The sequence below is a fragment of the Fukomys damarensis genome, unplaced genomic scaffold (assembly GCF_012274545.1).
Source record: "Fukomys damarensis isolate Sample0158 unplaced genomic scaffold, DMR_v1.0_HiC HiC_scaffold_12, whole genome shotgun sequence".
In the NCBI taxonomy this organism is placed as follows: Eukaryota; Metazoa; Chordata; class Mammalia; order Rodentia; family Bathyergidae; genus Fukomys; species Fukomys damarensis.
The window spans coordinates 8,215,155-8,286,430 of NW_022900924.1; the positions used below are offsets into that span (position 1 = coordinate 8,215,155).

General features: G+C 50.7%; 1 protein-coding gene across 6 annotated transcripts; it reads right to left on the bottom strand.

Annotated features, from left to right (window-relative positions):
• Positions 1-10,013: 10,013 nt before the first annotated feature.
• Positions 10,014-51,046, bottom strand: Cmklr1 (chemerin chemokine-like receptor 1). Of its 6 annotated transcripts, none has more exons than XM_010603995.2 (6): positions 23,227-23,352; positions 22,659-22,780; positions 21,615-21,721; positions 19,800-19,972; positions 14,185-14,260; positions 10,014-13,602 (listed from the first exon to the last, which is right to left on the bottom strand). In XM_010603995.2, the coding sequence occupies exons 5-6, from the start codon at positions 14,185-14,187 to the stop codon at positions 12,484-12,486; spliced, it is 1,122 nt and encodes a 373-aa protein (XP_010602297.1). In that variant the 5' UTR covers positions 14,188-14,260; positions 19,800-19,972; positions 21,615-21,721; positions 22,659-22,780; positions 23,227-23,352; the 3' UTR covers positions 10,014-12,483. The 6 variants fall into 6 exon arrangements, with proteins under 6 accessions (XP_010602297.1, XP_010602294.1, XP_010602296.1 ...); XM_010603992.2 differs by having other exon boundaries at positions 22,659-22,783; XM_010603994.2 differs by having other exon boundaries at positions 22,659-22,783; positions 23,100-23,352.
• Positions 51,047-71,276: the final 20,230 nt, after the last annotated feature.

A 71,276-nucleotide genomic window follows, 5' to 3' on the forward strand; every position in this document is an offset into this window, starting at 1 on the left:
TGCCCTTCACAAACCTCAAACCAACCCAGGAGCCAGGGAAGAGTGGGCAGAGGATGAGTATGAAACACTGTCAAGTGGACTAGAACTGTATAAACAAGCTCCATCTGTTTGCTGAGAGAGGCTGCCACAGCAAAACACAGAAACTAAGCAATGCAAACAGTAGACATCTATAGTCTCATAGTACAGGCGGCCAGAAGTGCAAGACCAAGGTGTTGAAGCAGTCAGGTTTTTTGAGGGACTAGGAGGGGAGGATCTTTTCTTCTTCTTTTTTTTTTTTTTTTGGTACCGGGGATCGAACTCAGGCCCTTGCCCTTGTGAGGCAGGCAGCAGAACCATTGAGCTAAATATCCAGTCCAGATTTCCCCTTTCTTATAAGGACACCCACGGTATTGGACTGCACCCTAACTTCATTTTAATTTAACTCTCTCTGTAAAGTCTTTGTCTCCAAAGAAGTTTACATGCTAAGGTACTGGGCTTAGGATGTTTGCATATAAAGGTGGGGTGAGGTGAGTAGGAAGAGATGTAGTTCAGTGACAGAGCTAAAGCTTCATTTAAAAAAAAAACCTTATTTTGTTTGCTTTCAACCAAAGTGGGGGAGAAGATTTGGGGAAGGTGTTACAAGAAAGACCAGATCATCTATATACAAAGCAATCGCATCTTCTTCACACACCAAACTGTAGCAAGCATTAAATGTGCAACCCCGATACATAATTTAAACAGATTTGTGCAGCTTCCTGAATCAATGGCCTGGATTACGCAGGGTCCTCTGAGATAGCAAAGCAAATGCAGTTTAGGAAAAATAAATTATAGCTGTGAGAGCTAGCAATTTTTAAGCATGTAATATTTTTAGGCTCTATGATAAGCTCTACACATGGATTATTTTGCTGAATACTCATGCAACCCCTCAAGGTATTTCTGTTACAGTCTCAATAGGTGGAGAAACTGAGGCTCAGAGAGCCAGTGCCAGAGCCTGTGTGTGCAGCCCTTTCTGCCCTGTCATCCCCTTTCCCGAGCTGGTTGACCTCAGGAAGCTTCCAAGAGCTCTTCTCTCCCCTCCAAGTAGAGCAGGGACCTGAGGCTGGGCCAGTGGACAGAAAGCTCCAGAGACTTAGGGCTGCAGATTTCCCAGGGTGCAAGTGCTGGGCTTGAGAGGCTCAGCTCCCCTGGAGTGAGGACTCCTTAGGGAATTACAATTATCACAACAATATGTTTTCCTAGAAAAGAAAAAAAAACCCTAAATATCCGCCAGTGGAGGGTGGGCTGAATAAATTGTACTTTTACTAGGTCTACTAGGCAACACTTGAATAATCAAGTCTGTATAGAGGCCCATTTAATGATCACATTTTCTAAATGAATAAGAATGTTATAGAACAAATCGTTTTACTAGAAAGATGTTAAAAGATATAGATATACAGACTAGGCTGTGGATTATAAATGAAAATGACGATAGTTTACCTCTGGCTGATCTCTGGCATTACAGGTGATTTTTGTTCATTTTTATTTTCCTTTGCTTATTCATATATTCTTTTTTTTTTTTTTGCTAAATATCATGGATTATTTAGTATAAAAAAGGGGAGCTAGGCATGGTGGCACACACCTGGAATCCCTGAATTCTAGAAAACAGGAGGAAGACCACAGTCTGGAGCCTAGCCTGAGCTACTTATCAAATTAGTAAGATCCTGTCTCAAAATAAAAAGCAAAGTGGATTGGAAGTATAGCTCAGCAAGGCCTTGGGTTTAAAAGGAAAAGAAAAAAAGAATGGGGGAAGATCATACTGTCAAAGTATTCTCACTAAGAAAAAAAATGTCCTTATATTTGAGGAACTGCTATCGTCACCACTGTAACTCCACTCACATCTCAGTATTTGTATCTCCTCACAATGAGAAAGTGAATTGGAGGCCTGGATGGATAGGTCCTTGTGTTTTAGAGCACCTCCTGTCTTCTCTGTAGGGACGCACCACTAGAGCACATGTCTGCCCCCACACTGTTCCTCTTCTTTGAGAATGAAAACCTTGTCTTGTCTGAACGGCCCCTCCTCTCCCATGTGACCACTGGGTAGATCCCGGTTGATTTAAGCCGATACCTTTTCCCAGATGCTGATTGGTTTAGCAGCAGCCACATGACTTAGTTCTGGCCAAAGAGATGAGAGGACTTCTGCAGAGGGTTTCTGAGAAGGGTTCTCTGCAGTATACCAAAAGAGCAATCTTTCCTCAACTGTTTGATGCCACAAGTAGCTCCAACGTCTGATACTAGAAGATGTCTTATGACCAGGAAAGATGCATCTTAGGGGCAAAGACTGTCCTCTGAGGGTGACATAGTGGAGAAGGGGAAATATTCTGAGTTCTTGATATCAATGTTAAGTTTACACATCCTTGCTTTTTTTTTTTTTTTTTTTTTTTTTTTTTTTTTTATGCACCTTTGTTATTGCTTCTGCCACCTTGAGAGTTCCTTTACGTGTAGCCCAGTGCATCCTAACAGACACAATCTTATGTCTTTCCCCTTTTTCTTGGTCCTTCTCAAACTGTAAGTTGAAATGGTGTGGCAAGTCGGAACAGCTCAGTGTTACAGCTAAGTGCTACCACTCCAGCAATTGTGAGACTGGAGAGTCACTTGATGAGATGGAGAAAAATCTTTTCTTACCAGCAGGCTCAGAGGAGTTCACGCTCAAAGTCTGAATGCTTAAGCAGAAACAGGAGCATCTTTACATAGGGATCTATGGGATAGGCGAGCATACTCACTGATTCGGGGAAGCAGGTTAACAGAATATTCCTGAAAGGAGTGGAGTTAACAGAACATTCTTGAAAAGTCCTGTTCAAACAGTTACCAAACATTCTGATACATCGAGCAGGAGCCCAAGGCAGGAGTTCCTGCCTTATCTCGCTGCTAATAGGCTGTGGGACTAGGCTCTCCCACGGAGGATTTCGGGAGAGCGGCACGACTAGACTGGTCCTGAGGGCCTCTTCGTACCTAATATTCAAGACTGAAGAGGCTGTTTGCATGGATCTGCTTATACCCATGAAAATTCAGCAGCCCGTGGAATCAGAATGGGGTTTATAAATCGGTAACATGTCCATGGGAATCACAAGCCAGTGACGTTTTCATTCTAAGAGGCTGAAAAGCCAGTTGTAACCACACTGAGAATGGAAGGGACCAGGAATTCCACCTTCCACTCCCTCTCTATTTTCTTCACCTTGCTCCATTCCTAGTCTCCCCTTTAGCACTCATCCACTGGGTTAAGCAGCATCATTTCTTGCTGCTGAAGCAGACGATTTCTTGTTTTGAGAATTTGGGGATGGGGAGCTGTGTGTCTTGGAACCCAGAATCAATCTCCTCCCTCTCTCTCTCTCTCTCTCTCTCTCTCCCTCTTTCTCTCTCTCTCTCTTTCTCACTCTCTCTCTCTCTTTCTCTCTCTCTCTCTCTCTCTCTCTCTCTCTCTCTCTCTCTCTCATACCAGGGATCGAACTCGGGTCCTTGCTCTTGCAAGCAGGTGGGGGAACCACTGAGCTAAATACCTGGCTCTGATTCTCCTCTCTTGAGCTTTATAACAGAAATTCTTGTTCCTTGTTCCCTACTATTTCTCCAGTATCTATTTTATTTAACTCTGGAAACAAAATATGTAGTGAAAGAAAAGAAAACACGAAGTTCTACGGTTGTGGATTCAAATCCACTGAATCCTCAGAGCCTACGTTGCCCGGCACACAGTAGATGCTCAATACAAACCCATGGATGTGTATCTGAGTGGTTCTGGGAAAGTTACCTGATCCCTCTGTGTGGTGTTGTCTTCATCTGCAAAGGTAAGATAGATTTATCATTTAGCCTCCTATGAGGATAAAACAGAATGGATTGCCTCTGGCCACTTGTCATGCCGGAAATCCCATCCCAAGTCAGTCCTTCCCAGTAAAGTTGAATCAATTCCTGAGCAGTGTCTGGACATTGTAAACTGCCTGCCATTGATCAGGGCCCAAGAACTATTATCTGCCAACAGCTAAGGATGAGAGCCCTCTTTCCCACCTCTCTGTATATGTCCTGATTCCACAGCCCAACATCTGGAAGCAAATCAGAAACTGATTCAATCATCCAGAGGCTTGCTCCAAGGATGCCAAACATCTGCACTGTGGAAACCAGGGCACAGTTTATCCTGGGTCTGCCTCTCCATGTTAAGTATCCAGGCTCCAGAGCCACAAGGCATCACGGGGCTCTCGCATAATCTGCTGTGCTTTTGTGTCAAACATCGCTGTGCCCAGCACAGACCTGAACCCAACTGATGGCTTCATCTGTGATTTTCAAGCAGCGGGATAAACACAGGAAGTTTCTGGTCACAGTTGTACCAGCCAAATCTTTAACAGAGTCCTGGTCCGGAAAAAAAATTACAAAACAATAGGACAGGGTGGAAGGCATCTGGTTCCTTTATTTCCAGGCTGCAATAAATCAGACAGCAGGGAAAGGAAGAGGCCAAGGGAGGCAGAAGCCTTAAATGGAAACCTCCTTTGTCTGTGAAGGCTCCTAAGGGTTCAAGAAAAGAACTGCAGCTCCTCTATTTCCAAATCAAGTGACTTGGAGCTTCAGTTTCCGTGTCTGTAAATTGGGGCAAATCCTACCCTCTCCAAGTTTCATTAATGTAGAAAAAAGTAAAAAAAAAAACAAACAAAAAAACCTTTGGAAATGGTGTATTAGAATAGAGTTCATCATAGTACTTAATGACAATGTTGGGGGAGATAAAATGTCAGCGTACTTTATCTCTTCTTCCATTCAACAAAAAATCACGAGCAGATTTTTTTCTGCACTGGGTGTTAGGGATACGGCGGTGAAGAAAACCGGTCTGTCCCTGCCCTAGTGGAGTCATCTTCTGCTAAGGGGGCAGACTAGAGGCAACTAAACACATATATAAGTAAGACGATTTCAGATGCTTCTGTGCCCTGCAAAGGAAGTGAAGAAAGGAATCTGACAGTGAGTGGGATGGAAACGCCTTAACGTGGCCTCTCTGAGGAGGTGACCTCTGTGCTGTGACCTGACAGAGGTGGAGGAAGCCGTCATGCAAAGAACAGAGGCAAAGGGCTTGGGTAGAGCCAGACGCAACCACAAAGGCCTAAACTGGGAGTGCTCTCCAGAGCGGGGTGTCGTTTGTCTGGTCTGTCCTCGAGATCGATCCTTTCCGACTTGCCTGGCCGGAGAACACCATGAGATGAAGTCAGAGAGGGAACAAGTAGGGCCAGTTCCGTGGGGTTCAGTGAGCCACCGGGATCGGGCTGTTGTGCTCTGTGATTGTACGGATTACATATGAAGCTTCTCCCAAAGATTCATGTGCTCAGGGCTTGGTCCCCAGTGGAGCCATGTTCAGAGGAGGGGCATAGAGGGGTGACTGGATGAGGAGGACACTGACCTCATCCATGGATTAATTCACGGATGAGTTTGCGGGCCAGCGGTCCGTTAGGAAATGAGGCCCACTGGGAGGAGGTAAGTCCCCGAGATGTACGTTTTTGAAGGATAGATCCTGTCCCCAGCTCCTTCCTCCCTTTCTCTCTGCCTTCTTCCCCTGTTCTCTGCTTCCTGGTTGCCATGAGATGAGCAGCCCTCCTGCCATGATGTTTTTGCTGTGGAACCACCCGGCCATGGACCGACGCTTCTGAAACTGTGAGCCGAAATGCAAGGCATGATTGAAAAATACTGTGCATGCCTAAATTTTACAGAGCAGAATTAGAGTAAAGGACACATTGCCATGAATCCCCCTCAACATATCTCTGATCTTCCAACACACTTATCTCACCATTTTTGCCACTTCTGAAGCAGTTCTGGAGTGAGTGTCTTTCGTTGTGCTGTTGTGGCTGCCTTGAGGTCCTGAGTAAAAACGTTTACTTTTCATGGTCCTTTTGACTTCGGGGAAGAGTCAGAAGTCACATGCTGCCAGATCCAGTGAATGAGGTGGAGGAGGACTCATGGCGATGTTCCTACGAGCCTTCCTTTCCACTGGATGGCACTGGGCAGCAGCACTCACCACATTTTTATCACACCTTGAAAAAACACTACGAAAGAAGATTTTGAGACCAGCAAGAACAACGAGCTAAGTGTGTTTAAAGCAAGGGTGATTAATGACAATTTATCTTTTCCTGCGACAAATTTTTTAAAATGTAAACATTCACCACACGTTTTGATCACACCTCATAAACATTCTCACTCTTAAGTCACAGATATTGGGTATTTTGTCCCAGCAGTGGAAAGCTGACTGGTACAGTGACGGAAGCTACTTTTGCTGCACAGTGAAGACTGAGGGGTAAGAACAGAGGTGGAAGTGGACAGACCGGTGAGGGGGCTGATGGACAAAGACTACATGCTGACATGAGGCTTTGCATTTGATCTTCACAGCAATGCTCTGAGCTGCAAACTCATCAAACTCATTCTACAGATGAAGAAGGGGAGGGAGGCTTCCTGGGTGTTGAACAAGCTGGCCTGGGATCCCCAGCTGCTGCAGACAGTGGAACTGGGATTCAAGTTCCACTCTGTTCCATTTCTGTGTCAGAACCGTGAAAGGGCCTTGGAGCTGGGACAAGAGGTGAGGCAGGGCTGGGTTAAACCCCTGGGAGAGTTCAGTCCTTTCTGAGACTCTGCCTTCTGCTGCGCTTTCAGTAGGACTCTGCTGAAAACTCTTCAGTGGCCCAGAGCCTGGGAGAAGCTCTCGGGGCAGAACAGCACCAAAGCCCTGGAAAGTGAAGAGGACAGATTGGAGAGTCCCCAGGGCTGTAGGATGATGGAGCACTAACAACAATTCACGCAAGCATTTCATACAACTCTCACTGCACAGCAGTTGGTGAGGCAGATGGTCCCCAAACAAAACAGGGACATGAGAAGGCATGCACTAATGGAGTAAGGTCTCTTCCACACAGCAAGACCCTCAGCTCCCCAAGGCTGTGAGGAAGGGACCAGCCCATCCAATACCATTTTCTCCCCATGAAGGACAAGGCAATCCTTCATGCTCCTCCATCACCTCCTCCTCCTCCTCCTCCTCAAGATATGACAGTGGAGAGAAAGTACAGCTTGTCATCCTCCCTCCAGGAAGAGTCTCCTCAAGGGACTGATTTCTGTCTGCAAGTTGCCGAGGAAACAGCAAGAATTTTGGAGACAAACAGACGTGGCTAAAATCCCAACTGTGTCACTTACAGACTGTGTGGCACTGGGCAGGTCACCTCCCCGCTCTGAGCCTCACCTTCTTCATCTGTCTCTGGAGGGAGCAATATGCTGTACCGCAAAGGATCTTGTGAAGTTTCACCGAGATCAGGGGGCTGCAGGGCTTGCACGTGCTCCATGGACATTCACTTCTTCTTCTCACTAGGCCATACCTGGCATTGTCACTGTGAAAGCGCCCAGCACAGGTAAACTCCGCGCCTTCCTTTACCAGCCGTCGCCTCACCCCCACCTGCCTGTTAACCAGGTGTGATAGGGAAAACTTTTATAAAGAACTAAAACCTGTGAAGTGTCATTATATGGAATGGCTTGTGCTGTCCCTAACTGTAGTCTATTTAGCTCAGAACTAACAAGACACCAGAGGCACTAATCACTGGATGAGGCATTTGGTCTTACCCTGACAGAACAGGGCACATCAAGGTCTTCAGCTCAGGAGAGACTGAAGCCACCTGATCGTCAAAGTGTGAAGATGAAAAGGACCACTGCCAACATTCGCTCCCCCGACCCTGAACACCCCTTCCCTATGGACGGGAACAGATAACTAGGCGAATCTTCAAGGTAAACTCCCCAATGGCAAAGAACTGTTATGTCTGGGTTGAAAAGATTAACTATCCTTGTGACTATGATTTGAACCATGAGAATGAAATGTGACCACCCAAACGAAGTCAAGGTTGGGAAACCCAATAAAAGGAGGAGTTTTAACCCAGTGCGCCGTGGATCCAGGCACAGCTTATGCGCGATCGACCCTCATTGATGAGTAAATTTGTTATTTTACTTCCACTCTGCTGCCTCTCTGTGTGTCACTTACTGATCCCTTCCTTAACAGATGTGTAGACCAGCAGCTAACTGGAGTGCTGGGGCAGCCCCTTCCTCCAGCATGGAGGTGCTTCTGGAAATTCTCCCAGGACAGAACTCAAGTGGTGCCCAAGGTTCAACCTCAACTCCAAGCATTTGGAATCTTGTCAGCATAAATTCTGCCAGCCACCACCTGCAACTTGGGCACGAACGTGCCTCTGCTCCTCTTACATTAATGTATGTATTATTTATGCAGCTTTATTGTGCACTCAGAGGGCTCCCCTGAGAAATGTAATTGTGCATCGGGAGATAAATCTGAATAATATTTTCAATTAATTTCTGTCAATAAAGCAGTGCGATGAGACCTCTGTGTAGCAGAAATGGCCCTGGGTTGGTTTCCCACCAACTGCTCCCTCGAGGAAGCTTGAGGAGCTCTTAAATATCTCCCCCACAGCCTACTTCTCTCGAGCTCTGTCTCCACCAGTCCTGTCCAGGGACCACGATGCCCCAGCAAGGCTGCAGCAGCCTCCTGGCCTCCTCATCTGTCCCTTCCAGTTGGTCCTCCCCAGAGCATCCAAGGGCCACTGATTTGGGATGCAGGCGTGGTCACGTCACAGCCCTGACTGTGGCTCCCTGCATGGGCATCCCTACTGTCTGATGCTACCATCACCCTCCTCACTCACTGCCACCAGACCCCCGCCAGCCACCTGGAGCCCTTGCTCCTCCCGGCTCCTTCACACCTGCATCGGCTGCCCCTCCACGCAGAGCACCACGCTCCTCCACTCCCCACCAAACCAATGCCTGCCCATCCTCCACACGGCAGCAAAGTGTCTCTGCCACAAGGATGTCCCCTTGACCTCTGCACAGGCCCAGGTCCCTCTGCAATAAGTGCGGCCCTTCACTGTGACTGCTTTCCATGGAGGCAGTGGATGGGTTGCTTTCTAGGTGTAATTTTTAGCTGTCCATCCCACTAGCCGTGGAGGCAATCGCAAGGACAGAGACTATGCATGTGTCTTAGCCCTGGGACCTCCACATCTACCACGGTGCCTGGCAAAGAATAGGTGTCGGATATATTTGAATGCAATGGATGAATGGGTGAAAACAGAGATCCGCGGTGGCAAACCCATGGCACACACGTTATTGCGTTTGTAAGACAAGAGGTGTTAATATATGAGTTGTTTTTTCCAAATTAAAACGTCGGTATTCACGTTTAATTGCAGTGTTGGCACTTTGCAATAAATAAGTGAGTTTTGGGTTGCAGTTTGGCACCTGGTCTCTGAAAGGTTCCCTATCACTGACACAGACAGTTATGTACCGGTTGCGTGGTCAGGTTGCTGGGTGGGTGTTGGGGTAGATGATTGGGTGGGTGCTGGAGGGTGTGGCTCTTGGGGTGAGTGGAGAGTTGGGTGGGTGTTGGGGTGAGTGGTTGGGTAGGAGGATATTGAGATACGTGGATGAGTGGGTCAAAGTCAGGGTGAATGGGAGGATGGGTATTGGTAGCTTAATGGGTGGATCTTGGAGCTGCCTGAGCAAAGACTTGGGAGTTGGAGGCCTGGCTGAGTCCCTTACCTGCTGAGGCTTGTGTTATCTTGAGTAAGTCACCACGTTTTCTGCATGCTTGATTGCCAGGAAAATAAAAGTAAGTCGTGGGAATTTTCCCAAAGTGCAGATTCCCCCGAATTCCACAATGTGGGGAACAGGAAGTTGGAAACACCTGGGCCTCTTCTGCTGCCTCAGTACCTGGCCACGAGGCTTTGGACAGGCGCCATTGCCTCCCCGAGCCTCCGTCAATATTCTGTGTGGTCCTCTTTCTATGGGGTCAGTCACAGGTGGGATGTTTGTCCTGACACACGGCAGCAGGTCCCTTTCCTTCTGCATCAGGCTCTGCTTCTTTTCTGCTCTGCACCCGTCCTTGAAGACCATCTTCTCCTCTTGTCCCTGTCTCTCATTCCCATGCCCCTTTGGCCCACCCACCCCAACCAGAAGCAACACTGGGCACTGTAGCTGGGTCCTGGGCCCGGTGAAAAGGTGCCCAGGCCCTGAGCACGTTGCCTGCCTGTGGAGTGATGTGGGGGAGCTCGTTTTGCCCATTGCAGGGATCATACTTATGTGACCCGCGGAGATGCTCGGAAGAACAGAGGGGACAAGACTGACGGGGGTTGTCACGGTTGCGTTTAATACTGGACAGTAAACTGCAGTCAGAACAGGGACACTGGTGTAGCAGCCAGAAAGAGGGAGGTTTGGCTCTGAGGAGGAAAACAACAGGCTTGAACTGTGCTCCTGTTGATCAGCTTTTCCGATGATGACACGAATTCCTGGCTCCCCAGCCTGGCCTGGTCTGCCAGGAAGCCAGAAGGAGCCTCACCATCCCCAAGTCACCGATGACCCTGTGACCTGCGACCAGGGATGGGGCAAATGTTGCGCTATCTTGTACTTCTGTTGCTTCATCTGAAATCTAGGGAAGGCGTGGCAGAACACTGGACCATCTTTGCTGTCCAGTGGAGCAAGGGCAGACTCCTTGAAGCAATCGAGTCCTCAGCCTGTGTCCACTCAGAGCCACCTCCTCATAAGCACCAAGCCCCAACAAGGAAGGAACAGTCTGTCCTTTAATGAAGTGTGATTGCAAACAGCCTGCAGCTCGGCGACTGGCCCAGCGAGAGGTAGACATTACATCTGTTCCTCGCATCCTGTTAGGGAGCTGGCTTAGCAACAAGGGGACTGGGAAGAGAACAGAATGTGGACACTTAGGGTCCAGAAAGCCCTGGCTCACAGAGGCTGCCTCCCGCCAAGCCTACCCCACCCCACTTTTCTGCAGGCCTCAGAGGGTGCTGAGAATGGCAGCCCTGGGGCGAAGTAACGTTGATGGGTGTCGAGGGAGCTAGAGGCCAAATGCCTTTTCTGTATATGCTGGATCAGTTTGAAAACAACTTGCAGAGCTTCTAAAACGCCACGAAGATGTTCACGTCCATCTGCTGAAGAATCGATAGTCAAAGTTACAACTCCAACCTCTCTAGTTGCTTCCTGACTCTGAAGCCTCATCTGAGCCAAGCAAACTGAAGTTCCCACCCAGCCTCTGGCAGGGACTAGTTCGGTGCCCTTGGGCGAGTTACTTAATCTCTCTGAGCTTCAGACTCCTCCTAGGTAAGAGGGAAATAATCATTGTACCTAATTTAAGAGTTGCTGTGAGGAATAAACGAGACAATACATGGAAAGTGCTAAATAAATGTGGGTGGTCATTATGGTCCACAGATTACGTTCTTAATAAGGGAATGAAATCTCTGGAGCCAGACAGGCTCTGCCACTGATTCACTGTGCGTGATGAGAGCGAAGTTACTTTCGGCCTCGGAACCTCAGCCTTGTTGTTTGTGAGTAGATGACGTCATTCCCTGCAGCGGGAAGTGTCTGGTTCGGACAGGAAGAGCCGGGACTCAGGCCACACACGAATGCTTGGTGTCTTATCTCAGGAGCGCGGTGGAAGCAGTGGGATCCCGGGCTGTGGTCACCTCCAGGCCAGCTCCCAGTCTGCTTCCCAAAGCCACGCTCTAGACCAGTCTCCACCAAGGCTTGGAGGGGACGGGAGAAAAGTGGAAGCCCTCCCCGCCACACCCACCCCGGGAAGGTGTTAGGCCGAGCACCTCCAGCCAGAGCTGAGTGGATCAGAGAAGGGAGGAGGAAACCTTGTGACCGGTGTCGGCTCCTGGTGAAGCTGTCCCAGGCAACCTTCACCAGATGAGAGCAGAGCTGGGGCAAGGATACGGTACCACCACACCCCTATAGCACCTTTGGCCAAAGCACCGTTGCTCTGCGAAGTTCTGGGGTGAGGTGCTCCATGTCCATGACCTTTTGGGGGGGGTCTTTCCTCTGCCTTTACCATTCCTGACCCACCCCCAACCAAGCCCCATGTCCTATTTGCAGGCCCCCCTTGTCTTGCATTTATAAAGAGCATGCATAGCCCCTCTGGTCTCCATCTCCCCAATTCATCTGAACATTAAGCTTGTGGTGTTGAAAGTTCGTGGGCTGAGGCCATGCTCCTGTCCCAGGTGACTACATATTGCACACTCCTTAAGCCCAGAGGAAAGGCTGGAAGAGTGGAGTCTTCTGGCTGACTACTGAGCCAGGTACAAGGGGTGAAGCGTGAACTGCATCACACTGGGTTTGCTCTGACCTCTCCTGTTCACACTAGAGGCCTCACAGAGTGTGGCACTTCTGGGTACACAGTACGTGGCTTCATCCCACAGCCTTATGCTGAACCCAGTTCATGGCAGTGCCTTGGAGAGTTCTTCCTTCCTGGTCCCAAATCGGAAAAGGCTGGTCTCCCATTAAGCAGAGATTTCAAGTCCAAGGTTATGAGCCACGTGATAGGCTCTGTCCACCATCCCACATGGAGAAAGAGGTTCCGTGTACTGGATTCCCAGTTCAAAATATGGTTCCCCATTCGAAAATGCACTGGGCTTGGTGGGTCCTGGGGCAGCCCTGCATTGGGAGTGCCCACTGGGGACTCCTCGGGGAGACTCACAGCATGCTGGTCTCCTTTTCGTTCACCGAGGACTTCTCATTCATGGAGGACATCTTGGTAAAGCTCCTGTGGCTAGGGTAGGAGGAGTGGCCAGTGTCCTCGCTCAGAGCATTGACCAAGCGGGAGAAGAGGGTCACCTTTAACTTCTTGAAGTCCTGGCCCATGAAAACGTACAGAATGGGGTTCATGCAGCTGTTGGCAATGGCGATGGCAGTGGCGAGGGGCAAACCCAGGCTGAACACAGCACCAGGTATGACCGTGTGGTAGAGCTCCAGGAGGTAGAGCGTGTGGAAGGGGCACCAGCAGAGGAAGAAGGTGACGATGATGGTCACAATAATCTTGAAGGGCTTCTTGTTCTTGGCCAAGCGGTTGCGCTGCAGCTTGCTGACGATGGTGAGGTAGCAGGCTGTGATGATGAAGACAGGGACCAGGAAACCGCAGAGAAAGCGGGTGAGAGTCACCCCCATCTGCCGGCTGTGCCCCACGGAGTCCATATGGAAGTGAGCCAGCCCGGAGAATGACCCAGGTGCGGACAGGCTAAAGTTGTTGAAGCAGAATATTTTCCCATCCAGATGGGCTGTGTCCCGGAAGATGAGGGATGGGGAACTCAAGAAGAAAGCCAGCACCCAGATAACCATGCAGGCAGTGTAGGCCAGGCGGACGCTGCGGTGGTTCTGGGACCAGACAGGAAGGAGCACAGAGATGCAGCGGTCAAAGCTGATGACGGTCAGCAGGAAGACACTGGTGTACATGTTGTGGATGAGCAGGAAGTTGCTGATCTTGCACATGGCTGTCCCAAACACCCAGTGGTAGTCCATGGCGGCGTAGACTATGTAGATGGGCAAGAAGACGTTGAACAGGAAATCTGCCACAGCCAGATTGAGGAACCAGACCGTGTTCACCGTCTTCTTCATCTTGAAGGTGACAATGACAATCACCAGGCCATTGCCCAAGATCCCAAGGAAACAGATGATGCTGTAGATCACCACTAGGAAGATCCTGACTACCCTGGCTTCCAGGGGAGAGGACTCCTTCAAGATCATGATGGAGTCAAAACCATCCAGGTAACTTTCATCATAGGTGATAGAATCATTGTAATCTCCATCCTCCATTTTCTGTAAGGCAAGACAGGGATCAGCAGGGGAAGAAGTTAACCAACCTGTCTTTACTGTCTCTGGCAAAAACTGGTAGGACGATTTAGCCCCTTCCTGTGTTGCCATTTTATTTAGCAGACACCTCTCCAGCCCTTCCTAGATGGCAGGCACTATTCTTAGTACTTGACATATACAGACTTGCTCAGTCCTCACAACTACTCAGTGAGGAAGGTTATGAGCTCCAGTTTTAGAATGAGGTGACTGAGGCCTAGAGAGCTGAAGTCAGTGGTCCAAGGTCATATATCTAGGAAAAGGCAGGAAACATCAGAGTCTCTCCTCTTGACAACCATCTCTTCTGTCTCTTTGGGACCCTCTGTTTCCCTACAGTACAGCTGGGGAGGCAATTATTCACCAAAAATCCCTCAAACACTGGAAGGATTCCAACAGTGCTAAGTGCAATGAGGGAGAGAGTTGCTGCCAACTGGGTTCCAATCCATACTTCCAAAGCCCAGGGGTCAGCTCTGCTGGTGTCCCTCCCCGCTGCTCCTACCCCGTCTCTGGTCACCCTTTGCAGACATGACTTCTGACCACAAGAGTTCTCACCATTCACTGCTGTGGTGCCCAGAGCACTCAAACGTGGGTCCTTGGCCAATCACTTGTGGTGCACAGCTGGCGACACCTGCAGGAAAAGAAGGGGATCAGGTAAATCCAGTTCTAAGAACCAGAGGGCTGAAGGGACACAGAGACAGAAATGGGAGCTACTGTGGTTATTCCCATTTCCTTGAGGAAGAAGCAGAGTTCCAGAGAGGCTGAGGGTGATCAGCCAAGATCACCCTGCTGGGAAGTTGCAGACCCCTTGAAAAGTTGATCAACTGGCTTGACCTAGATCATTGGCCAGACTCTTCATCCCCACAACTTTCTCCCCCAGCACCTAAGTAAACCTAAGATGGGGTGGGTGCAGGGAAGATGTAGAGGAGAGAGCATGGAAGTATCCATGCCGATGTGCACCAGGGCAGGACCAGAGAGTGCCAGGCAGGGCTGGTCACAGAGAAGACCAAAGGGGATGATCCCAAAAACCCATGGATGCCAGGAACTTTAATTCCTTTGTGCTCTTTCATCTTCCTGGGGCCTCTTTTGGGCATCTGTTATTGCTTTTGTGATAAGAAATGTGGAAACTGAGACTCAGAGAAAGCAGCAGTGCTCTGGCAGAGGGAAGATCCATGAAGCCCCGAGGCTCACAGGGCAAGATAATATCTGAGAACCTGACTCTTCAGAAGAATGCAATAAAAGTTAAAGTCCCACTTTAGGGGAAGACTCGGGTTCCCTATTAATTTATATTCAATCCTTACAAGAACACTTTGTTCTTCTTTTACTAGCCGGTGGCACCCACCCTTGCTGTTTCTTAAGTCACTCACCACCCCCTCTGATGGCTTATGTGCAGTCAGTAAATAGTGGCGAGATTAGAGAGTCTTTTGACCTTGCCTAGCATGAGGCATTGATCTCCCAGTCCCTTGTTAATCTGAAAAGTTGCCCTTGTCTTTTATCCTTTGCTGTATCCCTCAAGCAGGCAGCCATGGGGCTTGGTCAATCACCAGTACAGCCCTGTCCTCCCTGGGTATATTCAGTGCCCTGAGGGTGCCATGAGTGAGACTCAGGCCCTGCTGTCACAGTGGTCCTGCGCAGACATGGACACAAAGACAGCCACTGAGTATCTCCTGCACAGACAGCTGGACTAGCACTGCCTTCGAGCCTCCTGACACCTTATCAGACATTTTCTCAGTGGATAGAAGAACAAACTGGCACCCTGAGGCTTAGGAAGTCTTTGAGTCAGTCATCATGTGCAAGGTTCAAACCCAGCCCTAGCCACCACCCAGCTGTGTGGCTTTTGGCACATGATTTCTCCCCGCTCTGATCCTTGGTTTCCTTATCATTAAGATGAGAATAGTTACTTGGCAGAGTGAATGTAAGAACTGAAGGCATCCCAGGAGAAGGAAGAGAATGCCAGGGTCTTCACGGAGGAGAAGAACCTCAAGGCCATTGCCAGTCTGCAAATGGCCCATGCCAATGCCTGGCTCTTTGGCATCTGGACGAAGAGAGCCAAGGAAACTGCAGAGCAGGACATTGAGAAAAAAAAATAAGCACTGCTGGGGTCTTGTAATAAGTGCTGAGAAAAGCTACAGCTGCAAAACAGTTTTTTTAAAAAATCAGTAATGAACTAGCTGAGAAAGAAATCAGGAAAGCAATTCTTTTAAAAAAAAAAATTGCCTCAGCTGGGCATGGTGTTGCACTCCTGTAATCCCAGCACCCGGGAGGCTGAGGCAGGAGGATCCCTGTGAGTTTGAGACCAGCCTGGGCTACACAGTGAGTTCCAGGTCAGTCTCAACTACATAGTGAGACCCTGTCTCAAAAAACAAAAAACAACAACAAAAAAATTGATTAAAAAAATACACAGGAATCACTAAGGAGGTGAAAAATCTCCACAATAAAATTTCACAGCACTGAAGAGAGAAACTGTAGAAGACAGTAGAAGATGGAAAGACCTCGGCAGATTTAATAATATTCAAATGACCATTTAACCAAAAACAACCTACAGATTCAATACAATCCTCATCAAAAGATCAATGACATAGGAAAAAAGTATCCCAAAATGCATGTCGAAACACAAAAGACCCTGAATATCCACATCAATCCAAAGCAATAAAAGCAAGCCCAGATGTAACACAATAGCTGATTTCAAATTATACTGCAAAACTATGGTGAGAAAAACAGCATGGTACTGGCACAAAAATAGATGTGTAGACCAGTGGAATAGAATAGAGGACACAGAAACAAGTACAAACAACTACAGCCACCTGACTCTGGAGAAAGGAGTTAAAAATGTACACTGGAGGAGAGATAGCCTCTTTAACAAGTGATCCTGAGAAAACTGGATATCCATACGTAGAATATTGAAACTAGATCCTTATCTCTTGCCCTGCATAAAAATCCATTCAAAATGTCCCAAAGACCTAGTTATAATATCTGAAACACTGAAATTTCTAGAAGAAAATATAGAAGGAACACTTGAAGCCATAGGTACAGGCAAAAACTTCCTGAATAGGACTCCAGTAGCCCAAAATAATAGTAAAAATGAACAAATGAGTCTACATCCAATTTAAACGTTTTTGCACAGCAAGGGAAACAGAGTGAAGGGAGAAAGTCTTGGCCAATTTCTCTTCTGACAGAAGAGTCATATCTAGGCTATATAAAGAATTCAAAAAACTTGACATTAAAACATCAAGTAGCCCAATCAATAGATGGGCAAAAGACACTTCTTAAAAGAAGAAGTATATGTATAAATGGCCAATAACTATATGAAAAAAAAGTTCAACATCTTTAGCTACTAGAGAGATGTAAAACAAAATTACAGAGATTCCATCTCATCCCAGTAAGAATGGTTGTTATCAAGAATACAAACAAAACAAAACAAAAAATTTTAAAAGAAACCAATAAAGGGGCCGGGGATTTAGCTCAGTGGTTCGGTGGCCTGCCTTGCAAGCGCAAGGACCCGAGTTCAAGCGCGGGCCTGCCTTGCAAGCGCAAGGACCCGAGTTCAATCGCCAGTACCAAAAAAAAAAGAAAAAAGAAAGAAACCAATAAATTCTGGCAAGGATGGGGGTGGGGGAGGAGACCTTTCTACCTTACTGGTGGGAATGTAAATTCCAGGAAAACAATCAGTATGGAGGCTCCTCAGAAACCTGAAAATAAAGATACCATTCGATCCAGCGACTCCCTGTTACATACCTGAAAGAATTTAAGTCAACATATTATAGGGATACTTGCCTACCCATGTTTACTGCGGCACAACGTACAGCAGGCCAAGATATGGAACCACCTAGGTGCCCATCAACAGAGGAGTGGATGAAGAAAATGTGGTACATCTACACATATTTATTGCATGTCGTGGGCATATTACTCGGCCGTGAAGAAGCATGAAATTCTGACAGCTGCAGGGAACTGCACGGAGCTGGAGGTCATCATATTAAGTGGAATAAACTGTAGTCAGAAGGAAGGATAAGTAACAAAAGTATCCCCAATATGTGGAATCTGAAAGAGCTGACGTGAAAGGAGGAAGGGTACTGTTATTAGACAAGAGCAAGGGAATAAGAGGGAGGAGAGGGTTATCAGGCAGGGTGACAAGAAGCTGGAAAAAAGTTATTAATTACATCAGTAAGAGATCATGACGCTGGCGTGATTTACTGAGGGCAAAGGTGTCTGCTTCACCCCATTAAGTGAGACTGCAGGTTACGAAAACAGTATGTAAGGCGCTGCCAGTATTTTCTTTTCAAAAATGCATTAATATGTAGGGATATCAAGAAATTGTCCAGAATGGTGTTCACTTAACTGTTTTAACCTGTCTGGTGCTGACCATATTTTGTTTAAGCGTATTTTTGACTTGTGCTAGTACAAAATATACCTCAAAACATGATGTTTTACACCTTAAATATATAAGATTTTTGTCAATTTTACTCAACCAAAATATTTTTTCCGTACTAGGCGCTTGAACCCCTGAGCTCCCTCCCCAGTCCTTTTTATCTTTTTACTTGGAAACAGAATGTTGCTAAACTGCCCAGGTGGGACTCCAACCTGCAATCCTCCCTTCTCAGCTTCTCTGTGTGCGAGATTACAGGCATTGCTCCAACACACTTTACCAAAAAAACCAAAAATTGTGTTTAGAGAACTTAAAGTATCAGGAACGTGAAACATTTACCTGGATGCGCGCACTGAATAAGTCCGGGCCGCAGATGATTAGCAAATCTGAAACCAGAGCTCTGACCAACAGGAGTGCAGACACTTTGACCCCCCACCAAGCTCTCCAGACAGGCTCCAAACCGCCCGTGGACACTTCCCTATAAATAACCCCGGCTTCCTGCACCTAAATTCACTGCTGCTCTTTATAGACCTGCTTCATTACATGATGGTCCCCTTTTTCTTTTATTAAATAAAACCACTTGGAAAATCCCATTAAGGAACCTGAGCTCAAGGGGCTCAGCCTTGCCCCTGAGGTGTCATCGCACCCAGGAGGCCCGAAGAGTTTTCCAGAGGCGCCTGAGCCTTGAATGGTGTAGAAGAGAACAGTCCTGGGATCCGGCATGTGCCCGGGACTGGGCTGAGCAGTCAGCCCAGACAGTCTCCCTTTGACCTCAGGAGAGGCTAACATGAGGCTCAGGGAGACCGAGGCCCTCGGCTGAGCACGCAGACAGGGAGTGGGGAAGCAGGGATTTGAAGCGGATCTGTAGAACCTGGGCTCAACCATTATGCCCCACTGCCTCCGAAACTGTGATCCGTGCACGCTGATGGCCACCACCCAGTATGTCCCAGAGGACGAAGTGACCGTGTCCACGTTCCCTGTGCCAGGTTTTGCAGGCATAGGGGGTGAGGAGGTGGCTTTTCTAGGGTCCCTTGCCACCAGGAGTGCCCAGGTACAAAACAGAGGGACGGTGACACTCTGAAAGGGGCTGTGAGTTTGAGGTTTCGGGGGGGGGGGCTGAGAAGAGCCGTGAAGGACAAGCGTGACTTAACGGCAGTGGAGAGCAGCGGGCAGAGGGAGCGCACACCAGGCGCCTCCCAGGCCCAGGCCCAGGCCCTGTCATGGGCAGTGGGGGCGGGGTGCAGGCGGATTCATTCGCAACAGTGGGGTCTGCAGAGACCCTGCTCTGCGTGCCTAACGCCATGTCTGGGGCCCTGGCAGGGCTGCAAGCAGCTCGGGTCCGAGGCTGCGTCATTTCCTCCGTGCGCCAGGACAGAGCAGGGCCCGCACAGCGTGACTCTGACTCCTCCCTTCCCACCTCCCTGCACTGGGAACAGCAGGTCATTTCCTCTGTAGAGCACTGATCCCTCCAGCAGCCCAGAAGAAAGGAAGGAGAGGGCCCCAGGCCCAGCTTGGCCGCCAGGCCCTGCTCTATCTCCACGCGCATCTGCTTTCCAGAACCCATTTCTATCGGCGGACCTGGCTGAGCCCCTCATCCTGGGTCTGCAGGACTCCGGCTAACCTTGGCGGGGCTGTGACCTTCACTGTACCCCGACTGCCTCACCTATGAATAACGGGTCCTACACCATAAGACGGTTGCAAAGACTGGAGATCAAATGCAAGGTGCAATCATCCCTTCGTGTGCAAGTGGTTTCAGGGGCCCCTAATCCCCCACTGTGTAAGTCCCCTATCAAAAATGGTACATTACCTGCACTTGACCTTTTAAAATTTTTGGAGATATTTTATTAACATGCATCGACTGCAGAAATTAATAGAAGTGGCTGTGACAGCTCCATACGTGCACACGTTGGCACCGATCACTTGTCCTACACACTTGAAATTATCTCTGGATGACTTCATATCCCCGATGCAATGTAAGTCCTTGGAAAAAGTTGTTGCACGATATCATTTAAGGACCAAAAAAAAAAAAAATCACAAAACAAAGGCTGTACATGTTCAGCACAGAGGCAATATTTTCCCCCAGATACTTTCAATCCATGGTTGGTTGAATGCAGGGATATAGACTCCCTTAGATAAGGCTGTGCTTGGGCAAGGCCTGTAACAGGAGCGATTGTTTATTATTATTATCAGTCATTGATTTCTCAGGCTTCTACTGTTAACTTCCCTTTGCCTACACAGAGGGGAGAAGGCAAGCTGGAGGCCTGAGGGCCCACCCATCCCTGCCCACCTGCATCCCAGATCTGGGCTCCTGCACAGGACCAGAAGGACGAGGGTAAGGATGTTGCTTCTCTAAGCCCCAGGCTCCTCATCCCTTGGCTGGGCTACAGAATACCCCCCTTCGTGGTACTGGAAACGCTGTGTGCAATGACGAACCCTTTGCCAACTGTACAATATAAATTTCCTCGTGAAAAAGAGTGTGTAACTGTAACTGTATACCATCCTCCAAGAACAGTTCCAGTTTGTAGAAAAGAAGATGTGCCCAGAGAAGTGAAGACACTTGCCTGAGGCCACACAGCTAGGGTATCTGACTCCAGAATCTTCCAAAGACTCCAGGTGAAAAAAACTCAGATTTCCTGTTTCCCTGACAGGTTAACAAGTGCCTTGCTCTGAGCACTCTAAACTCTAACCCTGAATCCCGAGAGCCCGGATCCTCATCACATTCCTGATCCTCCCGTGGAGGCTCTTTCCTTGAATCACCTTTTCTGATTTCCCTTCCTCCTCCCCACGCGGTCTATAAGCAGCTTTCCCATGAAAACCACACTGCAATGCTATGTGATTCTTGGTCAGTGATACTGCCCACTGCTTTCCTCTGGGTGTCTTTTATGAAGCCTCCTGCCGGGTGAGAAACACCCTGGAAATTCATGGTAAAGAGTAGCATTGCTTCCCCAAGGAACAGGGCTTTTTGATAATCCAAGATCTATGGCTGATCTCATTTCCCTTTTGGACTTGGCCACAGGGAAGCTCAGAGTCTTATTGCTAGGTAGAAAAACAGCAGTGCTCTTATCTCTGCTGCTGTCCATGTTTCTGCATTGGTTTGGGTTGGCCCTTACGCCATTTATATTGGTTTTAATTCCTTGTAATAAATAACGGTCGGGCACACACACAAAAGCCCAAACACTGTACTGAACATGCTTAATTACCTGAGCTCACACTCTCCAACAGCCCCAGGAGTGCCACTGCTGTCACTGCCATGATAAAGCTGATGTCACACAATTAGCTCTTAACAAGACTCACTCCAAGTTGCTTCTACCCCAATTCTGTGTTTTCACCACTTTGCTCTCCAGAAAGTTTTTCTGAGCCCATCACATCTTTCTTGATGGCTCAGGGCCCCAGCTCCACCCTGAAGGAACACCCTCCCCACTGCTCCACTTTTCTGAGCACTCAAAGACTCCCCCCTCCCACATTTGGGAACAACCTGGCTGAGTTCTGGGATACGCTGGGGGTCAGTTACTGGCAGCCACGGCAGCCACCAGGGCCCAGGCTGGAAGGTGGCTCTGAGCAGCCTGTGTGTCTCCCTAGGGCCCGAGGAAAGACGAGTCATCCTAGCTCAGGTTTCACTCACCTGAGAGAGCCCCTGACCTCACAGCCCGTTGGACCCCAGGGCTGAGGCTGCCTGCCCAGAAAGCCCGGGCTGCTCTGGGTGATTCTCCTGGGACAGTTTCTGCAGGTCTGTGGGAGGAGATGCCAGAGAGGAAGTCAGATCCCGAGGCTCATATATGGGACACATCTGAGTGGTCACTTCCTCTCTCTGGAGCCTCAGTCGTACAACCTAAAAAGGGGAGTGAGAACAATTCCCCCCTCCCTACTTCGAGAACCAGGCCAAGTGACAGGAGACACACTGGACAGATCAGCACGGATCCGTGCGAGGCTGATGAGTGTGGGAAAGCGGGGCCATGGCGTAAAGTGGGAAAGGAAAATAGAACAAGTCGGGGCTTCTGGGGGGCCATGGAAGTTGTGATCACATCAAACTTTCCTCCTCTCTCGCAGTCCAAGAAAACTCCCCATGAACCAACACCCCAAATTCCTGCCTGGGGTTTCCCAGACCTCTTGTCCAAGCCCCACTAGGCAGGCAGAGAGACGAGTGAGCCTCTCTGAGCCCCATCGCAGCCTTCTGTGCTGGGCAGGGAATGAACTTGAATGAGAACCAGCAGAAGTAACGGCCGCAGCTGTGTCGGGAGCGGCAGTGAAGCGGTCTGTCCCCTCCTCAGCAAGCCCGGGCGCTGTGGGGGACAGGATGGCCACAGGCAGATGGCTATGTCCTGCCCACACCCACACACAGGACCCCTGCGGGGGAAAGTCTGGACTCAAGGTCACATCTGCTTCCTTCCATGACAGGGAACAGAAACCTCAGGCGGATGTTGCTGGTTTAAATCCTAAACAAACACATATGTGTCTCTCATTGAGTTCCAGCCACTGTTCCAGCAGGGTCACAGAAGAAGAAACTGAGGCACAGAGAAAGTAATGTGCCCAAGGTCACACACACAGGTCAGGCAAACACGGGAGGTCAGACTCGACATTCTGGACAGAGGAGGAGGCCCGGAGATGGGCAGGCACCAGACTTCAAACTCGGAGCTGCTGAACTGCCAAACTGAGTCTCCTTGCTCACCTCCTCCGCCATGAACCTCCAAGAACCCCGACAAGATCAGTCCAGCAGGGTTCGGGGTACGAGTTTTGTGGAGGGGCGAGAAGAGGCTCCAGGCTTCCTGTGATTTTTTTCACCAAGCCCCTCTGCTGCAGGTAATAGAGATGGGGAGATGGGGAAACGCGGAGATGCTTCTGAGAGGAAAGCCCTCCTGAGGGGCTCACTCCTCCCCACGCTGCAGGGCCTCGGGAGCCTCTGCTCCCTCACCTGCCTGGACTGACGCTGGCACTGCCGGCTGCGGGTGAGGACACTCCCTTTTCCCTCTGCTTCCCTCATCCCTGCAAGGCCATTTCCGTGGGCCCCACCATGCCCAGGGACGCCCAGGGAATCAACAGCCGGGGCTGGTGGTTGCTGAGGTCGCCCACGCCCCCACCCGGCGAGCGGCAGGCAGCACAGGGACTTGACCTGCATTCCTAGGACCCCAGGGCCTCCCTTCTCAGGCTGCTCCTGCCCGGCCAGTGTCCCCAGTGGCTCAGAGGGTGTTCGCCCGTGTGCTCGCTCTGTCACTGCTTGTGCCCCGTGGCCAAATGACCTTGAGTGAAAAGGGACGGGCTCTTTCTGTCTCCCCTCCCCACCGCCGGCTCCTCTTTCCTCCAGTCCTGCTCTGGCTGGTCCGGCTGGATGTTCTCAAGGTCCCTCTGCCTCCATCCCAGACACCCCCCCCACACACACAGGGGCTCCCTGCCCCTCACCTGCCTATGACACCACTCTGCTGTGACATCGCTCTCCCTTGTGCCTGGACACAGCAAGCTGCCCGAGGCCGCTCTGCTCTGACCCGCTCTGCTCTGACCCACGTCTCTGCCTCTGTACTCTGCAACTAATCTACCCAGCTGCAGGCCCCCAGCCAGTCTCAAGAGCCTTATCAGAACCCGTGGGTTTGGGAGCGGATTGGGAGACTGGAAACTCTTCCTTCAAGCTTCGAATGGCCTTGTTGGCCCGGCTCCTGTCCCCGTCTCCTACCGCCATGGCCCACCCTGACAGTCTGGCTGGGAGGCCTGGACACCTCCCCTCTTGTTCTCTCTGCCTCCAAAAGGCTTTTAGGAGCTGGGAGGCCCCTCAGTGGGTATCTGGTTCTGTACCTGGAGAAACTGAGACCTGGGGAGGATCTGTCATGTACACGGTGTACCCTGGAGCCTAGAACTGTGGCAGGCAGCCCACACACCTTATGTCTCATCTAGGTCTGTATTTTTGAGGCAAATATCAGGAGATGGGACTCAGGAGGTGCAATGAGTAGCCCAGGCTCATCCAGCCTTTAAGGATCAGCTCACAGTGTGAACCACAAACTCTCTGACCCCAAAGCCCAAGATTACAGCTTCAGCCAGGAGCTAAAATAGTGTCAGACACCAGTCTGGGGCTTGACTGTGTCTTTTGTCTGAGCATCCTGGCTGCCTCCAACCTGGACAATCGTAGGTCAGGATGTCTTTGTCTGCTGCCCAAGTCCTGTGGTTTTCACCTGGTTTCCCACCCTTCGGGGCAGAAAGAAGGGGCCTCCAGGCTCCCACAAGGCTCCAGGCGAGCCAGGAAGCAGGAAAGTCACAGCAGACCTCCAGCCACCACGGGGGCCTGGCTGCCGCCCCAGACAGAATTAGCTGAGTGCTGGGAGGGGAGGGGACTTGCTTCCTCCCTGGTCCCACACCCACGTGGGGCTCCTGCTGAGTCACCACGGGAGCAGAGGCAGGGCTGCCAGGCTTTCTCCTGGGCTTGGAAGCACTGTGCTTGAGCTTGGGACCCAGGGAGGATGGGCGAAGGCCAGGAGCCCTGAGCACTTCCTTCCTCCCAGGGATCTGGTCTCCAGACTCCCTGCCCTCGGGCTCCTTGCCTTCTGACCTCCACCTTGAACCAGAAAGGCATGAAAGGTCTCACGCCTGACCCCGCTGGGCCCCACCACTCTCTCTTCAGCCCCTCAGCCCGGGGGTGGCAAGCGCCCCTTCCATGGCCATACCTGGGGCACACGCATGCCTTCTCCTGTCCCCTTCTGAGCTGAGCCCTCCTTGAGGGATTGCTTATCCGTTCCTGCCAGGAGGCAGACTCCACACCTCTCTTCTTTTACCCCACATCTACCCTCCTTGTCTCCTGTGTAGCTCACAGATCTGTCCATGGTCTGCTCAGCCAAGTGGCTACTGCAGGCCCCGAACCAGACTCTTGGCTATGTCTTGGATAAGTGTCTTCCAAAAGCCCATGGTGCCGCTGGTAGGTGGCGGAGCCTTTGGAAGTGGGCGTAGTGGAAGGCAGCTGGGCCCCTGGAGGGACCCCTGTGGGGGCTTCAACCTCTTCCTCTCTCCTTTTGCTTCCTGGCTACCATGGGATGAACGGCTTCTCACAGCACTCACTCCGCCATGATGTGCTGTCTCACCAAAGGCTCAGAGCAATTAGCCAGGGACTGAAACCTCCCAAGCCTTGAGCCAAAATAAACCTTTCCTCTTCTTAAGCCGATAAGTCTTAGATATTGGTTAGAGTAACCGTAACCTGAAACACAGGGTAGATCTTTCCAAACTGCAAACCATACAACGTCGCCACCACTTAAAATTCCTTAGTGCCTCTTTCTTGTCCTAGGATCCAAACCAACTCCTCACTGAAGCCTCCATCCTGCCTTCGTTTGAGACAAGATGGCAGCAGGGCCCACGGGCCCAGATGGATTGTGGACACTTCCTCAAAAACCCAGCCCTATTCCCAAGTGGGAGACCCAGCTGCCCTTTGGGACCATTCCTAACCACAAAACCCCCAGTAAGAGTGTGTGGGTGGATGTCTCTGCTTCCAGGTCAGAAAAGCCACCTCAGCCTCCAGCAACGGGTCCAGTGTCCTCTTCTTATAACACAGGCTGGCCCTGGCGTGGCCTGTAAATCAGTGTCTGCACCAGTTTAGCTCCCACTGGCCCAGCACCCCGTACACTTAATCCTCCGAAGACAGCCCGCAGCCCACTCGAGCAGTTAATCCCGAGCTGTGTACACAGCACATCTGGAAGGAGTCGGGCGTGGGCACGCGCACGTAGGCTGCTCAGGATGTGGTCGGAGAAGCTGCCGAGGGATCAGTTTGTTCCCAAACCAGGAGCCAGCTGGGGGCGCGCACCCGGCTGTGCTCCACGGGTGTGGAGGGTGGAAGCTGAGGGACCCCGAGTGACCTTGAGAAGTTGCTGCCCAGCCCCCGCCCCCCATCCTCTGGGCCGGCACAGTCCATCTTCAGCACCAAGGGCCAGCGCCGGAGGCCCCACTCTGCTCTGGCACGTTGAGGTCCCTAGCAGGGGGCAGATGAAGACCCCCCCAGCAGTGCCCACCCGCCTGTGGGAAAGTAGAACCAGGGAGCAGTGACCCAGGCTTATCTGTCTCTTGATCCTTTCTTTTAACCCCCAGGCTTTGCTCCCTCCTCCATCTCTCTGTCAAGTGAAAGAGAGCACATCCCCAGGACCCGAACGTCATGTCAGAGGCTGGTCAGGTGTGAGAGACCCAGCAGGTCATCCTGGAAGGGAGCTTCGAACCCTGGGGTTTAATAGGAATAGCAATCAGTGCACTGACTTCATTTTACTGAGCACCTACTATGTGTGTCAGGACACTGAGGGGCACTTTGGGAGCCTAACCTGCGGCAAACCCTGCGGAACGGTGACTTCTTCAAGCCATTTCAGAACTGAGAAGCTCAGGCCCAGCTAGATTGAGAGCTTTCCCAAGGTCATGTAGGTAGTAAAGGACCCAAATTAAGCATTGAATGCTGTTTCTTTTACACTTCACAGACCCCACTTAGCAAATGTCCTTAGATCTCCTACCCCACACCAACCCACGGCCTCCATTCATTTCTTTGTTTTTCTTTTTTTTGGTACTGGGAATTGAACTTGGGACCTTGTGCTTGCGAGCAGGTGGCAGAACCACTGAGCTGAGCTAATAATAAAAAGCATCCTGACTCGGTTCCATGCTATGTGGTTCTAGGAAAGTTACTTTGCCTCTCTGAGCTGTGGTTGAATAAATAATAAAACAGCAATAATAAACCTTATTGCAGGGAATTCGGGGCCAGGGATCCTGACGAAGGGATCTCTGAGGACCCCATACAGCTCTAAGATCTCTGAGTCTGGGTTTCAATTTACAGTCTTCCCCCTGCCACCCCAAGAGCAAACCCAGGTCCTTCCTGACTGCGACAAGGTTTTCCAAGCCTCACAGTAACTCAAAGCCCCGCTTGGTGCTAAGCAGACCAGGTTCAAAGGCCTACCTGGTCCTGTGACCGTGGGCCAACCACCTCTTCTCTGGGCCTTGTCTGGAACATGGGGTTTGTGTTAACACCCTGCTCTGGAGGGGACCATGAATGTGACAGCAAACAGCAGTGCGGATATGGTACCTGGTGCACAGTACGTGCTCAGTAAAACTCAGAAAGTCATATTCTGTGCAAGCCACAGTGTCCCTGTCCCACAGCGGGGCCTGAGGGGGAGGCTGGGCTCAGTCCTCCTCCCCAGAGACCCCACAGCCTCTGCAGAATCTCGGCAAAGCGTCTTTCACGCTTTATCAAAGCCTTTCAGTGGGGTATGCAGAGCACTGAAGTTTAAGCAAGAGGTGGCCTAGCTGTGTCTCTACTTCTGGAACCTGTGGATCAGCCGACTCTGCTGTGCAGGAGAACAGCATAACTGGTGGACACGGACAGACAGCCAGCCCTTTGCAGGCTCTCAGATGATCCTGGGGTCCTTCATCCTCAGTTCCCAGTCGAGAAGACTAAGATTCAAACTTAGAGATCTTCCCCTAAGCACCCAGTGATCCAGTGAGCAGATGGAAGAGGAGCCTGGGCTGGGCTTCGGGGTTCTCCTCCCCTGGTTTTCCCTGAAATCTGTTCCGAGCCTCTGGGAGCTAGGCTTGAATTCCACCTCCTGCACTTGCCGGCTGAGGGGCCTTGTACAAGTTGCTCCACCTCTCAGCTCTAGCACCCATCTGAAGGTGCTGTGAAGGGTAGTGGGACCCGGCTGCTGACCCCCCCACCCCCGTGATCATCACCACCGTGTCAGTATCATGAGGGAGAGGGGTCCTGCCATAGGGTGGACCTCACATGCTCCCCAGCTCGGCAGGTCCCCTTCCTGGCCTCTCCTTGGGCACCTTCTGCCCCACCTGGGCCCCTCGCTGGCTGTCCCTCTGGGACATTTTGTTCCTGAGACTCCTGGCTGCTGTAGGACAGGAAGTGAGTTCAGCATGGACCCAGCTGAGTGCGATCCGAAAACAGAGGTTCCATGGGGCGTCGGGGTGGGGTCTCCCAGCAGGGCTGACTCAACCCCTCCTGGAGGCTGAGAGCCTTCCGACCCTGGGCTAAGCTCCTGGGGCCAAAGACTCCTCCTTCCAGTCCTCTGACCCTCCTGTCTCCTTTCCTCCCTCCTTCTGGGAAATATTTACTGAACACCTACTGTGTTCATGTGCGGGTGTTACCCGCAGATGAGCCCAGGGACACACAGGAGGACAGAATAGATGTGTCCTGCCCCTGGGAGGGAGCCTGATGGTACCCAACAGATAAGTAAATTAATACATAACAAAGAAGGCAACGGCTCACACACTGACTGTGTGACCTTGGGCAAGTCACCATACCTCTCTGTGCCTCAATTTCCTTATCTGAAAAATAGGGGTGCTAGTACCTCCTCCCCCACAGGGGGTTTACAAGGATTTAATGAATTTATGTTGGTAATGGTTTAGGAGCTCATCTTGTCCTCGGGAAGCATTGTGTAAATGTTGGAAAAATAAATGAATATAACAGCAGCTAGTGAGATGGGCCGGGAATAAACTATAAAAAGGAGCAGAGCACAGAAAGTTAGGGGCCACTGGTTTAGGGAAAGGTGACATTTGAATGGAGACCTGAGTAAGGCAGAGGAAGACATGTGATGGAGGAGAATTTCAGGCAGTGAGAATGGTAAGTGCAAAGGTCCTGAGACAGGAACAGAATTAACAGGTACGAGAAATGGCACAGAGTCGTGCATTCATCCATTCACTAAAAAAGCAGTGAGTGGGCACTTTCTACGTGCCGCCTCCTTCCAGAGCTGTTAGAGTAAGCTGATCCCATCCCTGCCCTCTCATTAGGGATTACTATGTCATCTAAAGTCTGAATTTCCCACAAACTGGCTATGCCGAACCATATTAGTGATAGGGTGGGTTCACCACGGTCCTCACCCCTCCCTATTGTCCCCTGGACTCTAGGGCAGTGAGTTGCCCTCAGTTAATCATATTGTCTACCCTGGTCTCTGCTGCTCCGGAAAGAGGAGCAATCCAGTGATAGAGATGAAGCAAGCCGTTCTTGCTTTCAGCTTTCGGGAGAGGGCACACATCTCATTGCAGAAGGGAAAACACACATTCAGCATTGGTGTCTCCTGTTGGGCACAGCTGGTTGCTGAGTTGTGGCCCTGGGTCGGTCCAAAGCGAAGAAAAGCGGCTGGGAGACAAGGGACAGCTCTTGGAGGAGGTGGCGCTGGAGCTGAGTTCGGAGACTGCAAAACCCTTGCCAGACGGAGCAGCAGAGAGAAGGGGTTCGGGCAGCGGGGACTGTGCGTGCCAAGTCACAGAGGCTTCGATGCAGTGGGATCGGCAGGGGTGTGGCCGGGACATACTGAGGGGAGGAGACAGGTTGAGACTGCGCAGCCCCCTGAAAGCCATCAGCTCTCTCCTGTGGGCACTGGGGAGCCGTGGATGGTTTCAAGCAGAGGGTGCTCATCCCTCTAGAAGGATTCTGGTTCCTGCCTGGATGTACTTTGCGGACCGCAGTGAAGCAAAGGAGAACAGAAGAGAAGCACAGTGAGGGCCTGGAGAGCTGAGGGTCGTGAACAATCTCTCGAAGTTCTGGGAACCCGGGTTCCCGTCAGAGAACTGTGGAGTCTGTCACTCTCATTGTTCTTCAAGATTTCTGCTTCTGAGCATATGGGTGGGTTTGTTTCCAGAGCCATTTTCCATGGCAACCACCAATGCTCCAAGAAAGGTCTTGAATGAGCAGATGGATGAGGGACACTCAGCTGAGTCCTCCCGGGAGAAGCCAGTCCTGGGCACTGAGCTCCGCCTCCCCCCAGAGTCCCCGGTGCTGCCCGTGAAATCCGGTCACCATGGCGACGCCATTCCCCATCCCAGGCCTAAGTGACCCAGCCCCTTGGGCAGGGAGAGGGGAGAGACGCAAGGGAGGAAGTGCTGTGAGTACGACCTGAACTCACCAGGTGAGCAGTTCCCAGGACAGCTGTGTGAGGCACCAGGAGATTTCTGAGTTGTGGATTCCAGAAAGGCATCCCTAGGTCCCACAGATGCTGACACCTTTCCTGCGGTGCCCGGAATCTAGTCTGAATTCCAGGGCTCATCTCCCCACCCCGGTACATTGCAGGAGAAGAGGGCATGGAGAGGGAGAAGGAGCAGGAGGAGGAAGGTGTCAGGGGAACAATAAAGGGGCTTTGAAGCCAAAATTATAGAGCAAAACGACAGCAGGATCAGATACGGACATCAGCTCAGCAGCCCCAGGCAGGCTGACAGCCCCTTTGAGGACAAGGCTGTGAGACGTGTCCGCTCGACTGCCCTTCCTTCCTCTCCCTCACAGTGCAATCCCCTGAGGACTCGGAAGGCTTCACTCACTGCCTGTTGTTTGGGAGAGGATCAGCAGCCAGGCAGTGCAGATGACATTAGGCCCGGTGTAGGCACCACCTGCCCAGCCGCCTCCCCTCAGAATGAGCCTTCAGGGCGGATGCTCTTGTTCCCAATTTTCAGATGTGGAAACAGAGGCCCACAGAGCCAGAGTACTGGCCAAAGATCCCACAGCTAGGAAGGAGTGGGAGGGTGACTTGAATCCGGGCTGTTCTAACCCCAATGGTCCACATCTCCGGTGACCACAACTGTCCTTTATGTATGGTCTGTGGCTGCTTCTCCAGGTGCAGAACCTGCCACCCTGCATGGGTTGCCCCCACCCGTGCCCAGGTCTAGTGGGTGAGCAACACACACACACATGTCTGTACCCATCCCACAGGACCCGAACTCACTCTAGACAGCGCAGGCTGAGGGGCAGGAGGGGGTGCTGTGGGGTCTGCCCATGGCAGTCCATCCTGAGAGACCCTGGAGCCCTGAGCTGCTGGGCACTGGCCCAGGCTGCCAGCCCCAGACACGGGGACCTTGGGTTGCCAGGCAGTTCCCTCCCCTGGGGATATCCTCAATCCAGCCAGGATGGTGGAGAGTGAGAGCCCATGCTGTTCCCAGGCCCTGGGGAGGAGGCACGGGCTGCCCCGTGCTGTCACCTCTTCCAAGGCAAAGCCCAACTTTGACCTGGGAGGGGTCTGGCTGGGAAAACTGCCCTCCACCCTGCCCCAGCCCACCTTCCATGGCAAACAGAAAGCTGGTGTAAGACCAAAGGAGGGTCTGGGATCCTAGACGTCGCTGGTGGAGAGGCTCCAGTGCCTGTGAGTCTCCCACCCTCATATTAAAGAAAAGTCTCAGGGCCACAGCAAACCCAGATGCCAGCTCCTGCTTGACCCCTGGGCACCGGACACGGTCCCTGCATCTGCAAAGCGGGCTGAGGGTAAGACCTGCTTAAGATCGTGCGCCCAGTGTCTTTGGCAGCAGGCCAGCCCGGTCTGCAAAGGATGTCACAAGCAAACCAGGAGAGGCTGGTCACTCCCCCACCCACAGAGACTGGAGGAAGAAAGCACACCCTGTGGCTTGAGGGCTGGAGAGAGGTACTCGGAAGTCAGAGGTTGGAATCCCGGGCCAGCAGAACTTCTAGAGGGACTCATCAAGTCATTAGAAAGCGCTTCCTGTTTCACTACAGTGAACTTGAACAATCAGCTGTGTTCCGCAGGCCCTGGAGTCACACAGGTCACATCCACCACCTCCCTCCACCCATGGTGAACCCGCTTCCTCCCTCTGTCCTTGGCCAGCACTTTTTCTGCAACTTTTTCTTTTTCAGTATTAGGAATTGAATTTAGGGCCTTCCCACTAAGACATATCTCATCTCCACCCATCTACCTTTTTTATTTTGCGACAGGGTCTCCCTGGGTTGCCCAGGCTGAGCTTGAACTGTCCTAAATGCTGAGGACAGTACGCTTCGCACTGGACTCCAGTCTGACAGGCAGACCAGCTACACAGGTAGCTGAGAACAGCCCCCTGGAATCTGAGGCTCCCTGCCGCCAGAGCCACTTCCTCCAGAGGCCTGCGGGGTGGTGGGGAGCACTTTGGGTCTGACTATGCCAGGCTCTGAGTTCCCAGATGTTGTTAAGGCACCAGAGCAAGGCAAGGCTGTCTGGGACAGCAATTGAGGAAAAGGCACTTTCCCCAAACAAGCCACGGGAGGGGTGACTGTTCATTTCTGCCTAGACACACATGTGTACCCTGGCTGGTTTAACCTCAAGAAATTTCTAGAGCATCTGAGAGAGCCCCTAAACTGTGATGGCCCGAAGTCATCTTCCTGTGATAGCCTCCTCTCTGCACTTGTGGGGGACAGACCTGGCATCCTCACACATGGCTGTTAACATGTTTTATGAAACATATGACCCTGCGGAGGACACATATGACCATGGATACACACCACTTACATACTCACAGAACATGCCTCTTTTGGTCTGAAAGCCCTGTCTAGACTATAAACTATTTGAGAGCCCCTCTCTGTCCTGGAGGGGAGGGGGCCAATGAAATAAAAATCCTGTGTCCTGCCCTTGCCGCCTACCTTGTGCCGAGCCTGTGCTAAGCTCTAGTCCTACGTCATTAGATTCCTGTAAGGGCCCTCTAAGGCAGGTGCTAGCTACTGTGACAGATGGGGAAACTGAGGCTCGAACAGCTATTTAAGATGATAGCTGCGTGCCAGTCACCTGTGTGAGGAGCTGTCAAGGGTTTAGATAGCCCTTGCTTCTGCACAGAAATGACTCTCCTGGTTCCCTCTATCATCTGGGGGTAAAGACTGAGCCTTAGGTCCCAGGTAAAAAGGATGGAGCAGGGACCCAGAATCGGGGAGAGGACTGCAGAGGTACCAGGAAGGCAGATCTGTGCCCAAGGTCCCTTGGTGGCCCCAGAAGTGGAGCTGGACTCTGTGGGTCCCCCTTGAGGAAGATAGGCCAGCTGGTAGCTTTCAGCTCCCTGATCAGTTCCCTGGATCTCAGAGCCTGAGACCTCAAGGAACCATGTTTTGGAAGCAAGTTGGCATACTGGGTCAGCCCCTGGCAGTGTCTCCTTTTTTTGCAGTTAGTGGAGATGGGACCCAGGAATTTCACACTGAGCTACATCCCAGTCCCCCTTTTTTGCGTTTAACTTTGAGACAAAGTCTCACTAGTGCGCTCAGTTGCCCACTCTCAAACTTGTGATCCTGCTGCCTCAGTCTCCCAGAGTGCTGAGGTTGCTGGGCTGTATCACTAGGCCTGGATTTTTCTTTTCTGCTTGTCTGCATCTCTAAAACAAAGCATTGCAGACATTCCTGGGGCCCCGAAGCCCTTCCCTCCATCAGCTGGCCCCAGCCTTCCCTGCCTCAGGAAAGGATCCAAAGGAATTTTCCACCCGCAGCTCAAGAACCAACCCTGCCGGCACCAGAAAGGCCTGACTCCCGCGCCGGAGTCCAGTCTCCTTCTGTGTCACACCCTTGGTCCTCCCCGCCCACCTCCCCACAGGCCTAAGTGGCAGACAGAGAGGTCTTTGTCTCCCTCCTCCCTGCCTCCTCGTCCTCCTGCAAAGAACTAGGCTCGCACCTTCTCCCGCAGAGCTCCCACCCCACACACTCTCGGGGCTGCTGCCTCACTGAACGCTGGGAAGCACAGCTGCCAACCTCAGGGCCCTTCCTCTCCCTCACTTTGGCTCATAGGCGAAGAGAACAAAGCTCAGAGGGCTCAAGCAATCTGCCCACAACCACACAGCTTGAACATGGAGAAACCAGAACTTGGAGCCAAGGCCATGCTCAAGGTGTGGGGGTGAAGGACTCAGAGTACGGAGCCAGATGCCCAGGTTCCAATGCCAGGTCTGCCACATGGTACGTGTGGGAGAACTCTGTGCTTAAATTCTGTGCCTCCATTTCCCTGTCTATAAAATGGAGCGGTAATAGCGTGTATTCCATAGAGTTGATATTCGATATAGGGAGAGGAGGAATATAAAACACATGGAACGATGATTCATGGGCCATAATAAATCTTCAACGAGTTAACAAATATCACTGCTGTTGTTGCTATTAGGGTAACCGCGAGCCTTACTCTAACGTGACATTACATCACACATGCCTGGGGTACGATTGCAAGAAAATACATTTTAAAAGCTTCCTCCCAGAGTGCCTTTCACACCGAGGTACGAATAGCTGATGACAGGTTATATATTTCTCATTCACACACTGACGAGCCCTTACTGAGCCGGGTGCCAAGACGGGAGCTGGACAGACAAAGATGCAGTTCCTGCTCCCTGAAACCCGAAGCCAGGTAGTGGGAGAGACAGGCAGGAACCATCATCACAGGAAGCCCGGGGTGCTGGGGACCGCTCGGGCACTGTGCCAACTCCAGCTGCAGAGTCCGGGGAGGCTCGGCTTGAAAGGAGGAACAGCCAAGGGAGGAGCTCGGGCCAACATTTCAGACTGGGGCAGCCACACCGGCGCCACCAGGGGCACCGTCACACACTACAGCCAGAGCGGCAGCCGGGCACCCGACCCGGGGTTTCAAGGTTTGGTGGTGGTGTTGGTGGCAGCGCTGCGGAAGGAGACCAGGGCCTTCACACCAGGCTACAGGCCCAGGCCTTTTTTATTTATTTTTTTGTTTTGTTTTGAGAAAGGGTCTAAATCTCTGAATTGCCAGACGAGGCTCGAACTGGAGATCCTCCTGGGAGTACAGCTGGGATTCAAGGCACTGACAGTGCAAACTCAGGCAGAGGTGGAGTTGTAGCAGATCTTAAGGACCCCGGTGTCTCCCCGATTAGGGAGGAGCCCTGTACCCCACTGCCCAGCCTCCGGGAGGCCGGCAGCAGGAAGACTTGCGGTGTCTCTCCCGAGCTCCCCCCACACACACCTAGCCCCTCCAGGCATCTGGGACACAGGCTGAACATCCGGCCGGCCCAAAGTCCCAGCTCACGGCACAAGACCCTCACGTGTGCCAGGCTACTGAGGGGCAGAGCCTTCTTCTGCCTTTTTCTTCCTCCCCACCCTCTGTGCCTTGGCCGGAATCCAGATACTTGCTCTGCTTTGGCCTTGGCTTGCCCAGCTCCCACCCTGCAGGGCTGGGAGCCAGCAGGGGTCTGGCCCCGCCCACATCCACTAGCCCTGCCCACTGCCCATCTCCTTCCCTCGCTGGTAAGAAAGTAGAAGCCCCAGATCCCTGAGTCTCCACCAAAGCCCTAATTAAAGAAACACAGTCCAATCTTGGAAGCAGTCTGTCTGCCCACCAAAAGATGAATAGATAAAGAAAACGTGGTATTTATAGGCAATAGAATACTACTCAAGAAGTTATCCAAGAAGAAGGATAACTTGGAGTCATTTGTAGAAAAATGAATGCACCTTGAAACTATAACGCTTAGTGAAATGTATCAGATTCAGAAGGTTGAAACGTTGCATGGTTTCTCTTCTATGAGAAACCCAAAGTATAAGTAATTTGAAGACCAAAAATACAGACGTTAGGAAACAGAGGGAGTTGGCAAGGGCACCCGAGGATGGCGGATAAACGGGGGGTGGTGGTAAATGATTAGGAAGTCGTATGATTAGGCATCAAGTCTCTACCTGAATTAGTTTATTATGTATCACAAACATGTACTAATAAACAAACAAAATAATGAAAAACGAAGTCACCTGGTCTGTCAGCAAAGATAACCAAAGGGCACGGTGGAGAGGCTGGGGCCCAGGACAGAGCCCCTTTGTGAGCTGGGGCCCCCACCCAACACCTGCATCCGCTCACAGCTGCTCTCTTCTCCTGAGCCCAGCCCTCGGCCTGTCCCTCACAAGCCATGCCCGAGGGCTGCCCGTGAGGCCGGTCCCCACCCCAGGCATGGACTTGCTGGGCTCCCTCCCTACCTCCACTCCTGCTGTGACAGGAGTGTGCTGCGTTCTTCCCAAGCTCAAGCTGAAATTTACTCCTCCTTACAATACTAACAGGTGGGGTCTTTACGAGGCAACCGGGGCTCTGCCCTCCTGAGTGAATTAATCCATTTGTGGGATCAGTGCGCCCACCATACAAGCCTGTTTGCAGGGCTTCTTACCAAGTCCCTGTCTCTTGCCCTGCACAGCTGGGGACCCTGCCAAGAAATGTTGGCCATCTCCAGATGCGGCCCCTGGACCTTTGGCCAGAATCATGAGCCAAAACAAATCTCTTTTCTTTACAACTTACCCAGACTGCGGCGCTGTTTATTAGCAACCAGAAACAGACGAAGATGCTCCCCCATCTGCTGAGAGCACAGCTAGGACAGGGCAATGCGAGTGTTCATAAATCTGGGGAGTGCCCCAAAACTCAATGAAAATAATTAGGAAGACTTTTAAAACTTAAAATTAATGCAAAAATGCATGAGGAGCAAAATCTCAATATTTTAAGTAAGATGAGTGCCCAGCCTGCACTGGCATGAGTCAGCCTTGCTCACCTCACCCTTGTCTCCACTCTGCCTAAGAGCATTTTTTCAACATACCCGATTCACCCAAACCTCTGCCTCAGGCTCCACCTCAGGGGAGCTGGGTCTAGGACAAGAGTCCAGGCAGGACCCCATGTCAGGGTTTCCCAGAATGTTCTTTTTCTCATCCTTCTCAAGCTCCGGGTGCCCAGGCTCTGGAAGGAAAGGTGTCTTTGTCCAGGAAACACATCCCAGCTGCCCGGTCACAGATGGAGGAGGACAGATAGGCCGAGGGTTCACCAAGGTGGCACTTTTCCAAATGCTGTGATTAAGGCTAGTTGGGTTCAAACCCCAGCTCTTCCGTGCACCAGTTGTGGGACCCTTGGCGAGTTATTTCACCTCTCTATACCCAGACAATCCATGAATTCTCTACCCTACGTTTCTCCATATGAGCCACGAAGACTGGAGACCAGCAGCAGCCTCTGCCCTTCACTAGAGATGACCCAGAGGTTTCTGAGGGTCACAGTTTTCCTGTTTAAATGTGCATAGGGATATTACTGGTGCTGAATGAAAAATGCCCAACCTTTTTTTTAAAAGCATATATCCTCAAAAGAATTTTGCATGTTCTAAAAATAAACTCGTGACCTCAAAATAAGTTTAGTGAAGATTTGATTTTCCTTAAAGAAAAGAGACAATGCCCCTAGATCGTGTTTCCTGAAGTATGGAGTGGGGGTGCCCCGTGCTGTGAGAGTCATACTTGATTCCTCATGGATGTTTTGTATTTTGTTTTTGTTTTGTTTTGTTTTGTTTGTTTGTTTGTTTGTTTGTTTTAGCAACCATGACATGCTGGGTGCAGGGGTGTTGAGCTATAGGCACACATGTCCTAGACAGTGGAGGTGCCTACCCTCCAGGGCCTGGACACAGTCTGATCACAGCCAGCTCCCAGAGGGAAGATGCCAGCAAGAACCCAGTGGCACCAGAGGCCTCCAGGACCCCTCCACTGGGAATAGGCTTGCACCTGGTTTTTGCCCAGAGATGCTCCACTCAACCTCTGAGGAAAACCATGGCTGGCTCAGAGCACTGGCTTCGGAAGTGGTGGGGGGGAAGGAGGGGAATCAGGAGCGCAGGAGGTACACGGAGAAGGCAGGATCGGGTGCCAGCCAGCTGGCCTTGGACCCAGCACCACACAGATGTCCATGGCATTTCCAAGTGACACTCCAGAGAAGCGAACAGGGTGACCTACCCCTGGAGGCCCAGAAGCGGCCTGAACAGGCCCTATGTCTGGTTCCAGAAACCTGCCCAAGGCCTGCCAGGACCCGGATCCACCTCCTGCTCCATCACTGCCACTTCTGACCCTGAGAGTGCCAGGCAGCACCCCCAGTTTCTGGGACTCACCTCCCAGAGTGTCCAGGGAGCCCGAGCACAGAAGCAATCAGTGTAGCTTCTCAGCAAATCCACACCAAGGCCAAGAACATGGGTGGTCAGTGACAAAGTAGCTGTGACTACATCTCTAAGTGTCCAGAGCACTTCTGAGGGCGACATGGTGGACGCCCTGCATCCCTACCCAAGTCGCACCTGCCCAGCTCCAGCGTCTTTGCTGTTTTTTTTTCCAATGCTGGGGTTTGAACCCAGGGCTGTCACATTGAACTACATCCCTGCTCCATTTTTTATTTTTCATTTTGAGACATGGCCTTACTAAATCACTCTGGCTGGGCTTGAAATTGCAATCTTCCTGCCTCAGCCTCCCAGAGTTCTGGGATTACAGGCATGTGCCACTATGCCTGGCTGCCCATTTCTTTACTTCAAACAACTCACTATGGAAAATATCAAAAAACTTAAGAAATAAAGGAAAATTTTCTCTCCCATAAACAGCCCCCCACCTCATGGCCCCAAGAGGAAGTACTGTTCTCACTTCCATTTTCCAAATGAATACACCAAGGCTGCCTTGAAGAAAAGTCAAGGAGTTTCAAATCAAGCCATCCTGCCTCTCCAGACACACTCCCCCCACACCAACAAGGCTGACACCCCATCCTCTCCCCTACCCACTTCCAGTGCCCACGCACGAAGGCAGGGATGCCCAGCCCCAGAAGGGGCTGTTACCCATCCAGCCAAGAGTGACAGGGACCCAGGGATCCTCATCCAGGACACAGATGCAGCTGGAGTAACCACTTCTGTCCTGGGCTCTGTGAGAAAGGCTGGCAGGCAGGCAGCAGGCAGTATAGACACGGGCAGGTCTAGATTACGACTCATCTTCACAGCCTCCCAGCCCTGTGCTATTTCTTGGAACTCCTCCAAAGTCCATTTTGTCACTTTAAAAAAATACATCCCTATTCCAACCCCTCAGTGTACAGTGAAAGGGAGGGACAGAGAGGGCCCAGCAGAGAGAGGCATGAGGAAGTTTGAACTCAGGCTTCTCCTGGGGAACTTCCTGCCCTCCCAACCCCCAAGCAGAGGAGGCCGTTCTCGCTGGGCTCTGGGAGGATCCTGGACCCCAAAGTCTCCCCTCACCTGTGTTCACAGGGCCAGGACGTTGGCCATCTTCGCCTCTCCGCCGACAGTTGTGTGTGGACACCTCAGTGTGAGGGAGTTGACTGCTTCGTTTTCTAGCTGGACTCATGGATGGGAGTAAGTGTTTATGGGAACAGAGCCTGAGATAGATACAAGGACCCTTGAAAGACGAAGAGATTAACACAAAGGCCATAAATGGTGCTGGTGCAGGGAGGGTCGGAGGCAGAGGGAAGAAGAGGCCTGAAAGTTGCAGAGGAGAAGGGCAGTGCCCTCCGAGAGGAGGGCTGCCTGGGGCACTAGGAATAGGGAGGCTGTGTAGCCTGAGGGAGTCAGCCAACCTCTCTGAACTCAGTCTTGGATCCTCATCCTGCACAGAGAGAATACGGCCACCAAGGGGAAGGGGGTTGCAGGAAAGCGGGGATTACAGACTCAATCCCGTTTCAGAAAGCATTTCTGGAAGGCCTCATTGCACCCCACCTTGTGTTTAGCTTTGGCAGAAGGTGTAGGCAAGCTCCCTTGACAAGAGAACTAGGAAGCGCTGGTCCACTGTCATGTTTTCCTCATGGCTCATCTCATTTAATTCTCAGCACATAACTCAAGAGAGCAGCTTCTCCTCCACTGTTGGGGGGAGTGCAGACTGGTGCAACCACAGCAGAGATCAATATGGACATACCTCAAAGAACTAGGACTAGAGGTCCTATTTGACCCAGATATTCTCCTGCTGGGCATCTTCTCCAAAGAATTAAAAGAATCATACCACCGTGATATATGCTCACCCATGTTCATAGCGGCACCGTTTGTAATAGCTAAAACTTGGAAACAGCCCAGTTGTCCATCAGCTGGAGACTGGATAAAGAAAATGTGAGTTTTTTTTCTTTTTTAAATAAAATGGAGTACTACTCAGCCATAAGAATGAGAAATTAGAGGCATTTATAGCTAAGTGGATGCATATTGAGGCCGTACTCTTAAGTGAGATATATAGGACACACGTGTAAATACCAAATAGTTTCTCTGGCATAAGAAACTAAAAGTGTAAATAAGGATCAAAATATGTCATAGATAACGTGAAATAGGAAGAAAAGGTGCAAAGTGGAAGGGGAAGTGGGAGGGGTAGGGGAAAGGAAAGAGAGGAGTTGAATTAATACGAGAAAATGAAAAAATGGAAACAAAGTCTTTGCATATAGGGAGGGGTGGAGGGGTTGGAGGGAGGGCAGGGGAATGGGGAAAAGAAGAATCAAGATAGATTATGTAAAGGTACGAATTCCCAATAATGAAAGTCATTACATTGTATACCTGAAATGTACCAATAAAATTCATTTTCAAAAGAGAAAGCAGGCTCTGATTGATAAGCGAGGAAACGAACTGGGAGGGAGGGGGCGAGGCCGAGGTCACCCAGCTGGAAATGGAGAGGCCCGGGATTCAAACCCGGGTCCACCCAACTCCACAGTGAATCATTTTCCCTATTGGCGCCACTGAAGAGCACAGCGCTGGGGAGCGGTGCCCTGTATTGGCTAGGGAGGACATCAGGGTTAGAGAGCGCAGGAGCAGTGAATGAACTGCCCCAGGCTCTCTGGGCCTCAGCCGCCCTGGCAGTAAGGCAGACTGTGTTCCCCACCTTTCATACTTTTCATGGTGTGCCGAACGCCAGAGGGTGTGTACCATTTCACAAACAGCCCATGGTGACCGAGCCAAGCGGTGACCGGCCCAGAGGACCATCTTGGTGGCAGGAAGTGGGATTGGACAGGGGCCCAGCCTGGACACAGCCGGTGAAAGCTACCTGTCCCTACCAGGGGCAGAAATGACACAAAAGGCTCTTAGCAGGAGGTCCTATGAGGTGCTGCTGGCTTCAGAGTCCCTTGAAAATATTAAATGCCAGCCCTAGGGCAGGGCTGAGAATACAGAGTGAACAGAGCTGCCAGCCCTCCAGGACAGGAGGAGGCCAGGGCCCAAGCTGACAAGCACCATCACCCCAAGGTCACAGGGAGTGATGCATTGCCCATCTGGCTGGTCCCAGCACCTTTTCCTGTCCCCAGAGTCCTGTGTCTGATTTCCTTTATATCTGACGGTTCTCGTGGGAGAGAAATGAAAAAAAAACTACAAGAAAAGTCTTTTCAGCCAGACAGGCCCAGTTCCCCCCAGGAGCAGCAAGGCTGAGGAGTCAAGGTCCCCGCCCAAGCCCCGTCATGGTTTTTGGCCAAAGCAGGAAATGGAAGGGAAGTGCTTGGGGCCAAACTAGGCCACTGGCATTGTCCACAACCAGCTTTTCTTGGCCTTTTATGGCTCAGGATTTCTGGTCCCTCTGTCAGGCTGGCCCCCTCACACAGAGGTCACATTTTATTTCTGAGCCTCAACTCCGGGCCATGCATGATCCTACTTAAGCTTCACAACACCCTTACAAATAAAGTCCTTTTATGGCTCCCCCCTACTTTGCAGTTGAGAAAACCAAGTTTCAGTAAAGTTCAGTGACTTTTCCAATGTCTCACAGCCAGTGAGTGGCAGAAATGGGTTTCAAAAGAGGTCTGTAAAGGTGAGCAGGCCGCCTCTTCTGCCCAGTGGGTGACCGTCACTTTCTCAGGCAAAGGAAGCCCTTTTTCTTCATGACCTAAATCTCTGACAGCTGAAGAGGCCTCCTGCAAGTTGAATCTGTTATTAAAGAGACTAAAAGAATTGCCCCGCGCACCCCAAAGACCAATCACCTGTGGCTGGCAGGTCGAGGGACCTTTTCAGTGCCAGCCAGGCTGAGTCTGGGAACAGACAGTGAGTTGAGTCTCCCTCTGGCCAGTGAAGGCATCAACGAAACACCTTGGGCAGATGCCACTCTAAACCAGCTCCCTAATCCTGAGGAAAGTGCCGTGCTTCCCACAGCCTCCACCCCTACACCTGTGTGCAAGTCCTGGGAGCTGTAGAAGAGGGAGCCCACCATTCAGTCAAGAAATGAGAAATATTTTCTCCTCCATGCTGGTTTATGGGCTCTACGACCCAGGACATGAAACCAGTAACGTACACGCCCTCTGCTCACTTGGCATTTCCAACTCAGTTAGCATTAGCTTCTCTGGAATCTTTCCTTGTGCAAGTGTTCAAGTTAAAGTACTGAGTTTGAACAGGGAGAGGATGCGGCAGCTGTAAAACCAAGCATGTTGGACCACCCGGAAGCTGGGTGGGGCCCACCAGGCCCACAGAGCATCCAGACTCTCCCGCCCACCCTACCAGGCAAACTCTCCAGGGCCTTCAAATATCGCAGTGCATGCTGCTTTCCCTGCCTGAGATCTCTTATTTCTGGCCAGCTGTCCTCCTGCTAACTCCAGGCCAACTCACCCTTTGAACCCAGATCAAATATATGCTTCCTTTTTGGAAACGGCTTCCCCCTGAAAGCGGCCGGCTCTTTGCTCTGGAATGAATTTGCTCCCTGATCACACCAAGCAGGCAGCAGTGTGAGCAGCTTTAGAGGCAGCATTGATCAAAATGGCCCTGTGGGCTGATCGTCCTGAACAAGTAATGAATAGGATGGTGGTGAGTGGCAGTGACCTATGAGCAGTTTGTCCCAAGCACCTGACATACAAGCCAACCTTCAGTCTGGATGACACTCCACTGGTGTGCTTGCTCACCTGTCTTCTTATTAGACCGGAAGCTTTCTGTTCCTCCTGTATCTCAAGCTCCTGGTACAAAGTAGGTGCTCTAATAATGCCCTGTCCCAGCTATTGCACTGCCTCCCGGGACAGACCCTTTCGGTTTCTGAGCCTCAGTTTTCCCATAGGAGAAGTGGGAGTGACGTGGTTATCTCAGATGGCCACTGTCGCCCACTGTATTTTCAGATCAAGCCTGGTTGTAGATGGTCTTTAAATATGGACTTTAACATCTCCTCTCCTGATATAGGTCACTCCTCTCAAGAGGTGGACTCTATTTCTCCTCTCTCTCAAACTGGCCTGATGACCTTCCATCCCTGACAGGAAGTGGCAGAAGAGAACCTGTGTACTCATACAGGTCCAGCTCTCAAGAGACCTGGAAGCGTCTGTTTGTGCAGAGTCCCGCCCAAGCCTCCAGGTAGTGAAGTCCAGCTTTTGCTTGGAGAGAGACAGCACTGGTCTCGGCAGGATACCAGCCATCTTCAATGGCCCATGCCCGTGTGAGCTGCAGACTGAATGCAGCCTACGCGTGACATAACGGTACCACGGGGGCAGAGACAGGGGTCCCTGCAGAACTCCGCATGTTGCAGAATCATGAACAGATCAAGTGACTTGAAGCCCTGACATTCCGGGCTGCTTTGACCCCAGAGATCAGTAGTGGAATGTGAGTGGGGAGTGCGGTACTACATCCCTGGACTAGATCGTGTCAAGGCCGTGCCAACTGCTTCAAGGCCAATTCAAGAGTCTTCTGGGGCCTGTTGGAAATAAAGGCTCCAGATGGAGCGGATCCAGCAACAGAGAGAAGCCAGATCCCCCTCGGGGACCCAGGAGAGACCCTGACCGGACTAAATGAATTGATGATGTGGTTCCTTGATATCAGAACAGGGACAAGCAGGCTCCTACAGTGAGGGGACAGCGATGATCCATCCTGAGCTACCTCGGATCCTGAGAACGTTCCAGGTAGAGCACAGGGCTGGCTGAGCAGCTATATCCGCAACCAGGTTGGCTCAGGGCTCCACAACCATGAACCCCCAAATGAGCTCAGCTCCTGGCAGCCCCAGAGCCAGACCAGCCTTGCTCCCAACTCAGGGCAGAAAGAGGAAGGTCTCCTACCAGGAAGTCAGGAACTCATGCTGAGAACAGAAGGGCCCAAGCTGGAAACTCAACTGCCTGGGGATTCGTGTGTCCTGCTGGGCCTCCTCCACCAGGTGCCAGGCTCTCCTGGCTGTCCCCTTCTGTCCTCACGACAGCCCTGTGGAGGACTTGCTCATCCATTTCATGGCCTAGAGAACCCATATGCTCACCTGGCAGCTCCTGTGTGGTGAAGCAGGGATCTGAAGCCAGTCAAAATAATGCCGAAGTCTGGGGCACTCAGTCTGCCCTGGCCAGTCTCACTGGTTGTTTACACCACTTCCCTCACTGCTGCACTCATAAGCAGGAGGAGAATAGCCATCTGAATGCTCAAATCCAAATTCAGGAGACAAACAGGTACACTATGAAGTTTGAGCTGTCCCTCCCTGTGGAGGCAGAATGATAGGCCCCCGAAGATGCCCACAGCCTAATCTCTGGAGTCTATGAACGTGTGCCTATTAGGGTTTAGATCTAGAACGTCTCCCCCAAAGCCTGATGCATTCAGACATGGAGCTTTCGGAAGGTGACTGGACTATGGGAACCCTACAGCTGGCTTGCTGTTAGGAAGTGGGCCCAGTTGGAGGTGGGTCACTGGAAGCTTGTATCCCCTTCCCTGGGCCCTCCCTTTGCTCCCTTTTCTCTACCCACCATGACGTGAGCAGTGTCCCTCCGCCAGACCCTTTTACCATGCCCTTCCTGCCAGGAGTCAGTCAACAACAGACTGAATCTTCTAGCCAGCATAAAGCTCTTCTCCTTTAGGTTGTGGGTGTCGGGTATTCGGGCCTGATGACGAAAAAGTGACTAATGCAGGGATCTTACATGGCAAAAAGACATTTTGCAGATGTGATTAAAGCAGGCATCTTGGGATCACACAGGTCCTTATCAATAAAAAAGGGAGGCAGGAGGATCAGACTGGAGCATCCTGAGAAGAGCTCTTCCCTGGAGCTGGCGTTGGAGGTGGGGAGACCACAAGGCAAGGAATACAAGCAGCCTATAGAAGCTAGAAAAGCACCAAGACTAATTCTCCCCTAGAGCTTCCAAGAAGGATTTCATTCCTGCATATGCCTTAATTTTAGCCCAGTAAAATATGTTTTGGACTTCTGATATCTTTTTAAAATTAAGTAAGAGAACATATATTATAAGAAATAAACCTAAGGAAAAATAAATTTATGTTGTTTTGCACTTACCTTGTGTTAACTGTTGTTATAGCAGCAACCGGAAACTAACACACTGACTACCAAAACTCTTACTTCCTCTAGCATGCAGGAATTCATACTTTCTGCACAATGGCCAAACAAATTTATGTAACAAAGGGTGAGTGTTTATGAATGTCCCTGCCCTTAACCAACCTCCTAGGTCATTAACTGAATACAAAGTACAGCCCAAAGGACACAGCAGACACTTAACAATCCTGAGACAAGGGGCCACTGAGGCTCAGTGGGGCCACGTGGTTATGTGATGGGTCCAAGTTCAGAAAGGTGGCCAGTGCCAGGCCCAGGGCCAGAAGCCAGTTCTGCCTTGCTGCGGGGCCTGCGGTCACTTCTCCACTCCACACCCTGTCCCTGCCAGCCCTACTGTCCCTCATCGCTGATTCCCAGGGGAGAAATCAAGTGTGCTAGTTGTCCCTTGCACCCATCTCCCCAACCCCCACCTCCTTGCACAAGAGAAACCCCCGTCAGGAGCCCGGTCTGGGGTCACAACCCAAGTCATGTCCACAAGAAAGCAGAACCGATCCCTACTCCTGCCTGAGTTGCAGCTGACTCTCTGCTGACTCAGCCGTGGCATTTTAGGCATGGTCAGAACTTGTGTGGGGAGGCATCAGGCCCAAGGAAGCCCAGCTGCCACAGCCTACATAGGGTGACCAACATCAAATCAAGGGGCTGGTCCAAAGCACCTTCTCCAGCCCAGGAACCAGGTGCCTACGTTCAACCCAAACATGCAAAGGTGAATCCCAAAGCCCACCTTCCTGAGAATAATCTAAAGTGGCTTCATGGAGCTGTGCGTGTACCAACACAGTGCTTTGTGTGGTATTCGTCATTTAATCCCACCCAAACTTCAGACAAAGCTAGGGAAGAAGAGCAGGAAGTCAAGGGGCAAAGCTGGCCGCCGAATTCTGGGGAAGCCAGCTCTGAAATCTGTGAGCATCCACCATGTTACGCTGTCAACCATTGCTATCCAATCAGTGATGTTTCTTTCCCTGGTAGCACAGTGTAAAATTCTTGCCTTGATCCTATCCAGCTGCACAAGGAATTCTATTCTTCCTCAAATATATTTTTGTCCATTGCTGCAAAAACAAAACAACACCAATGTGGAGATTCTGAAGAGAAGTGAACTGACTGGTTTCCTGATATTGCCAGAAACCAAGTCCAGAAGCAGTACACAGTGGCTGCCAGAAACAAGCTCTTCTCCCTCATCCTGGGTGTGGCCTGGTAGTGGACATAGAAAGAACGCTGAACTGGGAATTAAGAATCTAAATCCTAATCCCACCAAGAGACCTGGGAATATCACTCAACCAATGAGCAGGGGCTCACTTTCCTCAGCTCTAAAATAGGACCCAACATAACTACCCCATGGCCCCTCTGAAGGTCCATGGGGGCAAGAATGCTGCCTTCTCCCATCATTTTGGCCCTGTGGAGTGCCTGGCACACAGTAGGTGCTAATAAGTTAAGTATTTCTTGAATGAATGAACAAAAGTGCAGGTTATAAGTTTTGTCCCTTGAAAGACCCAAGGACAGGAAGTGGGCCTGATTTAACTCAGTTCCTCCTGTGGCTGCCACTTTCACTCTGCCGTTGGTTTATTCACCCAGGAAATTTCTCCCAAGTGCCCCCTATGTGTCCAGCCCAGCCACCACCTCAGGTCACGCAAGAACCCAAGACTCACACAACATCCCTTCTCTTCCATGGCCAGTGACTGTGACAGACACACCGGGCTTTACCAAGCCAGGACAACCACGCAGACACCTTACAATCTACAACTGTGGCCCTCCAGGCATGACCTGGAGCCTCTACTTCCCTTATTATGCCCAGTGCTGGGGAGGTCCAGCCTGAGGAAAATCACTACACTAATCACACTCACTCATGCATGCACACACACACACACTCACACAACACACACACACTCATGAGCATTACACTTGGCACTGGGACCCTAGGACAGAAGTAGGATTTTTGGAACTCACATCACAGTTCTGCTTGTGAGCCACGTGACCTTGAGCAAGTCCCTTTGCCTCTCTGAGCCCGGTTTTCCTGATCTACAGAGTGCTGGTGAAAATCCTCAAGACTTTCCACACAGAGCCCCAGGAGGATCCAACAAAGTGATGCCTGAGAAAACCTTCCACCCCATCAGGGTCATGCATTCAGTAAAATTGAATTCTTACTTTCTTTTTCCAGAAGAGAAAGAGAATGCTGTTGCCTACATTCCAGGAAGATCTGTGTTTAGAGGTCTGAGCCTGGATTTTGCTCAGTGTTGCAGATGGGAATTACCTTCGGGAGGGGAAGCCTCCGGAGGGTCCAGCATCATCCTGCTACCTTTAAGACTGGCAAAGAACAGAAGAGACCTACGAGGTCACCCTATCTATGGTAGAGACAGCTCTGGGAAGGAGCCATCCTTGCCAAGAGTCCCACATCTCAGCCTCCTCTGCACCAGACTGGCCACAGGAGCAGTTCACACTTGAGCAGGAGGGACGCATGTGACTGCTCAGCCAAGGCAGTCACAGTGCAACCGTCAGACAGTGATGAAACCCAAGGAGACAGTGGGGCCACCAGCTGAGCCAAGGAATAACTGCAAGGAAGGGGACCGCCCTCCACTCCAGAATACCCGCCTGCGCACCTGTTATCTGCGGCAGGAAGATCACTTGAACTGGGAAGTTAAAGATCAGCCTGGGCAACAGAACAAAACGCTATCCCCCCCACCAAAAAAAATGAAATAGAGAAGAAGAAAGAGAGTACCTGGCATATAATAAGCATCTGTCGTGTTTGAGCCATTATACAGACATGGTCCTATTTGTTTGGCAGCTCATCCTAGCTAACTAATACAACGTCCTCTTTTATATGTGATATGACTATGGCCAAATCACATGAGCCCACAGAGGTCTTGGAATATGATCCCTTAACTCCTGGGAGTAGATCCGCTGTTTTCAACTCACTCCACAGAGCTCTAAAGATCCCTAGGGGCCCTTGAATAATCAGCGGAAAGTGTAGGGAGCTGCAGTGTGGAACCTCTGCTTTTTTTTTTTTACTGAGCCTAACCCCACTCTTGTCTGTGTCAAATTGTACTTCACCACCTACTTTATTTGGCAAGAGGATTACGTAGCTTGCAATGGTTTCCAAACCCCGCCATGGGGGAACGGCCACCATGGCCTGACTTTCCACGGTAAAAGTAAAAATAAGACAAAGTTTCACTTCTTCTCTGCCAAGCTTCCGGGCCTCAACTGCTGACACAGAATATGTGACTTCACAGAATTGCATGGATATTTGCTTAAAATGGAAAGAAAAAAAAAACTGAGTGCACAGGAAAGGACCCAGACACCTGAGCAAAGAGCAAAAAATAAAAGACATTTAAATTCTAGATTGGTGCTTCTCAAATTCTGAGGTGCATGGTGCTCTCTAGGGAGCTGGCTTACCAGGCAGACACCAAGTTGCACCCTAAGACACTCCGACTCCAAGATCTAAAGCTGACCCAGAGGGACTCGAGCTGCTCTTGGAGAAGCCGAGTCTGTTTCATAGCTTGTAGCAGGCAGCAGGGGCTGCACCTGTGTGGTGTCGGGTATCAGAGAGAATCAAGCAGGTTTTTGGTTTTCTTCCTCACTGGTGGGAATCTGAAAATTAACAGTCCATGGTAAAGACATTCAGATTAATTTATGTTTGGTTCAGGTGGAGGTCACCGGCATAGATAATGTGGTAACATAAAAATGACCAAGATAAGCGAGGCTTAGTGTCCAGATGTCACACACCTGTAATCCCAGCACTCTGGGAGGCTGAGGCAGGAGGATCGCAAGTTCATGCCCAGATGGGCGACTTAGCAACTTCTCCAGACCTTGTCTCAAAATTTTAAAGAAAGGTTTTTAAATTACAAAGGGATGGGAATGTAGCTCAGTACCACTAAAGGAATGATAATACTAATAACAACAATAAGAACAAGAACAAGGAAAGAAAGAGATCGTGGGAATAAAAAGTAATATTCACCACTCCCTTACTACATGACAAACTGCTGGGGACTGCTGCTTTGCATCATTTAATCTTTATGACAATCTTGCGAGTTAGTTGCTATTTGTAGTTTCACATTATTGATGAAGAAACTGAGGTACAATGATGAGGAATAATTTGCCTTGCTAGGACCTTTATGCCATAGCCATGGAGAAGAGCCACGAAAAGCATCTCAGTGCGGGGCTTTGCAAGCTGAGAGGCACTAGTAGGAAGCATCTAAGAGACGGGACTGGCCCTGGGAGCAGTTCACACGCAAGCAGGAGGAACGCATGTGACTTCTCAGCCAGGACAGTCCTGGAGCAAGCGTGGGGCATCTCACACGCCATCAGACAGTGATGAAGCCCAAGGAGACAGTGGGGCCACCAGCTGAGCCAAGGAATTACTGCAAGGAAAGGGACCGCCCTCCACTCCAGAATACCCGCCTGTGCACCTGTTATCTGCGGCAGGAAGGTCGCTTGAACTGGGAAGTTAAAGATCAGCCTGGGCAACAGAACAAAACCCTATCTCCAAAAAAAAAAAAAAAAAAAAAAAAAGAGAGAGAGAGAAGAAGAAGAAGAAGAAGAAGAAGAAGAAGAAGAAGAAGAAGAAGAAGAAGAAGAAGAAGAAGAGAGTACTTGAGTCCAACTCTCCCATCCCAATTTACAGAGGTTGAAACCGAAGCTTTGCTATTCTATTAATTTTGACTGTTCCATGCCTGATCTATGTTGGTCCTTAAAGTTTTGGGAGACATGCATGTAATCCCAGCACTCTGGGAGGCTGAGGCAGGAGGATCACAAATCCAGCCTGGGCAACTTAGTGACTTAGAGAGACCCTGTCCCGCAATAAAAAAGTAAAACGTGGCTGGGGATGTGGGTCAGTGCAAAGGCCCTGGGTTCAATCCTCAGTACTTCAATTAAGTAGGTAAAACTTTTGGGAGAGCCCGGAGCAGGCCCCTGGGCACTCAGAGATGAGTCTTCCTGTGAACTCCCCAAGTGCCCAGCTCCTTACCACTTGAGTTCGACAAGTTTGAGTTAAAAATTCTTTTTTAAGGAAATTCTGGGCCACCCCTGCTTGCCCCAGAAGTCTGGATAGGCCAGGGACAGCGCCCATCTGCGGAAGTGTGGAGAAGAAGCGATCCTCAGGGCCAGATGGGCAGGCGAGAGAGCACGAACCGCAGAGAAGACAGGTTGGAGGAAGAAAGCAGGGCTGCGAAGGGGAAGTGGGGCTCCTAAGGCGCACCAGGGTTCCCTGAGCTACTTCCTCACTGTGTGACCTCAGACACAAACTGGTTCACAAGTGGGAGCTGCGCGGTCCTTGATGTGCTGTTTGTAATGTGGCTGAAAGTTTGTGCTTAGGGCTTCTTCATTTCAAGTACGCCGGGAAGAAAGCAAGCAGCGGGGTGAGTGGAATATTTTCAACAGAGAGCACTGGCAAAGGGTTCCTGTCCTTCACGCGCAATGAACTCCTAGCTGTCGATAAGAAAATGAATTTTTAAAAAAGAAAGAACATGGTAAACATGGTGGGGGTGGTGAGTGGGAACAGACTTAAGTAGGATAATCACAGAAGAAAGGCGCATGATGAACTGATTACCCGTGATGAACATTCATTAATAAAGGCGTACAAATGGAAGCACCCAGATCATCAGCGCAGCTCCTGGGGGAGGTTCATCAATGCGGATGAGTCAGTGAGATTAGCAGAGCCCAAGAGCGTGCCGCGGAGGGTGCCACAATGTCTTACAAGTGTCCCGTCACCTCACCTACCGCTAGAAAAGGACTCGCAGGATCTCCCACGCAAAGATGACTCCCTGGAGAGGTCACGGCAGCCCCGGTCACAATAACGGGGAAGAAAAATGGAAGGAAACACAAGCCCAAAGCGTTAAATCAGTCCCAGGGCATCACTTCTATGAAGCTTAGAAAAGTGCACGTCGGAGGAGTGCAGAAGATAAGGAAGGAAGTTCACAGCCTGTGGCCTAGGACCAGGCAGTTCTGCCAGCTAGGTGTTGGAAAGTGTGAGTGTGTGTGTCCTCATTTACATACTGATAGAGGTCTCTGATTTTTTTTTTTTTTTACCAGTAACATATTTAATTTCTGAAATCCGAAAGTAGCAAAAAACTTTCCTTTTGGCAAATACTAAATTATGAGTAGAGCAGAACTTCGCTCTCTCCTACCGCTGCCCTTCCCTGCCCCTCTGGAAGCAGCCAGAGCCCAGCGATACCTTCTCCTCCTCCTCCTCGCTGGTCTCCGTCTCGTCTTCGGAGGACTCCCGCGGCTTCGGGCCACTCCAAGCTGTTCAGGAGACGCGCGTCACACGCTTCCTCCCGCAGTGGCTTTCAGTCCATCCAAGATGCCCCCAGACCCCAGAACCCAGCGCCCTCACCGGGAGGCTTCCCGATCCATTCCTGAGCCCGCTCCCAATCAGGACTGAATGGGACAGGGACCGAGGGCTCAGCCAGAGAAACAGCTGGAGGGAGGGGAGAGGGAGGAGCAGGAAACCGGGCTGCCTGTGAGGGCGGGGGCGCCAGCTGCGGGGAGTGGGGGCCCCTCCAGAAGAGGCCGACCTGTCAGCCGCGGGGTCCTGGGCGGGGGTGGCGGTGGCCCGCTGAGGACAGCCCGGCCCTCCCACCGCCTAGCGCAGAGGGAGCTGTGCCCACCGTCTGGGCACAAACCAGGAATACATAGGCGAAGTGTGTAGGATCCCTTCAAGGGGCAGGAGCCCCAGACTCCGCGGCCCACTGGGAAGCAGGGCCTGGCTGTCTCCCCAACCCAACCCCACCCCAGGCTGGGTGAGTGTCATCCTCCCTCCCCACCCGGAGGCTGTGGCCGGGGGTCTCCAGCTCCCTCTTCCCTCTTGGCGGCCACCTCCTTGCCCCAGGAAGCCTTCCCTGACCCTCGGGGGCTGCCCTGGGATCCCTCCGGCCAGAGTCTCACCCCATCACCTCCTGGGCTGCACCATTTAGGGGTTCCTCCTCTGACTGGGACTCTTGGGGGAGTCTCTGTCCTCTGCCCCGTCCCCACTCCACAGCTGGTACCCAGTTCCCGTATTTTCACTCCCATCCACCGTACTCAAAAGCTAAGCCCAGCACTGGGGACTGGGTGTCAAACCCTCATGGCAACTCTGGCAAGGAGGTAAAACTTTTACCGCCATTCTCCCAAGAAGGACATGGAGGCACAGAAAAGTTAAGCCTTTTGTGTAAACCACACAGCTACTGGATGGCAGAGCTGGGATTCGACTGGGCCTGCTGACCCCAGAGCTTGGCTCCTTGTCCCTCAGACCAGAGAACGAACAGCAGTGACCTCGGGTGCTTCTGTGGAGAAAGTCCCATGAGCCACTGCCAGAGCCACAGTGTCCCGGCCCACTCCACAGACGAGGATGCTGAGGCCACAGACTCCCAGCTCAGGCTCACAGGCGACTGGACCTGGACAGAGGTCTGTCTGATTCCCGGGCCTAGAATAACATTCCGGGAAGACCAGGTCACCTGGAATAACATTGACAGGGGAGAAAAGGGGCGGGGAAGGAGGGAGGAGAGGGACAGAGGAGGGGAGGCGGGGATGCTTGGCTCTGGGCTTCTGTTGTAGGCGGGCAGTTGGGGACTCGTGTCCTTCCTCGTCTGTCTCCCTGTTTTCTGCTGCTGTGACAGAATCCCAGAGACTGGGTAATTTATAAACAACAGAAGTGTTCACTGATTAGAGGCTGGGAAGTTCAAGAGCAACGTGCCAGCTCCCAGGGAGTGGCTCCCTGGTGCGTAGTCCCACTGGGAGAAGCAGAAGGCAAAAGAACAGAGCGAGGAAGGGACCAAGCAGCCTCGTGAGGGAAGCCACTCCTGCAATCACCAACCTTGATTCAGGGCGATTAACACTTAGAAACCACCCACTCTCGCTCTTCCATTTCACACAGAATTACTGGAGCACAGAGAGTTTAAGCCATTTGCCTAATGTCACACAGCTCCCTCGATTTAGAAATCAGACCCGGCTTATGGGACTCCAAATCTCTCTCCTCTCACCTCTGCTGGGTTGTCCAGGAGTCTGAGCATCTTAGCCCTCACTGTAACAGATGGGAACACTGGGCCCCAGGTCACCCAGCAGTCAGTGGCAGGCCTCCCCAGCAGCCTGTTTGTCCAGGGGTCCTGGGGGTGGCACCTCGCATCCATATCTCAGAAGTCTGTCGGGGCTCTGTGCTCACACACATGTGCTTAGCTATGCTGTGAGCATTCCACCAGGACTGCACGAAAACACTCTGCCATGGGTGACGGGGCCAGACAGCAGCAAGGAACAGAGGCTTCGTTACCAGACCGGCTTGAGTCGTCTCTGCCACTGCTGTGTGACCTGGGCAAATCCCTTCACCCTCCTGAGCCACAGTGTCCTTGTCTGCTGGGGACAGGAGGGAAGGGAGGAAGGGGGGCGCAGTGCCAGGCACCCCTGGGATCCTGGAAGGGTGCTGGGAGAAGCCAGGTCTGATGGACCAGGAGACCCCGCCCAGCAGCCGGTGCAGCCACCTCAGGCCTCCCGGGCAACCCGAGGCTGCACTGAGGCTTAGGTTTGGTCGGCTGAAGCCACATCTGCCTAGGCTCCTAGCCAGTGGGCCTGGGCCCTGAGATGCAGGTGGAAACATGCAGCTTGGTACCGGCCTGCAACCCTCTTCAGGGCACTGCCAGCCGGTGGAAAGTCACTGTCCTTTGGCACCCTGTGACTAGTACCCGAAGTTTGGGTTTTTCATCATTGAAATGCAAAGCATATTTGTTTGTTTTTTTTACCTTTTGTCCCCCACCCTGTGGTACTGGAGATTGAATCCAGGGCCTTCACACAGAGCTACATCCCCACCCCTTTTTTATTTTTCACACAAGGTCTAATTAAGTCACTAAGTGGCCCAGGCTGGACTCAAGCTTGCAGTCCTCCTGACTCAGCCTCCCAAGTGCTGAAATTACAGGCACGGGCCACAAAGCCCAGCTTTGCTTTTGTTTTACATAGGATTTTCAACAGAGACACAGGTGCTTGAGAAACAGTGGGCCACTTTGTGGAAGAAAACCTGTCCACACCCTTGGAACTTCTGTGGGGTCCCAAGTGGAGGACCTAGCTTTCTCCTTAATGCCCACTTCTAGCGAGTTGGTTCGAGATGGCTGGAGTTTTGTGTTTAAAGAGAGTCTTTCTGGCCTGGCTAGAAGGAGCACTGTGATTGATTAGCAATGTCTGTCCTGGTATGTATATGGGGAGCACTGTCTTTCCCGTCCCATTCTCTCCTCCTGCAAAAGAGGAGACACTGGCCCAAGATATGCCGCTACTTTTGGCTTTGCCACTACCCTGTCTCTCTGTCAGCCATTCCTAGTGCAGATGAAGTTTATATCATAATTCCCCAGATCATTGGGATTCTTTCCGATTGATCCTTAGGAGTCATGAATCCCTAAAGTTCTCATCAATGCTAAATGGCCTCCTGGATCTCACTGGTCATCAGACAGCCAGACCAGGGTCACAGAGGCGCCCAAGGCAAGGAAGCCCATTATGCTTTCTGAGGCATGAAGGACTCTCTGTGAGCCCGAGCTGTGCCTGTGTTGGACTTCCTATGAGGCACAGGCTATGTGGGAATGAGCGTGCCACTGTGGCCTTGGGCAAGTCGTGGACATCCCTGGTTCTTTCAACGCTCAACAGCCCCATACAGGGCAACTTCTCCATGACAGGCAGAGGCTGCGGAGCGGAGACCGTCACAAGACTGCCTGCTGGGGGCCCCCACTTCAGATGAGAGACAATGTTTCTGAGCCTTAGGGAATGAAAATGGCCTGAAGATGTCAGAAGCCAGAGGAGAAGACAGCTGGAGGATTGTGCCTGGCAGAGTACAGGTCCTCCAAAAGTCCTCATCCTAATCCCAGGCATCTGAGAGTGTGTCACCTCCCGGGGGGAAAGAGGAGGACCTTGCACGTGTGATGGGATCACCGGTCTGGAGAAGGAAAGGTGACGTGGATCATGCTCTGGGCCCAGCATCATCACAGCTCAGAGGAGGGAGAAGGCGGTGCGGTGATGATACGGTTTGGATTTGAAATGTCCCCCGAACTCCTGTGCTAAACACTTTGTTTGCCAGCTGATAGGCTTTCGGGGAAGTGACTGGATTATGAGGGTTCTGATTTCCTCAAGTGGATTAATCCACTCATGAGATCATATTTTTGAGGTGACAGAAACAGGCAGCAGGGCCTAGCTGAGGAGACTGGATGGGAGGGCATAACTCTGGGGACTATATCTGGTCTCCTGCTCCTTCTTGTGCAGTGTGCTCTCTCTCTCCCTCTCCCCACTCCCTCTCTCCCTCTCTCTCTGTTTCTGGCTGCTGTGAGGAAGGCAGCCTCCCTCTGCTACACTCCTCTGCCGTGTTCCTGCCTCACCACGGGCCTAAAGCAAGGAGCCAGCCGACCTTGGCCCGAAACTTCTGAAATTGTGAGTCCCAATAAATCTTCCCTCTTCTCAGTCATTACCCTCAGATATTCATTAACAGCAACAAAAAGCTGAGTAACACGACTGAGGGAGGAAGCACAGATTTGAGTGATGCGGCCACAAGTCAAGGAGTGTAGGCATCCTCAGAACCCCAGAGAAGAAGAGCAGGCAGATCCTTCCGCGGAGGCTGCAGTGGGGAGCAGCCCTGCCGACACCAGAGCTTAAGACTCTTCCGGGAATTCTGACCTCCAGAACTGTGAGAATAGAAAAGAGTGTTGTTTTAAGCCTCTTGGTTCATGGAAACGTGTTCCGGCAGCAACAGGAAAGCAACGACGGGACTGTTTCACGAAGACCAGAACAGGGCCCTTTGTGGCAGACTGCTCCGGGTTTGAGCCCCTGCTCTGTTGGCTACCTGTAGGACCTTTTGCAATTTCCTAACATCTCTGAATCTCTGACTTTTCTTCCGCAAATGGCAGTAAGGCAGTACCTACCTCAGACTATTTTAGGGAAAATATCTTGACACACATGATGTGCTTGGGACAGGATCTGGCACACAGTCACTGTGCAATGAAATTTGGACTTCCACCCTTCCTCCTAGGCATTAAAAAGCCTACATTCTCAAACGCAGGCCCTCCAGTTTCTCCTGGGATGATGCTAGCATTCAATGGAGCGTCCCTCCACTACTCAACAACATTCCATGGCTCTCCACGACAATGTCTTGACTCCAGTTGATCAAAATCCCCCATACCCTTGCTCCCGCCAACCTCAACTCTCGAAAGACAAAAAAAAAAAACAGATGCAAAGCTGAAAAGAGACCAGATGGCCACCGAACTGTCATTTTCTCTGGGTCACAGCATCCTCAGTCCCGAGGCAGAGATTACTCCTTTACCCCTGGCATCTAACGCTCCATGGGGCAGAGGCTGGGGTTGGTGCAAAGTTGGCAAACTCCTGGGATGGGCTGGGCTGGGCAGAGGGCCCAAGGACGTCTTCACAAGGCTGAGTTCTAACTAGAACCAGAGAGGACTTCAAAGCCATGAGGCAGGAGAGGAGAGAAGCGACGCGGTCCTCAGACAGGGCAACGCCCGGGGCAAAACTGGGTACACCTTGATCTGCCTGGTGTGCCGGAGCTCAGGGAACACTGAGTCCTGGCTGGGGGAGAGGAGAGGGGAGGAAACTCTCTGGCTCCTGCAAACTGCCAGGCACAGTGAGGAGCCCAGCCTGGGACCCGAGGGAGGAGGGGGCAGGAGGAGACCAGCAGCCAGGCTGACTCAGCTTGCTCCTGGGCTGCTGTCCAGGAAGGGAAGAGTTGACAACGCTTCAAGGGCTTTCCTGGTAGGAAGAGCTCAGGGTCTGCAGGAGAAAGTTGCTCCCTAGCTCTCAGGTGAGATCGTGCAGCACAGCAAGATTCTGGGATGGCTCCCATTTTCCAGCTGATGTGATGGAGGCCCAGAGAGGGTTAACAACTGCCCACAGCCACACAGCAGATCCTGAGCAGCCGATCAGTGGTCCTGATCCCTAGAGAATCCCCTTCTCCCACTGCACCACACACACACACACACACACACACACACACATTCAGATGCACACAAACACACCTGTGCACATGTGCACATTTCTCGTGACCTCATCCCTGCCCATCTCCCCTTCTGTGCAGAACCACTGCGTGGCTTAAGCCCTGGCCGTCCTGTCCCTCCTGCCCCTCCTGCCATGCATGCCCTCTTGCTGCCTCGGTTGCCTGGTCCCTGAGAAGCCATCTCAGAGGCTGCCTTCCAGGGCTGTCCCTCCCTCCACCACCTGAGGGAGTGGCTCCCCCTGCCGGGCAAGTCTGTGCCTGCCCCTGTGTCCACCCCTTCCCAGGCACACTGCTTCACTCTGTGATGTGACGTCCGTCTCTGCCCCTGAGCTGCCCCACGCTGACTCCCCTGTAGACCTGACCCCACGCCCACACTGCCCTCCTCAGGGCCAACTGGTAGCGTGAGCTCCTGGCAGTAGACAAGAAGCATCAATGCCACTGTATGTGAGGGCAGTCAGCCTAGGGGTCAAGAACACAACACACACACACACACTTCTGAGGTAGGTCCTAAAGACCTCGGTCTAAATCCAAGCTAACTTCTTTCTTGCTGTGTGACCTTGAGCAAGTTACCTCCCCTCTCTGGGCCCTTCTATAAAATGGAGATGATAATCCTGACCTCACGGAACCAGCTGGAAGGACTCTCTAGATGGTGCAGGTTTCATGTGTGGCACAGGGCTCAGAGTGAGCACTTGACATCTGCTGTTGCAGCATCTGTGGGTCGTTTCTGGAAGCCCAGCGCCCACTCCTCAATCCCCCACTCTTCCTCCTGGCTCTGGCCTTGTTCCTGCTGTGGTTCACATGGGGAAACAGAGCCAGTCTCTGGAGCCAGGAGCCAGGGTTTGCGTCTCAGCTGTGCCACCCACTGGCCCCCTTGGGAAAGGGATTTGGCCTCTCTGAGCCTCTGTTCCATTCTCTGTAAGAGGGATAGTAATTGCACCCCTGGGTGGGGAACTGCAAGGAGAGAAGTCGCACTGTGAAGTCCCTAGAGCCTGGCCCATCCAGAGGCGGAGCTGGCCAGGGACTTCTCGGCTGGCTCTGCTCTCCCCTCCGCCCTCCCCTCCCACCGCCTATGCCTCCCACCCACCTCCAACCTGTAGCTGTGCCTCCTCCTTTCCCGGCAGCACCTCCACAGCTCCCTGCCTCTCCAGCTCCATCTCTCTGTGGGTTTTTCTCCTAAACTCATCCATTGTGCATTTGGGAAACTGAGGCCCCAGGACTTGCCTGGTGTCCTCTGGCTTGGCTTCCAGGGCTCACATCAGGGACCTGGACCTGGAGTCCAGGTGCTTCTAGGGACTTGCAGAGGCACCTGAAACCTAAAACCATGAGTGAATGGGCTTCGGACACCAAGAGAAAAAAGGCAAAATGAGATTCATCAGTGTCTGAGTCCGGTCTAGAAGACAGGAGTGAGTCAGCTACAGCTCACGGCATTCAATACAGAAAAGCACGCATCACAAGAACACGATGAATAATTTATTCTCCATAAAAACCCATATCGTATGAAATATCTTGAAATAACCTTTTCAGATATTTTTGTAAGAAAGGCCCCTATACCATGGGTCCATGAGGACATTTCTGGGTTTGCTGGTGATGTGGGTGGGGTTTCCAGCCGGCCAAGACCTCCCAGCATGCAGGAAGCTGTCCTGGCCCAGCCTCCTCCGTCCTCATTTGGATTGGTCATGAGAGGGAGATTTTCCCATGTATTTTTACAAGGAGGCTGTACGTACCTTTTTATGTGGGGCATGAAAAACACTTTAAACTTTAGAAAACAGGAGAATTTGTCATAGCAACGGGGCTGCCTTTCCTATTTTTGAAAAGTGAGCCTCCCCCTGCTCTCTTAGGTACAGAAAGTTGATTCTCCTGCTGGGGACTCTGACTCAGAGGCAGACCCATAGCTCACAACCGACTGGAGTCGGGTTCCTGGCTCAAAACCGGGTGGGTGATGCCAAAGGACCCGATTGCAGGGCCTTCCCACACCGTTTACTTTGGGAGTTGGGGTTTCGACATAATGGGATTTTCAGGGACCGCACGACATTCAGACCACAAGGCTGTATAAGGGACTTAGTGTGGTGCAGACTTTCAATGAATGTTTTTATTATTATTTATTATGCGTGTTAACCTACAATTGTTATAATGATTAATAATAGTAATGGGGGGGTACCGGGGATCGAACTTGGAACCTTGCACTTGTGAGGCAGACGGCGGCAACACTGAGCTAAGTCCCCGGCCCAGTGATATTATTATCATTTCTCCTATCCTACATAACAGTTTATAACGAATCGTTAAGGACGCAGCAATGAGATCAAAATCGATGCTCCATCGGTTGCTAGCTGAGTGAGTGTGGGCAACTCCTGAAATCTCCCTGAAACTGACCCCTCACTTGTCAAATGTGGACAGTGACGTTACTGAATAGCTCAGCCCCTGGCTTGTACTAAGTGATGCCTAAAATCTGTCTATTACTGTTGTCAGGGATCAGAAAACCACAGCCCATGGGCCAAATGTGATCCATTACCTGGTTTTGCATATAAAATTTTACTGGAACACAAGCAGACCCATTCATGCATGCATAATGTCTTCCACATTACAGTGGCCGGTCTGGGACATTGCAGCAAGAGGTAGTAGTGCACGCTGGGACCAGAGATGCAGGGTTCATAGAGCAGATTTGCCATCTGGCCCTTTAAGAAAAAGTATACGGGCCCCTGATTTGCATCATTATGGCCTTCTTTAACAGCAGCAATTGCAGCACACACTGCAGTTATTCTCCCTCAGTGGATTGTACAGGACTTGCTTTCTAGAACCACCTAGCAATCCACGATTGGGTGCCGATGGTCCAAAACCTTCCTCAAATGGCTTGCAGTAGTGAGTGTATGGGGAGCTTGCTGTGGCTTCTCAAAGGCGTCTGAGACCAATAAGGGGGCTGTAATCCCAGGATCATAAGCCCTGGAGGAGCCAGCCCACGTCTAAACCAACACTCCCCTCCGTTTTCCAGGCTTATCTGTTCCCAGACAGTCACGCTCCAAGACATCCGGGACCTACAAATCAGATTGCTCTCTGAGGCTTTGCTGCCTTCCCTGAAGCACTGGGCTGCCTCCTGGTCCAGAGGCTTCCACATTCTTTTGGTGTGATGTTGGGAGAGGGAAAGGCAATGGGGGAGGGGTCCCAAGAGCTCCTCTAGAATTCAGCAAAGCAAATCTATGACTCATTCACCCCTCAAAAGAAGTCTTCTACCCCTGGGGGCCTTCACTCCTCCAAGAGGCAAGCAAGGAAATCTGCCCTTCCTCCCCAGTAGGACTGAGCTGTGGTTGTGCTTTGGGGAAAACCCCACAAAAACTCATCACCCACTTCATAGATCTTGAGGTTCTTCGTGGCCAACTTCTTTGGTTTTGTTTCAGCCCACAGATATCTGCCTTGGCTTTTAGTACTAGGAGTATTTGTCTCTAAAACCTTCATGGCCCCTGAGGTCATCTAAAACACTAGACTGAGCCAGGCATGGTGGCACGTGCCTGTATTCCCAGCTCTGTGAGGCTGAGGCAAGAGGATCACAAGTTGTAGCCCAGCCTGGGTAACTTAGCAACTTAGTGAAACCCTGTCTCAAAATAAATGCATAAATCATGCAACATAAATGGCTTGGGATGGAGCTCAGTGTGAAGATCCTGGGTTCGATCCCAAGTCCTGGGAAAAAAAACAGACTTAGCCACAGCTCCCATCTTGACAGAGGTTACCAAGAAGATGTAGGCCAGGCCCTCTGACACTGAGAGACCACTGCCGCCTGCTGCCTCTTTCTTGCTTCGTCCTGATACATTGTTGGTGACAGGCAGAGCTCCAGCACTTCATGAGACCCATCATACGTTCCCAGGGGAGCTGAGGTCAAATTTCCCATGCAAAAAACTTAGGAACCAATGTTTATATGTCAAAGTCCACAAGTCAGAGGAAAGACATCCTTGCTTAGGGGTCAAGCTTAAGGTGTTACGTAGAATAATGGCACAATATGACATCTACATCTTCTTTATTAGATAATAACAATGATTTTAAAGTTGGGGGTCCTTGAGATTTAACGGCTTCCAAAAAGACAGCCTAGGGAATCTATTAATGATTTCCAAGGAGAGTGAACATATAAAATTATGTTTGAATACTGGTGTGGGCACAAGGTTTGCAAGAGAGGGGACCCAACATTTCCATATTTTCAATCAGGTTCCAGAATTGCAAATGATTACAAGCACAAAATCATATATAATTCATATTTGTGCCCCTGATCCCTATTACCATGGCTGGACATGGCAGTGGTTCAGGAAATGTTTGCTGGCTGGATGGGTGAATGGGTGGATGGATGGGTGGATGGATGGGTGGGTGGATGGATAAGGTGAATGGGTGGATGGATGAGTCAGTTGGTAACTGTGTAAAGCCACACTCTGCCTGGTAGTCAGGAAAAGCCTATATGGTCAAACCACACTAATGTAGAATTTTGGGCTAACTTGAATAAACTCGTTTGTTAGAATACGTTTGGTCACCAGGATAGAAGATGCAAATTGATGGTGCAAACAAGAATGAGCGGTGGTTAATGTTGAAGATGTCCGCCATCACATGCAAAGCACTTATAGAGCTGCCAATGAGTACCCTGGTCATTAGTTGGCAAAGACATTGCTTTCTTGTGCCAGAAGAATTTTGTCTGTACACAAGAGCACTGAAACTGGATTTTTCCGGAGAACTTCTGGGATTTAACCCAGTGGTATCTCTCATCAACCTCAAAATTCTATTCCCGGACAAGGACGTAGAACAGCTGATCCCAGACCAGCCAGGAAGAACACATTTTAAAATTCAGATGTAAACATCGGAGAAGACATTGTCTTTTGTAAATGGCAGAAGCAGAGGACGCAGTGACCAGGCTCTCCTCTCACAATAGGGGCAGAGGCAGAGGAGGGCAGGTGGCATGGACTCGGTCAGAGGGTGATCATTCATACCCGGAGTCTTTGTACTTCTGGGACTTTGTCCTAAGGAGACCCTCAGACCTGTGCACCAAGACTTGTTCCCAGAGATGCAGTAACACAGAAGCATAGTATCATATTAGATAGCAGTAATCTATTATCTAATAGATTACATAGCAAAGAAACTAGAAACAATGCAAGTGTTAGACAATTAAGCATTAGTAAAACAGTGACTTGTTTATGGATGTATTCGTGTTCCTATGACATTCCTACATGAACTGTGAAGTCATATCATAAAATCGCACCCTAAAATGACTCTTGAGAGTTCATAAAAATTTTTAAAAACCTTTTGTGCTTCAAAGGAAAATATTAAGAGTGAAAGCAACCCACAGACTTGAAGGAAATATTTGCAATTCACAGATCTGCTAAGGGACTCGTATCTTGAATATAAAAAGTTTGTGCAAACAACCTTTACAAATCAGCAGTAAAACAACAAATAACCCAATAACCCGGTTTATAAACAGGCCAAGGATCTAAGTAGCCTCTTCTGCAAAGGTATTGAAAGGCTCGTGACTCATAAGCTTGAGAAAAGATGCTCCACACTGTCAGTCATTCGGGAAATTCAAATCAAAGTCAAAGTGAGAAAGAGCTTCCGTGCCCTCCAGAACAAGTTCAGAACAGAATGTACAGCGCCGGAATTCTCCTAACCTGCTGATGCGCTTGCAAGAGGGTGCAGCCAATTAGAAAACACCGGGCCATCCCTGAAAAGAAATGTCATCTAGTCACTGTACCAGCCAGCTCTTAACTCTTAGGTGAAGTGAAACTTCCCATCCACAAGAAAATAAGCCTCACACGCAAATGTCCATAGCAGCAGTATTCAGAAGAGTCAAAACATAGAAACCGCCCCAAGGTCCATCAAATGATGAGTGGATAAACAAAAAGTGACCTAGCCGTGTGAAGTACGGATGCACGCTATCACACGAGTGAATCTTAACCGTGTTAAATCCTGTGTTAAAATGTTGTTTTTAAAGAAAGGGACACAGAGGGCCCTATACTGCTGCGTCCATCTGCATGGAATATCTAAAAGAGCCCAATTCATAGAGATAACAAGTAGATCTGTGGTTGACTGGGACTGGGGAGGTGGCGGGAGGGTGGAGGCGAGGGACCTTGGAGAGAAACAGAGAGTGACTGACTAGGCAGGTGAGATCTTTCCTTGAGGGAATGGAAATGACCTAAAATTGGCTGTAGTGGTGGTTGCACAGTTCTGTGAATGTACCAGGAGCCATTGAAATGTACACTTGAAATGGGGGAATCACGTGGTATAAATTATATCTCAGTAAACCTATTATGTACTGTATTACTATACAGTAAGTGTGTTACGTGTTATGAAACACAGGTGTAGATCATACATCAAGTATATATAATGCGATGCATTACGTATCGAATACGCATGGACCGATGAGTAGGAGATGTAATAAAACGACTTCCAGTCATCCGGACCTTTCCCTCCCCACCCCGTCAGTGATGAAGCAGTGTGAACTCACAGCTCTGAAGGGTCTGGGGTAGCACATTCTTGAGGCCAATGGCTTCAAATGGTGGGGACACATTTTTCTTTGAAACTCTGCATTTTGTTTACAAAAATCAGGCACATTTTGTCATCTACTTCAAAACACAGTCATGCTAATTTTAATACAAAAATAATTTTTAATCTCTAAATCCATGAATACAATGGCTGCTCTAGGCAGAAAAAAAAGAAAAATGTTCGGTAGGGTGAGCATAACATAATGGCAACGGGGGTGGGGGGTGTCAAGTATACAGCTCTGTGTGAAGGGTGTGAAGCTACCAAGGGTGACAGAAACGGATACGAGACTGGAATGAAATACAGCAAAACATTAATTATGGTGATCCCTGGGTGGGATTGCAACTGTTGTTTTTCTTTTTCTTAATACTTTTTGCCTCTTCCATATTCATCAATGTTGCATAATATTAAAGAATAAACAAAGTTTGGTCCAACAAAGAGACCCTAGGGGAAGAGATGAGGCCATGCTTTTCTGGAGTGACTCTGGCGCAGCCCTGCCTCTGGAAGCACCCCCTGACCTGCGCCCTGGGATCGCAGCTGGGCCTGTGTGGGACGCGCCTGCGCACGAAGAGACTCCCAGCATCCCCTGCTTCCTGCAGGTGCTGGCGGAGAATGTGGATTTATTCCCAAGAAGACATGAATCCAGGGCCTTTGCAAACTTCTGGAAAGAAAAACAAGCAGAGCCTCTTGCATAATAACAGCCAGAAGAGGCAAATAAGAACTGGATGTGTGTGAGGGTGGAGCTCTGGACCAGGCATCAGAAGCTTCTGTATTCAAGCCTCTGTTTTGCTCCAAACCGGCTGGCTGACCTTAGTCAAGTCCCCTCTTCTCTTCAGGCCAGTTTTCACCGGATAAAAACAGTGCTTAGGGCTGGGGATTTGGCTCAGTGGTTCTGCTGCCTGCCTCGCAAACGCAAGGGCCCAAGTTCAATCCCCAGTACAAAAACAAAAAAAACACCCAAAAAAGGTGCTGTCGCTTCTTATCCTGTGGCTTATGTACCTGGGTTCACGCCTGCTGTCCTCATTCCCCACCATTTGAAGCCATTGACCCCAAGAACCTCAAAGGCCTTCCCTCCCCTCCCTCCCCTCCTAGGCAATCCCTAAATTGACACAATACTTTTCGCCTCAGCTAATAGGAGACTTCTAAAAAAGATAGCACGAACAGTGAGCATTCTTTACCCCCACACCCCCTCTGCACCCCAAACTTGCTCAAGTGCAGTCTTTACTGAACATCTGCAAGGTGCCAGGCACTGTGCTATGGCAGTAGAAGAGACAACACCTTGCTCTCGGAGCTCACAGGATGGACAATTGTAGAGGCACAGCGACACTCAACAACTAGGCTGCACACCGAGAGGTCCGACAGGAGATTTTATTCAGAAAGGCAGGTCAGGGAGAGAGAGGAGGGAGAAAGAAAACAAAGAAGGGAAGGTCTTTTTATTGGTTTTGGGCTGGGCTATTGCTTATGTATGAGGAGTGGGCTACTTTTAACCTATCACGGGCCAGGTTGTCTTTCATGGGTTCAGTCTTGCAGAAACTCAGGTTTAACTCCTATAGACCGCTGTGGCCTTGGGGGGAGGGAAACTAAATAAGAGCATGAGGTCATTTTAAGAGGCAAGAAGAACCAGGAGAATGCAGCCTGTGATGGCGGAGTCAGGTCCCTAACAACAGTAACTACCAGTTATGGCCCACGGGTCACGGCCTTGTGAAAGGGGGAGGGGTCATGACACAACTCTTTTTCGTGATTCTTAACAGCGACCTTGAGAGGTAGACACCATCCTTCACACTCTGCAGCTGAGAAGATGTAGGTAAAGGGCTTTGAACAAGATCAGAGAGCAAACGAGGGAAAGCTAGACATCCAGCTTGGGCAGATCTGCTTCAAAGGCATCTAGGATCGTGAATGGTTCCAAACTCCACAGGTTAAGCAGAACAAAAGATCTCAGGAGTCACTCCATCGCTGTTGATTTGATAATACAAAAGACCTGGAGAAAAACAACATAAATTACAGTGAACTTAACACCAAAACATCGAACTTGACTATCCACATCCACCGACAAGAGCAAACCACCTAGGGAATGTATGAGTGTCTCATATTGGTGCTCATGGGTTTGACCACCTTCCCCAATGTTTGGCCACCTCCCTTTATAAGGAAGAAAGAAAGGGCTTCAGACTCAAAGCCTTTCTGTCCTATTTTCCTTATTCACTGTTCTATTTTCATTGTTTGTGTGGAGGTGGGGTGTTTTCTGATTGCCTTCTATTTGAAGAACACGTAACTGATATTCTATTTCCTGCAGTCATACAAATTTTTCTTTCCAGCCATATTAACTGCTGTTTCTAGTGAGTATATTTACTAACATTTTTAATGAGTGGGTTTAAAGGAAAATATGAAATCACAGCCCCGTAAGAGGAGGTATAAGAAGAAGGGCAAAAATCTAAAAGGTAACATTGGAATGATTGAGGCTGGAGAAACGCTATCCCGTGAAATTGAAAATAACTCAGCCATGTAATTATATTGTCCTGAAAGTAGATTGAAAGTTATCTAAATAGCACAAATTCAAAATAGCCTCACACTACTAGAACGCGTGTGTAAGGACTAACATATGCAGTTACTTTAGCACCAGCGGTATAACTGAATCGTATTCCAACCACAAGATACAGGCACAAGAAAGCCTAATGATTGGAAGATTATAGACCGAAGAACACAACAGCCGTGGCTCACTGCCCACAGCCGGCTTGACGAAATCCTTTGTGGTCACTGGATAAACCACAGCTCCCTGGAGGCTGTGGAAAGGAAGATCTTCCCCTAAACGAGATGCCCTCAAGGATCTCGAGGAGCCATTCATTCATTCTCTCATTCACTTATTCACTGCAATTTTACCGAGTCCCTGTTACAGGCCCCAGAAAACAGTGAAGGGCCGCACAGGACGGATGGACGACCCCCCTCATGTTTTCAGTCCAAAAGGGAGTGCCGGACTACAGATCCAGCCTTCCTTGCCTGAGTGCCTCCCTTTGAACAGATGGAAGGAAGGAACCTGTCTACCCAGGGGGTGATGAGAGGCAGCTCCTTGGAGGAAGTGGTCATGAAGGTGAGAGCTAAGAAGGGATAGGAATTAACTGGAGAAGGAGAGGGCAAGGGATGGTCAAGGCTGCCCTGTGCGTAGTGTGGTCTCGCGGCCCACAATCCACTGGGGAAGAGAGCATCTCCCGCTAGGAGTCTGATCCTTGCATTCAAAGATACCAAGTACAAGGCTGGGGATTTCGCTCAGTGGTTCCGCCTCACAAAGATACCAAGTATGACTGAAAACTATAGTGAATATTTAAATTTTTTACTGTATTACAGTGAAAGACACATTATTACAAATTCACCTCTAAATACTCTCTCTTACTTCCCATCATGTCTTCGTAAGGTGTGATCAGTGCAGTAAACGTTCCTGCTGAGCGCCATCCAACGGAAAGGCAGGCTCATAAAACACTACCGTACCTGCACATCCACCCTTATTCACAGACCTGGCACCGGGCAACTTCTGGATCCTCCCCAAAGTCAAAATGACCACGGAAGGAAAGCATTTTGAATCAAGTCAGGATACTGCAGGCAGCAGCCATCCCAGGGCAACCAAAGAATCTTGAGAAGAGACTTCGGAACTGCTTCAGAAAGTGGCCAGGATGAAGAGATACGTGCATTAGAAGTGAGGCGGAGTGTTTTGACAGGGGTTCATGGTCCTGTGTCTTTTACTGTGGTAGCTATTCATCATATTTTTTTTTTTTAATCATGCTCTGGATTGCTGGGCTAGGCCTGTAATTCAGTAGTAGGGCACTGGGTCAGCATGGGTGCGGCCCTCAATTCAATCCCAGGGCCGCCACCACCACCACCACCACCACCATCATCATCATCATCATCATCATTATAATAATGCTGTGTCCATCTCCAAATAGCTCAAAGAGAGGAGGATGTTTGAATGTTCTCACCACAAAAATGTGATAAATCATTGAGGAAACAGATTCCCTCAGCACCCTGAGGTGTTCACTACACAGAGTACACATGTATGAAAACAGCACGCTTTAGCCCATAAATAGACAATTATTATGTGTCAATTAAAATTTTATAAAAAGAATCTCAGGGAGAGGGGCCCAGTGATCGGTGATGTTTAAAGCTCCCCAGGGGAGCTGAGACTGCACACAGGGAACTCAATCCCTATGGAGAATCCAAATCTACAAAAACATCCTGAGCCCTCCTATGCACTGGGCACAAGGCCTGGAGCAGGGCAGGTGTTGGTGAGAATATGACCCCACTGTTGTTCAAGAATTATCACCATGTCTTGTCTTTGTTTTGGTTTTAAAAAACTGACATAAGGGCTGGGATTTAGCTCAGCGGTGCTGCCGCCTGTCTCCCAAGCATAAGGACCTGAGCTTGATCCCTGGCACCAAAAATAAAACAAAACACTGACCTGAAGAGTGTTCCACCGTGGGCAGCACAATGCTCTGAAGGGCAGCGTATACACATCATGGGAGGCAAACCCTGGAGGAATACACTGGAGCCAAGAGAGAGATGAACGGCCCTCTGGTCGGGCCACAGGCTGGGGATCTGGCTCAGGGCCCAAGGGTCTGCATTTCTAACAAGCTCCGGGGTGTTGCTGGACCGTGCACCACACCTGGGCTGTAAGGCCCCAAAGGAAACGCCTCAGACCCTGGCTCCCTCTCTCTCTCTCTATCCCTGCTGTTTCTCCTCCACTCAGACAGCACAGAGCATCTTCTGGAGGTGAAAACAAACTATATAGAGAAGGAGCAAAAGGTGCCCTTGTAGCCTGCCAGACTCCAAACCCTGTGACAGCCCCCAACACACTCCTTCAGTGCATGGGGCGGATCACAAGAAGAAAGGAAAGGGCTAGGGAAGGGCGTACCTGGTCAGTGGTCATCATAAATAGCAAACCATCTGTGCCCTGCGGCCCCAGCTCCCCGATGCGCCCCCCATCTGGGGCCAGAACAAAGGCAGGGAATTTCAAGCAGCATCAGAGATCAAAAGGGCTTTGGAGGCTCTCCTGCAGGAAGTCTTCCTTTCTAATTAATCACAGGTTCTTGGCAAATCAATTGCACGCATTTTAAATCCCTACTCCAAGGACAAAGGAAGGGATTGAAGTTAAAAGCTAGAGGTCTTTGGAGCTAATTCTGTCAGGGGAGTAGCTACCAGCTTCCCTACCGTGGAAGGGAGTAGTGGGGTCACTTCTGACCCATTCAGCAAGGCCAGTAAAGACTGGATCAGGGCACAGTAGTGCTTCCAGAGACCGTGCAGGTCCGAGCAATGGGTCGACTGGGCAGAGGTTAGGGGAGGACTGGTAGGGACTGGGGCCAAATGGAGGCCGTATGATCCACCTGACACAACAAGGAAGTAGCGACTTAGTGCCACCTCCTTGCGGAGTAGAAATACAGACCCAGTTTTACCAGATTTTCCTTTGTGTTTTTGAAGATATTATTTTTTTAAAATGTGACATCTTCTGATTGTAGAAGATGGCTCAAACTGTTTTCGGAGACACCCGCCTATCCATCCAAAGGGTTTGAGAAGCATATACAGTGTGAAGACCACCGAAATGAAGCTTCTGCAAGGGACGCTGGAGTAGCTGCCTGAACATTTTTTTAAAAAGTATTTCCAATTAGTCGAAGCCCTCAAGTATGTGCTTTGGTTGGAATATAGTTTGTCCCTCAAGGGTTCACGTGCCAAGAGCTTGGTTACAGCGTGGGGATGAGGAGAGGCGCTGACTCGCACAATGCAGCAGGCCAATGTGCAAGGTGGTGAGGTCATGAGGCGCCCATGCTGGTCTAGCAGAGGAAGCTGGCCCTTCAAAGAGTGAGTCATTAGAAAGAGCAAGCCAGACCCCAGAATCTCTGTGCCTTCCTGTCTCACCTCGGGCAATCTTATGGACACCCCTGCCACAATGTCATACTGTGACATAGTCCAACAGGGTCTTTATCACAGGCCAAACTGGTGGGAAATGGGAACATTTGATCTTGGATTTCATCCTCCAAATCTGTGAGCTAAACAGACCTCTTTTCTTTATAAAGTATTCAGTCTCAGGTCCCCCACCCAGGCAGAACAGAAAAAACATCCTACAGCAGCTGCGCACCACAGCAGCCCTCCACTGAGCTCTTCACACCCATGAGAAATGTACAAGAGGAAGCCACACACGGGTTCGAGAGGAACATGTGCCCACTACACCCAGCAATGCCTGCAGACCTGGATGCCCATCAACCACAGGAAACATCACGTACCTCTGCAGACCTCACATCCCCAAGACTCAACCTCCCCTTCCTCAGGTCTCAAAAATTTCCACTCTCCCCCGAGGACCTCCCCTCCCCTACCCAAACCACCCCGTAAGGGTCTCTTTTTCACCCCGCTGGTCTTTTAGCCTTTGGCCCACCTACACCTAGGCTGAAATAAACTCCATTTGTTGCTTTAACTCCCCTGACTTGGAGTCATGCCTCAGTTTACCCTAACAATCAGATAGTGTGTCATAGCTGTGGAAAGCAGACTAACAAAGCGTCAGATTATCTGAGCAGTCTCAGGGGAGGAAATGAAAGGAAACGCGTTTTCACAGCAGACCTCCTTCATTTGATGTGCCTACTCTTCTACTTAGTCATCCCTTCACACAAGATTCGCTGAGCAGCTGTGTTGGCTAGGCTCTGCTCTGCGTGTACGTTGTCGTGTGTGCTTGCCACCCGGCCAGGGGTGTTGTCCTCAGGCACACTGAACTGAAAGCCAGCGGCACCTAGGACTTCGCTAGCACACCCTGGGAAGCCCCCTGCCAGCCAGCGGACTCCCCAGGAGGCTCTGCTGCTCCATATTAATCCCTGCTGTGCCTTCTGGATGCAGTCAGCCTTTCCACTCTTCACATCAGGAATTCTTGCCCCATTTTACAGATGAGACCCTGGACTGCTGAGAGGTTAATTGACTTGCTCCAAGATCACAGAGACGGAAAGAGCCGAGCCAGAATCTAGCCTCGTAGCCAGCTGGAGCCCTGCCTCTCTCACTCCCACAATGCCTTGCACAGAGCTCAGTGCACAGTAGGTGCTCAGGGACACGTTTCTTACAGTGAAACAAAGTCTCTGGGGATCAGGTCTGCTGGAAAGGGATGTTATCTCTCCGGCACATCCTGTGTTCCTGTTCAAGAACTGCTTCGTGGTTTCTGCTGTAGATCACTGTCCAGGTGACGCATTTATCATTAGAGCAGGTCTGTGCCAAGTCACCCAGAGTGACCACAAAGCCCAGAGCCTGGGCCCTCCCCTTCTTCCGGGCTCTGCAGCATCCCTTACTGCTGCATTGTCCCCTCCTCCAGCCCTCAGGCTCCTAGTTCCCCCGAGCTACAATTTCATCTTCTGGATCTCTTTCCACTGTATCCCAAGCAGCCTGTCTGGGAATTAGAAGCCTCAGAGTAACTTCATTGGCTGCATGGTTCCCTGCAAAGGGGAGCAGGGGTTACCATCTCCACCTAAGAATCCTGGGGCTCTTTACCCCTTTTTATTTCCCTTGCACCAAAGCTTGTGTTCAGATGTCCCCCCAAAGCCTCACGTGGTCTTAGGGGGGCTTTTTCAGAGGTGACTGGATCTAGAGTGTGCGACTGATTTAGGGTGCGGTGCTAGGCCTGAGGGCCCTGGGATTCAGGGTGTGAGTGCTCCCCACTCTAAGTACTCCTGTTACCTTCTGGCCACCGTGAGCTGTTCTCCGTGACACCCCACTGCCGGGTGCCACTCTGCTTGGAGCCAGCCACCGTGGCCTGAAACCCCTACAAACTGGGAGCTGAATAAATCCTTTCCCGCTGAACTTTGGGTGACAGGTATCTTGTCTCAGCAATGAGAGAAAGGTAGCTAACACGCCTTGGAAATCTTTTTGTTGGTACGTTTGTGATACACAATAATTACATTTCCTTCGGGAAATTTCCTTTTCTTGATCGTTTTGATCCTCCTTCCTGGGTCCTCTTCCCTCCTCTGAGCCCATCCTCATCTCCAAAGAGTCCTTGTCTCCTTGTGTCCTGGCAGCTCTCCCTTATTTTCCTCTTTATTTATATTTTTTAACTTTGTCATGTAAGAGAAACCATGCAATATTCAATCTTCTAGGTCTGACTTCTTTCACTTAACATTATGGTCTCACCATCCATTTTCTCACAAGTGCTGTGAATTTATTCTTCTTATGGCCAGCGAATTTCCTTCCTGCATATATAT